Source organism: Teleopsis dalmanni, chromosome 2, assembly GCF_002237135.1.
Source record: "Teleopsis dalmanni isolate 2A chromosome 2, ASM223713v2, whole genome shotgun sequence".
Taxonomy (NCBI): Eukaryota; Metazoa; Arthropoda; class Insecta; order Diptera; family Diopsidae; genus Teleopsis; species Teleopsis dalmanni.
The window spans coordinates 70,440,812-70,512,900 of record NC_051847.1 but is presented as its reverse complement, the minus strand read 5'-3'; the positions used below and the strand labels follow the sequence as shown (position 1 = coordinate 70,512,900).

Sequence of the window (72,089 nt, the reverse complement as noted above, 5' to 3'; positions counted from 1 at the left end):
CTTCCTTGAATTGCTGTTTAGGATTTATGCTGTTTACTCCATGCTGGGAGTACATATTGTACTTCACTTAATATTGCATAGTTTTTAAGGATTTTTAAGATACTTGAGGACTGAATTTCATTATTTTAGTGCAATTTTTTGTAAAATAAATGAACAAAATACAAGTTATTAATCTTTTGACTTGCTGTGTTCCAATATAGTTTACTAATTAAATTTTAAGTGTATTTTCAAAGTAAAATTTTATTCATAAGTCAATATTTATATGATCCCGCATTTCATTTTTCTGCAAGAGTCAGCATGTGATTTTATTTAACATTATAAAAAAAAATCTTTTTATTTAGTTTCACACAAACCTAATAAATTGTATAGGAGTGGATTGAAGGAGTGGTCTTGTGTGCAAAGCACATTTAGGCTCAAATAATGGCCCGTTGTAGTATCAAAGTGCCAACATTTGTACAGGCGCAGACTAGAGGTCAGCATACGTGCGACGCAGAAGACATAAGTTCTTCATTAGGTAAAGTTATATCCATCTGACAATTTCATATACTTGTTTAAGTCCCTAATTCAGCAGGATGGCATCTCAGTTAGCTTGGTAAGAAAAGAGAGCTAGGGAAGATTTTAGATTTTCTCTTAGCCAAAGTTGGACACGAACATATGAGCTGAAGCACAGTTTCCTTCACAAAAGTCATTATAGGGTAGAGCCAGTTTCATAGCATGTCTTCCTTTCACGCAGTGATCAGTCAGCACGAATACCGTAATGCGTAATTTCAACATTGAAAAGGTCTAGATCACTATTACAAAGCAGATAACTTGTTATAAATCTCATAATTTAAAACCTCCCAAAGTAATAGTTCAACGGCTCTAAGTCATATAATCTTGGCGAACAATTTTATCCGACACTATAAAAATATATTGCAGTATTTATGTGGTATATAGCACCTTCCTATAATCTATATCTATATTTTCTAATTTGGAAGAATAAATAAGATTATCATAATGCGACAGTAAACTTACTTACTTTTATTATTTGATTAATTATATCTTTGTAAAGAAACACTTCAAACAATTTTCAAGCAAAAAATCCGCACCAGTCAGTCGAACATTTGCAATACGACATATGACTCATATGACAATAAGCGAAACCATCATCATAAAAGTGTCTCTAAAAACGACTTTATTCAATACATCTATATTTACTTATTAAACTCCATAAATTATTCAGTGTATTCTCTTTAGTTGTCATAATCAGTAGTCTAAAGGTTTTACAGTCTATTGAACTTGAAAAGCACAAAGACGGAAAACTTTCACGTGAAGGTGCTGTAGAGAGTTTCTTGACACATGTTATTATTCACGGTGTTAAATAGATGTAGTCGGATTCTTAACAAAATTCTTGTGGAAAGCTCGGACATTTTCTGAAAAATGTTTTATGGAAGTACAGATACAGTATGTTAGATTACTAATCTGGTCTAGTCAGTCATGCCATGATCTAGTGTCCATGAATTTTTCAATTTACATGGCCTCAGTTGATGAAGTGTAACCTCAATTTCGATTATAATTTTCATAACGACTAATAGTTTAATTTGAAATATGAACTAGTGCTAAGTGTTGCCTCTTAATATAATTATTATTATGTATTATCATTATATATATTGTATTGTTATATATGTATATGTTAATAATACATATATATTAATAAAAGTAGTTTACTAAAGTATGAAGCATATTAAAAAGTCTCTTTCGATACATTTTTTGTTACTTATCGGGCAGTATTGCATTTGGTATGTCAGTGAAAGATTTTTGGTGAACTGGATTGTATAGAAACATTTCTTTTTAAATCAGTTGAATACGATAAATGATCCAATGATTTTTTTTTGGTCAAGGCTTTATGTGATGTCGTATAATACCTAGTGCAACAAAAATCCATTACCATGATTTCGATATTTCGCTCAAAATCGTCGAAATCTGACCTACATTAATTGTATACACAAAAACTCTCTGATGAATATTCTGCGTTATCGTTTAATATTTTAGATTGAATTCATTGTAAATAATTCTCTACGAACCGAAGAATTTGATCAATATGTTTTTTGTTTGTTATGTCCTTCTGGTGATATCCTTGATGCAGTTTAAAATTATATTTTTGGCTAATCAAATGTATTTATTGCTTTTCTCTCTCTGTGTATCTCTCTTATTCTCTTTTCTCAGCGGAGCATAGGGTCTCCATTAATCGTTTAATTATCCTTATATATTTTCAGCAAAATGTATTCAAGACTTTTCATGTATTTGTATTTATTCAAAATGATCTATAAAGAATATACCTTGGTAGTAACTTTAGAATTTATTTTGTGCTTGAAATTATTATTGCAATTCCCTGGAACTTTCGATATTTATCTGCATCAAATTAACTTTTAATATCCGTTTGGATGAAACAAATTAAATTTTTAGTATAAACTTTTGTTTTGAATAGAGTGATTTTTATCGAATAGTAGCAAATCACAACAACAAATTTTTTTTTTATTATTTATTAATTATTTAATTTTGGGCTGTTTCAGGTATTGTCATATACTCATTATCAGTGTTCTTAGAATTATTTCTTATAGTTAATTATGCGTAAATAATATTTATCGTTTTGATTTTATCTAGATTTATATTTATCTAGATATTTATCTGCATGCATATTTACTCCTTAAGGATTTTGTTTGTAAAAAAGTTTTGGCAAATTTTAAAATCTTTAAGCAAAAGTATCTGGAGAGTTGTTTTTAAATTTGCTAAGTCAATGTACTTAAGGTTGAGAGATAAGAAACTAAGATGTTTATCGGTTTTGTTTAGTTTTGTTTATCAAAACAAAAAATAAATATTAAGCTGAATAAATTTTCTTCTCTCCATTTAAGTATAAATATTTTTAAACAACATAAATGTTAGTCAAAATATTTTTGGCAATTATAAAATGAAATTCATAAGCATAATTTTGAAATTATAATAAATTAACGTTGAATCTGTTTATATTTAGTAAAAATGTATAAACAAACATATATTCAAATGTCATAACCTGTAAAGCTAAGGATATGAATTTATAAATTATGTAAAACACAAGAGGAAACTGTTGAAGCCCCGAAGAGTTGACGGTATCACAACAAACGCCTTCCGAAGCCACACAAAACGCACACAATGAATTCAAAATGGTGGCGACGCATATGTAAAATTAATGAATAATAACAATCTACTTCATAAACAACAACAAAACCAACAATAAGCCCAACAACAACAACATGTAATATAATTACATCGGTTCAAGTCAAAGATAATGCATGTAAGAAAATTCATAGCTCGAACTAAAGTCAACGTACATGAATTGATATATGCAAGTAGCGCAACTTGTAGATACTGGATTCTAGACAAGATTTTGTAAAAGAAATGGGAAAATTGTATTAAAAAACAAATGAGAATATTTCACACATAATGAGGAAAATAAGAAAAATAGAAAAATTCGCATGCAAATAACAAAAAAAAATCTAATTTTGCGGAATTATGAAGGATATACGGCGACAAGAATTCGCCAATCCGACACCTTCGAAGCTGCAACAAAGAGTAACAAAGTATCTACAATTGAAGGATAAGGGAAAAATATTTCAAAAAGTATGGGTTTGTTTATGCAACTCGATATGATTTAAGTAAAATGAAAAATTAAATTTCAAAAGCATGAAGAATTTTCGTTTAGTTTTCCCCCAAGCGTTGCGTGAAAAGTGTTTCCTGAAAAATGGCTTCCAAAATGGCGTATGAGTATTTTCCCATTGTGTTGTGCTGCAGTCTAATCAAAATCCTATTTTACTGATTTTTTCGTTCATTTTATTTTGTTTTATTTTTTTTTTTGTTCTGAGTAGTATAAATCGGTAACAACAAATAAAATTAAGCTCTCAGGTGAATATACGATAGCAATAATTTTCGCTATTATTTTTATGGAGATTTCGATTTTTGTTCCCCATTGTATGCTAGCTTAGCCATACCCCATACATTACCTTGGTATTCGTTTTGTGTTAAGGATATTTTTATTATTTTTGTTTTTCTAACTTTGACACTTCTATTAATTGGAAAATGTTTTTATTTTTCGATTTTTCGATTTTCCTACTTTTCCTCTTTGCACATACGTTTCTATTCATTTTATTCAAAACAATATCTTCCCTCAGGGCTAAGCTGGAATTGGTAACATGATTTGCTTAAATTGTCAAAGAGATGGAGAAATGCCTAAACTGCTTAACGTAAAAGACTTCTTCAAATTGCTTAAATTGGTTCTTATTAGAAACATTTAAAGTAAACGAAATCGTATTTAAAATACAAAATATTTCTCAATAACAAATTCACTGAGAATTTCCCAATGCCTTGCGGAAAAATAATTTACAGAGCAATGACTGAACTTAAGTGAAAGAGATTAATAGGAAGTTGATGAGAATGTTTTCAGCACAATATGCTTCAACTTAGAGTAAAATAATTCTTATTATTATTAAATAATAGACTATGAATATACCCCAACCTAAAAGGTCTATTGTGCTTCTAAACGTACAACTACAACAATTGTAGACTATTTATAAATCTCGAAATTGCTGTGGGCTTAACATTACCTTATTGATTTGGGACCAAGTTCCCGCTTCCAAGATAGTCAAATCTACGTCCTGTTGCTACTGGAAAGTTGCCTAGAACATGTTCTAATGATTTCTTTCTTTTCTTCTTCTTGACACCTCCGTTTTTCACCTGGTAATTGAGTCTGCAGTGTCCCGTAAGTAGTTTAGTGTAAAGCTTAATATCGTTTGTGCTTAGGTTAAGGAAACCATTAACTTTGCTGTGTTCAGGATCACTAAATCTTTTTGACTGCCGCATGATTGTGATTAGCAACTAACTTCATTGATAAGCGATATTATTTCGAGTTTGTTTAGTTAGCTTAACTAAACTTATAATAGGCCATACTTGACTATACATGGTATTAATAAACGTGTCTAATTCAATGCCATTGTTACAAACTGATTTTATCTATAGACAAACTTAAGCTGCCTTATATAAAGAGCGCCGACGTAAGTCCACATTTTCTTTAATTCATGAACCGGCAACAATGCTAATCAAGAGCGACTCATGAAGCTCCAATGAGAAGTAAAGCACCGAATTGTTTTATTAGCTAGTAACTTGGCAATTAAGATGATTATAATGTTTTTAACGGGATTACATTGAACAACGAAATAGTTGGATGTGGCGTTTACTTTACTCTGCAATGATGTGATAGATGTTGTGACTGATATATATTTTGCAACCATTCGTATAAATAGATATTTTTCCCTTGTTTCCCTTGTTGTTTCGTTCAAATCTTATTAAGAAAACAAGAAAATTGATTGTTAATATTGACACCAAAACAATCTGATTCAAGTTCACTAAGTTCACTTACTTCACACTTTTGACGTTTAGATTATTGCTCCGCTGTTTACTGAAGAATATAGTTCGTTTCGATCGGAGCACCGCTACTATAATTGAACTTTTGTGCTGCTACAGACCCTAACCGAGAAGAAGACATTATGCTCTTTGAATCAAAGCCAAAATGTCAGCAGATTGGGACTTCCATATATGTATCATACTCTAATAAATATATGATATATCGTTTTTTAAGATTGAAAATAAGTTAAAGGTTCTTAAGATTCCTATTCCATTATATGGGTCAATGCAAGACCCAAGAAAGATGTTAAAGGACTGTTGTTACCACCACTGTTTTCTTTTTATATAAATTGTTTTTACTATTTTGGACTGTTGACTTATTCAATTATAGACTCTTTTGAGATGATATAAATTTTGAGATGATATGTGCCATGTAAACTGATATAGAGAATAATTATATTCTTTAATAGTTGGAATTCTTTTTAAATAAATGTATAAAGCTTCAAAAGGTAAATTAATATTTTATGCTTTACATAGCTTTACATACTCAGTAACATTGTTGATAAACAGTAACATTTTTGATAAAACTTCTATAACTTCTTAAGAATTAGGCTCTTAGTATATATATTAGTATAATATATAATTCTAGTATAATGTATTAAAATAGCCTCAAATTAAAATCTAATATTTATTTAATGGAAGAAATCAGTACAAAAAATAGTTATTTAATTATTTTGTTCACTGTCGTCTTTCTGAATTTCTTCTCTTCTGAAAGCAATTGAAACAACTAATCCGAAACAGTAATTGTTTTAGTTTGGAAGCCCACGGAAAGTTCTGCAAAGAAAATAAAACTACCATTTTATAAACCGAAATTCAGCACTTACTGCAAATTGTTACCTGGTTGTAAATATTTTATGGCACGCACAAACGAACTTGCTCTTCCAGTATCAACCCAAATCCTACGAACAAATCCAAAGTGAGCCATTAAAAGCTTAAAACTGCTGTCGCTGTTATTTGCACATAATTCCATGGAACAATTTTATTTCGCCTTTTTTCCTGCTTACTTTTGGGAACTTAAATGGAAAAGAATATAAGAACATTAGAAAATTCATACCAACGACCCAAACCGCAATCATGAAGTTGTTTCTTATGCCAGCACTCTAACCATATCCCGGCAACTCAACCGGCAGCAACAGCATCGCATGTTGCCACTTAATCCAATTTTAATGTGTGTTCGATACGCGAAATTTTCTTTTAAATTTTGAAATGTCAGCGTCCAATTTTTCCGAGAGCTCGTGGTATAGAGACGCCAACCTTCTACCTCAACCGCAGCGCATCGATATAAAATATAATGAATTTTCTATGGATTCGAATTTCAGGAATTCCACCGCTCCTATAGCTGGTAACACAAAAGCCTCAAAAATAATACAAACGTTTAAATATATCGAATAAATGTTATTTTCTTTTTGAAACAACGTGAAAACCTAACATAAAATAAAAATAATTTTATTAACTTTTGCAATTGTATTATTCTTTATCTGAATTAATAAATGTTAATGGAAATTTTGTGGATATAAAAAGAAAAAGATTAATTAAAAAATATCCTTACCGCATACCACAAAAACTTATAAAAGCGATTAATATTAATGCTGAAGAAAAATAATTGAAATATAACAAACTGGAACTCAAATTTGCTCTAATTACTTATTTTGATTAGATACGAGTAGATAGTTGATTTATGTGGCAACTCATCTTATAGCATAGACGCGACTCAATGGACCCAATGATACCAACGCTATAAAAACACGCTGACTGCAGACAGATAAAGATAAAGACCGTCTCATATCGTATCGGAAGATCACTTTTAATCAAACAGATGTTGAATTTAATGCCTATATTAAACATATAGTAAAGACTCGACATAGGAAGCTCTTATGGCGTTTTCGATTGGGATATTGAAAAAGTTACCCTTGACTTACCAATTGACAATGAAATCAGAGTCGACATATACATTCCATGGAATAATGAGGGGGCTGGAAATAACATTTGTTTTTCTTTTTGTTCCCATCGACATATACATTCCATGGAATAATGAGGGGGCTGGAAATAACATTTGTTTTTCTTTTTGTTCCCATTCAATATTAAGCTGCTCAACTATTTCAAACTGTAGGTTAACCATGTCATAAGTAGTTTAACAAGTGTGTTCCTTATGTTATTTTTGATTTGTCATTTAAAAATACTTAATATATGTAAGCAATTTTAAATTAAATATATATTTAGTTCTGGAGTAATTAATGTAAGGGGAAGCTGTTTACCACTTCTCTACACAATTTATCGATCTTGAGAACGCTATCCCTCTGGCCCGGAATACATTTCAGTTTATTAAATTTTTGTTTAAACCATTTTGGATCGAATCAGAGTTTTGTATTTAAGAATATTCTTTGTGTAATCTGAATCCGCTAAAGTTGTTTTTATTTTTTGCATTATGTCAATTTTGACGTATTACAATGGGCTTATCCAAGTTTTTCTCTTTTAGGGATATAATTACAGAATTTATGATCAACTGGAGTTGATACAACACTTAACTGATATTAGCAGCGATAGCCGACTCAGAGTTTTGTATTCGAGAAAGCCTTTATTTAATCTGGATTTGCTAACCCTGTTTTTAAGTACTGTACTATGTTAACTTTGAGGCACACGCTTCGAATAACAATGGACTTTCTCTCATTTAAACATATTATTACAGAATTTTTGATTAAGAAGAGATAAAATAAGACCATAAGTGATGTTGGGAGGGATATTTTTGGGTGATGTTAGGAAGTCATCATTTTTTATTCAAAATTGTCCCCTTCTCTGGATCCGCCAACCTTGCTTTTAAGTTTTGTACTACCTGTGTAAATTTTGTCGTATTCGCTTGAAATAATATCAGTTCAACACTAGTTTCTCCTTCTAGAGATATTCTTACAGAGTTTTTAATCAAGTAAAAGAGTTATTATTGATATTTAGAGGGATAGTGGAGTCATAGTTTTTCATGAGTGATCTTTGTCAATCTGTATCCATCAAATTTTGTATCCTTGTTTTCAAGTTTTATACCAACTGTTTAAATTTCAGCATATTCGTTTGGAATTACATTGCTTGTGTCCACGTTTTCCTGACTTTTAAGGATATGATTATAGAATTTATGATCAAGTAGAGGAGATAAGTGATATTTGGAAGACCATAATTTTTTATTCGAGAGCGCTCTTTATTCAATCGGGTTCTTTTGGAAATTATGGAAGTTGTTTATATAAATATAAATACTACTACTTTTTATCGTATGGTGTTATATTTTAATTGGCTTATATCAGAGCTAATGGATATTCACAGTTTATCTTCTGTTTAATGATGGTCACACATGATGGTCACTAGTAAACAACGTATGTTCCTTACCTTTAGGACGGTTTAAATTGCCTAGATAAATCAAATAGTAGGAGAATAATGAATTTCATATTCCTTGCTTTAACATTGATTGTATATATAAACTTACATATTGTATGGTACAAAAGTGATGTAGTGGCTGCTGATGACTTGTTGGAAAGTAGTAGTAGTACTAGTAAGTTAGTAAATTAGAATTAAATTAAATAAAAACTTTTAGAAATTTCTAAAATATTTATTTATTTGTGAGTTAACATTTAAATTAATTTTAAGGTTAAATAAGAATAAGGGACTGGACTGCTAGGTCCTTCGCCCATCTCAAATATATAATAGAGCGAGTCATGTGAAGTTAGTTTTTGTCTTTCTTTTGCTAATGCTGATTCATTCCTAAATACAACTAATATTGTATATTTAGATTTTCATGTTCATATTATATTTGTGTATCACTTAAAACCGTATTTTAAAGATTTTAGATTATGGAATATAACGCTTTTGCATAGTAGTTGAAATTTTCAGTTTTGTATATTTTTTATTAGACTCTTAAAACATGGTAATTCCAATTGTTGTAATATCTTCCTCTGCTACTCGTCGTAAATGGCTTGGAAAGAATAATTGGATTCATTTTTTTGTTATTAAAATAAAATTTTGTAATTTTTTTCCGGTTCTTCGATATTCACAATCTGCAAAGTTGTTCAAAATTTGACGTCAATGGTTTGGCTAAACCCCCTTTGGAGTATTGTTTTGCTCATTCATAATAATTCGTAGTGGATGAATCTGTGAATTTTTGTTGAAGTTTCTAAGCTTTCACATTACATTTGCAAATAAATTAAATGCTCAATTTCAATAATTTTTCAATATTCAGGCGTAAATAAAATGCTTTTTGTGCCATTGAACAACCCACGCATGTAATATAGAAAAATATTATATTCCTACAAACATGTAATCCTTAAAGAGGAATGCGAGGAGTACGACGGAAATCGGTTCTAACATATTTGAGTGCATGTGTAAGGCGAAAGTTTTAAATGAAATATGAAATCTGCAAGTTGTGAAAATTTATTTTGCACAAATTCCATTATTAAAAATGAACTTTTTTAATAATAATAAAATTTGTTCAAGGCTAATAAAAAAATGGATTTTTATTAAAAACTTTTAGGACTAATATTTACACGAACATATGTAAGCACTTAGTACTGTGCGCGATAATATGTTTTATTCATTCAATATTTTAATTAATTGAAGTCATAAACTTCTAATCAATTACAATATTTATTAATTTTATATATAAGTAGGCATTCATGTATATAATAGATAGATAAAAAAATTTATAAGGTAATTGCATAGTTAAAGCTTTAACTACTCCAGCTATATTCTATGGAATTTTTTAAATTTTTAAAAGAAATAAGTTTTTGGATAATTATTATTATTTATTATCCATAAAAGATCTGACCCATATTCTGGAGTATGGATCTGGAGTATAGCTTATGCGTTTCAGACACCGTAATATCTAATCATTGCCACATGGTCACCAATTTTTTGCGCGTGAAAATGAAGATATAAATGGAGAAGGTTTGTGATTTTAAGATGATGCCATGCAACAAAGTCTGGATTTATAGCGAAAAAATTTTAGCGTACATGTAATTTCACATTTTGGTGAAGTACATTGGCTACTCAGATCATGTAATGTGATTCCGTTGGGTTCTTGTGAGATAATTTAAGGATCATGTCTGTGTAAACAATTTCAAAATATCAAATTTTGTAGTTATGACAGAAATACTGTCCCGTATATCTCGACAATTAATTCAAAATTACTTGTCCGGTACTATGAGATATTCCATGGAGAGTGCTTATATGGTATCCTTCAGACAATATAATAAAATAAATGTTTTTATCGGAATCTTAAACTTGAATTGGAAAGGCAGTGGAGCACATTTCGCTATATATATCAAGTTAATTAGGATAATGTAAACGCAAAGAAATTGCTTTTAAATTGCCATTTAATTCGATATTTAACATTCAATCGATTCTTTTATGGAATTGTTTCTTCTTTTTAGTTATTTTGTAGAATGTTATTACTGCTTACTTTGTGAATATAACTTACTGAGTAAATTTTACTAACCTCACTAGGAGTTTCCGTGCTTTTTAACTTACTTAAAAATAAAGCAAGGAAAATTAAAACAAATATATCGAATGCAACCCTTAAAAATAAATTTCCCACAAGGGAAATTACCAAAATTTAAAATATTTCTTATATGTTTTATACATAAAATATAAACAAACAACAGCTGAGCTGTAAACAAACGTACTGAGGAAGTGTGCATTTAATAAAGTCTTTGTTTTTATTAATTAAATATGTAATGAATTTATAAAATATTTGTATAACTGATTTAATGTATCAATTATTATTTATTTTTTTGTTTGATATATTATTCAGTGAAGTTTTTCAAAACCAAGAAGCTCTCTTAAAACTTTCAAAGATCTTTTTGGTATACAAAAGCTCTTTCCCTATGCAAAAAGTCAGTGTCATGTCTATGGAAACGGCAACAGTTTAAAGTTACTCAAGTAACTTACTAAGTAAGTAGTGGAAAAATTATATTGCGATTGGTTATTTTTCATAGATTCATTGATACAATTACAATTAGTAGAATGTAATATGAAACATATTTCCAGGTAATTTTGTTTATTTAATTTCCAAAGTATTGTCATCGTTGTAGCTAATACTTAAAAATATAAAACTTTTGTATAAATTTTCTTGTCAGTTATATATATTTTAAGATCAGTACAGTATAAATCTGGTGTTTACTAGAATTAATATTAAGTAATGTATTACTGTATTGTTATTGTTGATAGAAAAAGTAGAAAGGTTGACGTAAATATCAATCTGTGAAGAGATAATATCACCAAAAATCACTGATTAAAGTTTTGTCTCTATGATAATAAAATTTAAGCATCAAATCAGTATACTAACAGTGAAAATAACAACAAATATTCCATAAATCAAGCATAGATTAATTACTTTATGGGAATCAGTTTGTTTACAGTGAAAATAAGAACTAATACTACATTTGTTAAGCATATATTAATTACTTAATTTATCGGAATGAAGTCATTCTGTTAATCATTCTATTAATCAAGCATATGTTACTTTCTTCAAGAAATAAAAATACTTCATTTTAACTTAATGAAGTTTTAATGAAGTAATGTTTTCTTGATAATTTATTAATAATTCCTCTCTCTACACAAACCATATTGAATGAATAATTTTAAGTCACAATATTTTCACTGATATTTAAACCTATTATCACACAAAATTGCATTGTCTTTATGTTCATGTCAGTGTCCTTTAAAATTGTCACTATTCGCACGGTAGGCTAACAAGACATGCAATTATGAAAAGAACATTTCCAGTCTCCAAAGAACAAACGTAGGTTTACATCAAAGCATATAAAATACAGAATAAATGAAAATTGCTTATGAATCCACAGATAATGCGAAGCACAATTGTTTTGCGGAAAATAATATAAAATTTTACCAGCGTAGCGTTATTACTACGGCTATATAATACCTGTCAAAAAGTGAATGGATTGAAAATAAGCGATACACAATTGCAGCATCAAAATGGAAGGATCAAATTGACAGTAAACGTCAATTTAAGGTGCTTTGGTTTTGACACATGCAGTAACATTAAAAACAATTGAATTTGTGCCAAGAAAGGAGCAAACCCATGATTGTGTAGAGCAATGGGAATAACAATTGCAACTTCCACAGCTAAGCAGGACATGAAGGTGAATTTATATTTTCCAAAGCAATAAACACAAACATAAGATGACTAGTTTTGAAGTCCCTTTTATTTTATAAGAGTTTTGGAATCGAAAAAAAAATTTAATTAATTGAAAAACTTTCAAATTCGAGCAAATTTTCACAAGGGCACGGTTGACAGTTGGATTATAAAGAAAAATATCTAGCATAAAGAATGTTTAGAGAAATAAAAGCGAAATAAAATTTATGTCAGAAACATCCTTAAGGATATCTTATCAAATTTACGCAGACAATAATCGTAATCGCGTAAGCGAGCGTATAATAAGCTTAACAGAGATCCTTCTCTTAACCATTGCGATAATGGCAACCGGCAACATGGCAAGAAACTTCTTGGCTGTGGCCTTTTAAGTTTGTTGTTTATTCCCATTTAAATTGACCAAGTGATTTATGGTCCTAGCAGCGCGAACTTTTGTCTGTGCTCGCATTCATAATAGAAAGCGCAATAGATGAATATTTAAATTTTATGGCACTTGCAAGTAAATTTAGGTAAATTGGAAACATTCACAGCTTAAATTTAAGTTGCTAGTAAATTGTTTTTAAAGCTTTGAAAATGTCTCTGACGAGTTTCAGTAACCAAAAAAAAATATATATACCATATAGTATTAATAAAAAGAACCATTTATTTTCCTGGCAGTTAAGTATTTAACTGGTTTATTGTTTGGTTTTCTGGTCTCATATCATTAATATTATCATTTACCATAATTCATCATATATTCACTATGTGCTGCACAATCTCAGGCCTTTTTCTGCTTTGCATAAAACGTCTATCTGTTAGCTTTGGTTTTGATTTCAACATTTTTTTTACAAGTGATTTTATGTATTGGAATTTTTTTTTTAATTTTTTAGAAGCTCATATCCTGTCAACGTTGACAATTCTTGACGTTCATTTGTCATCTTTAACAATGATGACTACGACGACAATAAAGCAAATCTCCGATAAATCAGCGAAAAATGACAATAAAAGTAACAAAATAAAGGACAAAGCAAAAAGTTTCAAGTAAATTCTATTCACCTTTTGTTCGTATAGTCCGTCAGGGGAGAATGTCACCTGCCTATCAAATGGAACTTCGTAAGGAGATCCACTTTACATTTGCTTTTTACTTTGAACAGAAAAGCACGTGATAAGCCTGCAAATCATATTCATGACGTGTTATCATTCCTTGTTTTTTAACTTCTCTTGGTGCACAACTTCATCAGTCATCATCAAAACGCCGAAATGACATTTACAAATTATGATTGATTATTCTGCATTGAGTTTGTTCGAGGATGGTACTCCAGCCTACTAGTTTAGTAGTTGCTCATTGATGAAGTGATATATTTGGCATTAAAGTTAATAAATTTCAAAAGATAATTAAGTTTATAGGTTGTAGGAGTTCTTATTTTAAACAAGTTTTTCACGGAAAGGATTTACAATTAATCATTGCGTTTACTTTAATAGGATTTTCAACATACACTCCATTAAATTGATTAATTCAATTGAAGAGAAGCTGAACACCACTTAATTTAGATTATAAGTTTTACTGAAAACAAGTATTTTATTTTTATTTAAGTAATAGGCTATTAAAGCACCCCGACCTAAAAGATCTATTGTGCGCCTAAGGACCCAACTAGGACAATTTTAGACTATTTATAAATATTATAATTGCTGTGGGCTTAATTATTTCCTTCTCCTCATGACAGAGTCGACAGGAGTCACTTTCTATCACACCTATAATCTTCATGTGGTACTTAAGTCTACAGTGTCCTGTAAGAAGTTCAGTGTAGATTTTAATATCGTTTCTGCTAAGGCCAAGGATAACATCAACTTTGATGTGATCAGGATCAATGAATCTTTTTGACTGTCCCATGCCTGTTTGGGCTCTCCAGTGTTCAAGTAGATGTTGTTTCTCCCGTTCACATAATAAGCTATTTGTGAAGCTATTTGTTACCCCACAGAAGAACAAATATTTATTTTATGTTAATTTTTTTTGGCGAAAGTGACACGTCTTATGATTAAAATTAACTATTTAAAAGTTGTAAGAGTTCGAATAGATATCAAAAGACAACAACAAAACTTTTAGTTGTTATTGTGAATAGAAGTAGTGCACTGCGAGCTAAAAGATCTATTGTGCCCCTTAGTCAGTGTTTCTCCAAATCGAATTTTTTTAATTAAACACAGTAAACAGCCTATCTTTCATAGTCTTGAATCTTTATGATCTATGAAATACACTCCTAGGTATTTCTTCCGCTTGTGCATCTGTGCCAGGTACTCCTCAAGCACATGGTATGCAATTTCTCTCTCTCTCTCTTCTCTACAGTGTCTGCAGTCTGAGTTGAATTGAACTCCTAAGTTCGTTAGGTGATTATGCAATCTACAGTGACAGGTTAGTAATCCCGTAATAATGCTTAGGTTATTTTATTAAGGAAAAACAAACTTATAGAATTGAAAAATTCAACTACTTTTGCAGAACGAAAGTTGAAATATTTTTTTGGATCTTTCAAAAAAAAACACAAAAAGCTAAAAAAATATTTAATATTTTGTTTCAATATTTAAAAATAAATACTAGGCTTAAGGTTTAGCAGCCCAACACAATACAATGTTTTGGTATTCCATCAATCCATTGTTGAAAGTAAAATTTTTGAAACTTTATATAAATAAATAGAGAAATTTTGTATGTAAGTGATAGCTCTATTCTACGAAATCAAAAAAAATTTCTAATTGATTTTAGACAAAAATTTCAATTTGTGGGGGATGGATTTAGTACACATCAAACTATTTTGGTAAAGGATGACCAAACATGATACGGATTTTATAAGGTTTAATAGTTTAAATTACAGAAATTAATGCTTTTAAGGAGGTGAGAATGAAGAATTGTAACTTAATAGAGTATATTCAAATCAGAGCAGATCGTATCAGTAAAAGTATCAATTATATAGAAAACAAGTACATACATCAATTAGTTTGTTTTTAACCTAAATGTATAGTGCTATTTGTGAAACTAAAAATATATGTCACAGTTTCTTATTGTTAGAATAGTCCACAATCCAAGTAAAGTAAACTTTATGCCTATGTCCTAGGTTCTCATATAAGAAGCTTATGAACTTACGACAGTATATAATATTTAAAACATTACAACATTCAGAAAATGTTAAAGTACTTCAACCCCAATGAAACAATGTAATTTTACGAAGAGTTTTACTAAGTCACAGAAGATATATGACACCTTTTCTTCTCATTGCAAATTTGAACGATTGAATACTTTGACGTTAAAACCTCAGTTCTTGTTTTTGAAATAAATAACTTAACTGACGCACTCCACTCGCTCCTTTTAAAGTGCTTTTGGGATCTTCAATTTATACTATGAAGTATTTGTATTTGCCTAGTAGCAGCTTATGTATTTTAATATTTCTCATTCCATATCCTTGCACTATGCATGTAAAAATAATATTCATTTCAAGCAGTACATTACGGATCAGAAGCTCAATTTTATTACTTAAAAGAAGTTGCCATAGAAAATATGTTTAGCTCTATTCGATTTTTTATCACTAATGACAGCCACTGTGTGAGCCTGGGACCCACTAAAACCACCTCTAAGGAATGGTTATAAAAGATTGTAGTCACGTTCAGAGTTTTTAGTCCCGATGCCAGTAATGAAGAGCGGAGAGAAGAGTAGATAGAATTACTATTTAGCAAGCTAAAAGCTACGCATTCAGAGTTAACGAATATATAATCTAAAAAAAACAAATGTCCTTTTTTACGACAGCTTTTTAACAAATATTTTATTCTAAAAAATACATTTCTTACAAAACTATTCTTTTTAATCGTTTTTTAGATTAGATTTCATCATAGAATTAATTTGGGATTTCTAAAAGACTAGCTTATCTGCGAAACAATTGAATTGATAAATTATCTATACATATTTATGTATACAATCTTTGTCAAATCAAAATAGTGCGGCTGCGATATTGTGCTTGATATTGCTCTATATATATTGATTACAAGTTGATAACTAGAGCGTCTTCATTCAATTGTGCCATCAAAATATTTCGTAGTTGAGTCCATAAATTATATGGTACTAAGAATTTATTTTTAGTACTCGTATTACCCACATATTTGCCAGTACTGGGGGAAGTCATCCACAGCGTACAAAGGCAAGAAGTGAACGGATGTGAGAAAATAATATATAATCTTAATGAATAGTATATATAAAACTTCATTAAGATTAAAATCAGTTTGTTATAGTACAGAGCTTTGAATTATTTTCACTGATTTTGTGAAAAAATATATTCCACAGCTATAGAAATTAGCAGGGGAATAGGGTTAAGATTGAGTATTCTGACATTTACTCATAAATCGCATGCAGTCATATACTAGATACATTTTAGATACATTTTTAATTTATATTTTATGTTTCTTGACTCTTACATATAAACCTAAAATAGATCCTGTGAGATTTAATATAATTATTTTATTTTTTTTAATGCTACTCAAAGAAAGTAGGCTTTAATTGAATACTTTGAAAAACCGGACAAACTCTCCTGTTTATGGAAGAAATGTGATCTAGTCAGTAACCCCAAGTCTTAACAAAGAGTACATTCAATCTTAAGGTCATCATGTGATATTTTTTTATTACTCGTATAATATTAATAAGAAATAATTTAAACTTAAAATTATCTTAGCATGTACCAAATGATATCAAACGTGTTTGGAATCAATGATGCAAAATGGCTAAAATAATAGAAAATTTGATTTTTCAATTTAATTTCAATAGACACTGATTATAATAATTTTCAAAGTAACGACACCTTTATAGTATATATAAAACTTTTATATTATATATTAAAAATTATGCAAAATCATTAAATTTAGTTTTTATAGTTAGTTTATTTTTTCTTGAATTTTCTTGTCATGTCATTCCTTCAATTACCTGAAAATAATGGAAAATGAAACTTTTGAATGTCTACCTTTGCTGTGAAAATGTGTCCATCATCAGATTTGTATATCTAAAAAAATAAAAGGAGAAAAAAAAATATCAACCGTAAGTCCCATAAAAGAGCAGATAGAAAAACACAACTTTGCATTAAAAAAACAATTGTCAGCAAAATTTGTGCCAGCCAAATCACAACAGGCAAAACTATCATTCATTTTTGATGTCCTGTTGCGGCATAAAATTGGTCAATGAATTTGGCAAGGACGCCATTTATTAGCCATGTTGTTGCACGTTGCCAGCAAGTCTGCCAGTGTTGAAAACTAACTAGATTAAGTAAACACCTTTGAGAGCAGCAAAGGTGAAATGTTGTGTTGCTTATTTATCACTTTATTGTCAATCGAATTCAATAAAAAAAAATCAATTCCATAAAAGCGACAAACTCAATGACTTCTACTGAGAATTGCCCAAGGACTTTTTTATGACTTGCTGATTAGAAATAAGAACAAACAACAGATTTTGTTTCATTGTGATTTTTGATGTGATTTAAAATTGTTCAGCAATTTTATTTATTTTTTCTTATAAAGATATTTACTCAACAGTTAGAGAAATAAATAGATTATTTATTGTGAAGAACAAAGTGAACATTTTTGTTTCATACTTAAAGACATAAAATACTTATAATAATATAAGGTGATTATTCTATAAATATTTTCTATTAAATATTTCTTATCTCTTTTATATAATTGCTTTAATTTTACTTATTTAATTAAAAGAAAAGATTTTTTTTTATTTTTCGTTAGTGCGAAATTGTTCACTTTGCCACAGTGCAATTTGTTACTCATACGCCGTGTGAAACCGCAGAAGATGGCAAATTTCTCACATAAATAATTTGTTAGTGGGAGTGGGAGTCAACATTTCGAAATCGAATACTATTAATCTCTTACCTCTTGACATCACACCATTAGTTTATTTACAATTTTCAGCAACACAAACAAATAATATTTATTGAATTGTTTATGAGACCCAGTTGCTTCCTAATGATTATTCTCACACGCATATTTATTTGACTAATTTTTTATTTAATTGTGGTTTGTTTTCTTCTGAAGTGTTTTTTGATAGTTTTCTTAAAGACACCTTTTTGAAGAATAATACTTTTAGATATTCGTGGAGGAGATTCTTGGCATGAAGTCATCAAAACCTATATCTTCGATTTTCTTGCGTATTTTATATTTTAAGTAATTATATTATCTTCAAAATATTTAAATAACACAGTACCTATTTAATATAAATATAATATTTATAACTACTCAAAAAGCTATTTAATTGGTATTGATTACACAGGGAATATGGTGAGGTCACTATTTTGATAGCACTATAAATTATTATATCACAAATAATCGAAAAAGTAAAATGGAAAATTAAACAATATAACTATAATCCACTAAATTCACACACTTAGAAAGCCGACAGCTAAAATTGCCCACGCAATCATGGAATGGAACCCGCAAGGAGTAGAGAGACGAGGTCGTCCCAAAGCCACCAGGCGAAGATTAGTGGCAACAGAAACAAACAAATCTTTTAACCAGCTAAGTTTTACTGCCAGAAACAGAGACGAATGGAGAAAGTTTATAAATATTATTTGTGAATAGACTAAGTTTTAATTTTTAAATTCTAATTTTTATAATAAAGAACATGTCTTAATAATAATAATACTAAATTAGTAATTACTTTTATTTCCATTTGTTAATATAAAATTAATTTTGCATTTACAAAACATTCAGCTCTACTCTTCTGATAAATTAAGAGACTTGCTTAAACTGAAAATAAATTGGATATAGAGGCTCTATTTCTTTAGAGTTTCAAAATTTAGATTTGATAAAAAAACACATGTCGATAAGATAAGTCAAATTGTTTTTATCCATTGTCTGTTTACAGTCAAAAATATCTACAATAGCATTGCCATAATCACTGTAGCAGATTTAGGTACAAAGTAAATATCTTAGGAGCCGCGTTTGTATATTCAATTTACCATAATTACTTTCGATATTTTAGACCAGAATAATATTTAACTCTTCTGCATAAAGTAGTAACTGTAAAAAAGTCCATACTCTACAGGATGGAGATCAGACGATAAGGAGATCACATCATAGCTCTATATCTAATGACAGCACTGTCAGCGAACTTTGGTTTTGATAACTTAAAATGATACGTTAAAATGTTAAGTAATTCGTAAATCTTAATAGTTATTAGTTCCTCACACATGAATAAAGAAATAGTTGTTTATGGTTTTATTACGAATGTCATTAGTGGGTTACCGGGATATAATTATAACATAGAATTTTTGGGCTCTTAAAATACTCCTAAAAACCAATCGTAAGGAACGTCTTTACTTAGTGGATTCTGAACTCAGAATGAAGTGATTTGCCGGAATGTTCCCTGTGTTCCCTGTGTGTTAGAGAGTATTTAAATGGTTGATACAAAAATTTATGGAACAGTAGTAAATTGTAACAACAAAAATTTTTTTTATTTTTTTTAATTAATTGTATTTTTTGACTGATCATATAAATGTTTCGAATATTCCAAATATCCATCATCAGTGGTTTAAATTATTGAAAAAAATAAAAATAAAAATAAAAATTAAGGTTAATTTTTTCTTGCCGATAATGGCGTGTCTTTTTATGACGAAAGAAACTATTTAAAAGTTAGACGGATTCGAATAGCAAAGAAAGGACAAAGACAAAAATTTTTTTATTTTTAATTTATTGAAATTTGGCTGACCATACAACGCTGTTTAATTTTTAATAATAATAATATTTGTTATATTTGTTGTTTCAATTTATTACTGTTCGATAAAACCTCTCTATTGTTTTCAATTAGTTTTTATTAAGAATTAAATAACTTTCGTCATAACGGAATTTAAAAATCAATATAATGAAAACTTTCCTTTAAAGCACATATATTACAAAAGTAATAACAAACTACCAATTATTACTGCCTATTAGATAAGAGTTATATTCCTTTTATTAAACTATATGTTGTCGTAGAATCCTAAAACATTATTTGTCTACAAATGTTACAAAGACGTTTGCACCCTTTCCTTGAATTTAAGTATGTCTAAAATAACTTAATCCTTGTTAGCAATCAATTACTTCTTTTACTAAATGAAACTGAAACTCTACTAAAATTATAAAATTATTAACAGATAGAAACTTTTTGTATGTTCCTTTTCTCAGCATCCATTTTCATTGTCTATATTTTACAACCCATTCGTTCTCTTTTATCAACAAATGCTAAGTTATTATTCCAAAGCAAGCTGTTTATGTTGTTGCATTATAAAATATTTTAACAACTGGCAATTGCGGAAGTTATATTTTTCGTATCAAAATGGACACCATATCCCACCGTATCTCAAACGCAACTCGGCGGTAGTTGCGGCTACGTCGCCGGAAGTACGCGTTGTTTGCATACTGCCCGGCATAAACTTTCTACAGCACCATAACTTCGTGTACACACCTATTGTTGTATGCTATCACTTTAGGGCAAGAGAAAGAGGGATAAAGAAATTTATAGCTTACGGATATAAAGTATCTCAATGTTATGCTTATACATATTTATGCAACGGAAGTAGAAGGCTAGCACCCATCTTGCTGAAAATCTTAAGTGGCTGTTGCAGAAATTCTACAACAATTTTTGAACGGAAATATTGTTTGCAAGCAACAAAAACATAGCATAAAGTAACAACAAAAACATAGCATAAAGTAACAACAAAAACAACAAAAATTCAAACATATTTCTCAAGTGGTAATAATTTAATAAAGTGTTTCAGTATTTTTAGTGTAGTGTAGAGAACACTACGAGTAGAACGAGGATATGGTAATGGTGGAGTAAGTTTGTTTGGCTCTCTGTGGTTAACCAAATTTATTGTTAATTTATGAGCTGGATAACATTTTAAGTGATTTTATATTGCTTAACTGATGGCATAAGTTCGTTGCACTAAAATACTAAATTTAAAGCAAGAAAGTGAAATCACCTTTCAGCAATTTGGTATGTATTTTAATACTACAAATGTTGATAAATGAGTTCATAGAAAAACATTATTAGAATGTACATTTGCATAATTATGTTCTGTTAATCATGAAATTACATCTGTGCTGATTTGCATTTTATATTCAAAATTAAAATCTGATATTATAAACTTTATGTGTAGTAATTATTTAGACTATAGTAATTATTGTGCCATGACTTTAAGGACAGTACTTAGATTAAATGAAAATTTTCTCCAGATTTTCATTACCTGAGTGATGTATCATACCACACATCACATTTGCATCACAATTTATATGACTGTAGAAATCTATTTCTGTTGTTTAAGAGATAAATCTGTATATATATGTACAGGTAGAATTGAATTTTGTGTTACCTGAGAGACAAAACTGCGGACACAGAGGACACAGAATTGAAGATTAAATAAATGACTCATATTGCTTGAATGTTTTATTAATCTGAAATAAGTATTTTCAGCAGGTTACTAGATATCACCAATTTTCAACCTTTTGTTGTTGCTGCTGTAATTTGAGTTAGTGCTATTACGCACTTTTACTCTATTGTGGCTGGAGGGTTTATCCCTGCCCAATACCAAACTTTAAATATACTAAAATTATTATCATTTATTTATTTTCTAACTGATGACGGACCGTAGATCAGCATATCTTCTTGTGCGCCCTGAGGTGGACTTAAGGTTTGTTAGAGCGGGATTGGGCAACTTCAACTATTGATCAACTTTTGTAAATAATTTTAGGGCTCTGTCCTTGATATACTTTTTCACTGAGTCGATTCTTAGATCTCTATGCATGTCTGTTATTTTAATATACCAAGGAATCTTAATTAGTCTTCTTAAAGCCAGATTTTGTATTATCTGTAATTGCTTTATAGCAGTTTTCAATCTTTTCTTACTGTGCTTAAGGTTTTTGTTCTTTATAAAATTGTAACATAAATTTCAAGAATTCATAACATATTTATATAAAAAAAAGAAGGGATGATACATTTCCATTTAGTTTTTATTATTTTTATTAATAAAGAATAGGCTGCGAATGCACCCCGACCTAAAAAATCTATTGTGCGCTTAAATCACCAACTAAAATAGTTCTAGACTATTTATAAATTTCGTAATTGCTGTGGGCTTAAATGACTTAGTGGCAAGATCCCCGTTCCAAGATAGTCAAGTCTGAACAATTGCATAGAACATAATCTGATGTTTCTTTCTCCTCGTGATGGAGTGAACGCGAATAACTTTTTATCACAACTATGTTCTTCATGTGGTAATTGAGCCTAGAGTGTCCTGTGTTTCTGCTAAAATTAAGGATAGAGTCAACTTTGTTGTATTCAATGAATCCTCTTGACTGCCGCATGCCTGCTTCGGTTATCCAGTGTTCAAGATGACTTCCTTGAACACTTTCTTGAAGGAAGATGTTTTTGTATTCACATATTATGAAACGAAGTCTACTTGAATACTCGAAAGCTTCCATTCGTTTTAACAAATTCATTTTAATTAAAATACTGACATTAAATAACCTTTTCAATTTTTTGTTTCTTTTTCTGGTAGATAGAAAGCATCGAAAACCACAGTTTGAGACTTGAACCCATCAAAACCACCTCTTAGGAATGAATGAAGAAGATTTCCACAGCAATGTGGTAACTTTAATCCAGTAATTAGGGGAGAGAGCTATGAGCAAGCGGCTTAACACTTAGTAGACTAGATTCATCTAAGCCAAATATCATGTGGAGAGCTCAGTTTTCTTCATATAACTATCTTCAATAAGTTTTGTTGAGATAATAACAGATTAATATAAATTAAAAAATAGTTTGTGAAGATGTTAAGGTGCGTTTTCAACTTAATAAAATAGGTCTGTCCGAAGAGATGTGGTGTCGACTCTGCCTAGAAGTAGACGTTAATTCCAGTCACATTCTCTGTAACTGCCCAGCCTTGATTTGGGCCAGAAGGAGGTCACTGAGAGGTGAGCTGTTCTTCCTATTAGGAGATCCTCAGCGGACGACATTCCGGCCTTCATTCGGAAGGCGGAATGTCTTCTGTTCGGTAAAAGTCTGTTGCAGCACAAAAGATCAATCTGGTCGCAGTGCTCTGCCCTGTTGGGAGCTAGTACCCCGTTTATTCCTATTCCTATATTCTATATTCCTATATCCTATATAAGGTACGCTGATGCTGAGTTTCACATTTGGCAGGACCCGAGTTTGATTCCTGGTACTTGCAGTCTCAAAAATAATTATTTACGAATAATTAAATACAAGAATTATTCCCAAGACCACTGATGATGGGTATTTGGCAATACTCGAAACAGCTGTATGGTCAGCCAAAAATTCAATTAATTAAAATAATATAAAAACTAAATTTTTGTTGTTGTAATTCACTACTGTTCGAAAAACCTCTTTATTACTATATTCTTAATATTAAATATGATTATTAATAATTTAAAAAATTTAACAAGTCTTAATTACTCAAATCTGTTACTCTATTCCTTAAATAATTCAAATGAATAACAACCAATTTAATTAATACCAATTGAAAAAATTGTGAGGCATGTATACAAAAGTAAGGATTTAATGATGCAATTTAAACCTTTGACCGTGCTCATTGCCATAAATAAGCAATTTGCTCAACTGTGGTCATTCATTTTACGAATAAAAGAGCACGTACAGAGTTAAATTGTTGGTTATAAAGAAATACAACATTAAATAAAATAAAAATAGAACCAGCAAGCCACAGCCATGACTTCACCGGAAAGATACGCAGGTTATGTCCAGTCTGATTCATGAACAATAATGCTTGTACGAGTAATGGCCGTACGTTTTTGATGATCAATAAAACATTTAAATCCAATATTTGTAATAATGAAATAACACACAATACTTAATTGTGTAGCTCGGCTTTTTGTTTATATTTTCTTTAAAAGAATATTGTTTATATTTGCAATATTTTTTAAAGTTCGTTACGTGTCGTTCAGAGCTGCGGTCTCAGCCCTGCACTGGCATTCAATCTCGCCCTGTGATGTCAACCACAAAATTGTCATATAAACACTGGTTGGCCATTTACACGGGTTGTGGCTAACACAGGAGTGAAACAAAATGGCCAAAGCTAATTTAATTGCGGCGTTAATATCAAAAACGTGATTGAAATCGTCATTTATGTATTAGCGATTTACTCAGCTCTGATTACGCTATCAAGTTTATGTTTGTAGATAAATTAAGTCTAACGAACCACAGTTAACAAATAAATTCATTTAAAGACTTTATTATTCCGAATGTGTAAATTAATATAATGGCTTCGTGCAACCCTTAAAGTGGAGGTAATGGCTTTATACAACCCTTAAAATTTAGGTTTAGGAAGTTTCTTTATAATTTGTAGGTTAGAACAGCTTTCGTGAGGGCAGTTATTTGAAATAAAGATTGAAGTATAGAATATTTTAAAATTTATTTTCATGTGGATAGTGCGATGTAAAGTTGTAAATTAAATAATTTATCTAATCATCGTCAGCAGCAAATAATTTTAACTTCTTAAAATTTTATAGATAATACTTTCATATCATAAGTTACGCATACTTAGATATTTACATATATATAAGTTAAGGCAATTATTTTATCCAACAGACTATTTTAAACAAAAGAAATTATAAAAGGTAAAAGATATTAGGATATGAGATATCCGATATAAAAATTAAGTGCTGTTCATCTCTTTGCCTAAAAGTTATTGTTTGTTTCAACATTCAGTTGTTTGTGAGTTCAGATGAATTAAATTAACAAATGTATGAAAATTATTGACTATTACTACAATCATCTCTAGCGTGACAGTCCTTGTGGGACCTAGGCCTATTTAACAACAACCTTCCATTATTCTCTGATCCTTGCTTTTTCCATACAGTTCCTTATATTCATCACCTCTATGTAAATCATTCAGGACACTGTCTTTCGATTTTTTTCTTGGCCTTCCTCTTCTTCTGTTGCTTCTGTTATCATTCTTGTGTTGCACTCTTGTTTCTGGTTTCTTTATAACGTTATCGAGCTATCTTAAACGTTGTTTATTAATGTACTTACTGATTGCATTATGTTCAACTAGTCGTTGTCTTGTTTGTATCTTAAGCGGTATTGCTTCTTCAATAGGTCTAAAAATTTTATTTGTTTGAACTTTACTTAATCTCCATTATATCGCAACCATACATTATTACCAGCCGGATTAATATTTTGTTTAATATTTAAGTTTTATTTTATGTGTTACATTTGCACTTGTCATCAATCTCTTCAGCCCATAGTAAGTTTAATTACCAATTTGAATTAAATACGTCACTCAGGTATTTATAGCTACTGAAACCTTATTATTGCATAGTTATCATTGTACTAGAAGTCGTTTTTTTACTATTATTGACTATTACTATATAGCTCCAGAAATATAAAGCTGTTGAAAAAGATTTATGTATGAAATTATATACAATCGATTGCAGTTTTTACTAACTCCAGTCCAGTTTTTACAGCTTTGGCTGAGGAACTGCTAATCTTCAACTCGTTTTGAATGAACGTAACACATTAAATATTTTTTAATTAAATGCTAATATTTTAAATTTATTGTAAGTATTTCAATTTCCATTAGATTCGATCGTTCAAGCTTTCTAAACATTCGTTATTTTGATTCCAAATCAGATAGTAATTGTCTCTCCAACTGATAAACAACAGGCTTAAGAGTTAAAGCGGGCTTTTAATCTACATAGTATTTTTCACACTTTTCAGCAACTGTCCTGTAGATATTTTAATAAAAGTAAGAAAATATAGTACATATGGTTGACTCCGCACATACAATAGAAACTCATAATTGATGAATTACATCTAATGTAATTACCTCAAGTTAAATGCAATTAAATTAAATGGTTAAAAGAAACAATATATATAACATAATCGGCGAGCTTCTAGAAGTTGTAAGAGGATATAATTAATTTAAGAAGAAATATATTTGCACCCTCTATTAAGATTCAAGTGTATCTAGTTAAGTTGGGAATCAAGAAATTCAAAAAACTTGGAAACCTGTAGTGATATGTTTTTGTCGAACAGGCCAAACCATGTGTTACAGTTGGAAGCGATACTGCAAGCGATATATACCGAAATATGTAGAAAATTATTTATTAAAATTGTAATTCAATTTAAAGTAATTCCAAAGTAAAAATATAATTAAAAAAAAAAAGTTTTAAGAAAATAATTAACTTTAAATAAACCGCAAAACTTTACAGAAAAGTAACTTTTAACAGAGTAACGTCTTAACGAAGTCACAGCTTAACGACGACTCCCTTTCTCTTGCAGCTGGCCCCCTGTATGCAAAGACCAGTTTGAGTGAATATTTGACTATTTACATATAGGTATGTAACATAAAGTTCCAGCTTAACAAACTGCCAAATCCGTATATACTGTGTGTATATGCCTCGAAGAATATGTCAACTCATTGCAAGCTTTATCGGTCAACTTTCATCAAATCGTAGACCGACAGTCCGAATATCCCGTAACTATGCATTTCTGAGAATACGTTGACATAATAGGTTAACTAACCCATTCTTGATTTATCGGTCAGTCTTATTAAAAAAATAGTTTAACAATTTATACAACCTTAATCTTAATCTAAATCACTCCTCCACTTCTCTTGTAAGCAACTATATCGTTGCTAAAGCTTCTTATTGAGAAGTAGTTTAGTTTTTGTAGGTAATACTCTAAAACTAGAATTCTCCAGCTTTTAATTAACTTTCTTGATACATTCTCTCTGTTGTGAACGGTGAACAATAAGTATATAAACAAAATTAATCAGGACTGAGCAGCTCATATTACATAAAGCTGGATTCTCAGTGTTTCTGTTATCTTTGATATTACTACACTAAGCATAAAAAATAACATAATATCTTTGAATCACAACTGTTAGCATATTATAGTATACTGATAACTAAGTAGTTATTAAATATGGACACTATGTAATCCACACTTTATAGGCCTATAGAGAAGAGAGGGATATAGGGTGCTGATCTCACAAGTTTTAGAGCTGTAAAAATTATATCATCTAGGTAGAACCCCACGATCTCAACTGCAGAGTGTAAATGATTTTGAATGAAGTTAATAACTAATTAAATAACAGTATGTTACCAGTTATTAAAACATCCCAAAGATGTATTGAAAAAGCTAAAAGCCTGCATTTTTCAGGTTGACTCTGTTGGTTCTAAACTCTATAAACAACAGTTTACAGTTCTTCAGGAAGCTGTCACAATTGCATTCTATTAAAATTGGATATTGGTAGTGGAATGATATGTCTGTCATCAGAGTTCATTACTGAACATAATAGTGGTTACACACTGCATAAGTGGCAAATCTTAAATCATGTGCAGTATACTAAGGATCTTAAGATATATGTTACTTTATTAACTGAATCTTAAGCAAATGATGGTTATCTTTGTTAACAGTTGGGCTGTGATACTAGAAGTCCAGTTCAAAAAACAACCTAATCGGACTAAAAACCACTATTCATTAGCTGTGCGTCAAATTTTGATACAAGATCAACCATCACTCTAAGCAAAAATTAATATTATCAAATGTAATCGGGAAATGTGGAACTATTAATTTGCCTGCGAATCAGTTGTTCACTAGTTTTAAGTATTTACTACAACCGCAGAAAAAAAGTTTTAATGATAAATAATAACTACATTAGTTCTAAAATCAGAGATTATTCTCTATATCAAAAATATATGAAAAAGTTGCAAAACTATGTGTTTTTTCAGAGCACACGGTCTTCAATTCATTTTCAGTCGTTGTCTAAAATATACTTACATAAATTTAAAAAAAAAAATAGAGTTAAAGAATTTTTGAAACATTGATTTTGAATTTTATTCAGGTTTAAATTTTATAACAGAAGGGCTGCATTGGTTTTTAACACAATATAGTTTATTTTAAATTTAAAATATATATAAAAGAAGAAACAAATTTATTGCAGAAAAATATATTAATAAGTAAGTAAATTGAAACGAAAAGTTTCAAATCCTTCTTCAGTAGTTTTAAATGAAGGTTTGTATTCAACGGTTCTAATTTCTGGACCTGCATGTAGTTCAATTTTATAATAAAAATTAATCTGTCTTTCTGCAGATCTCAACATTCTTGTGTTAGTATTGGGGTTTATCGGAGGTCTGGTAAGTTTCATTTTAAATTTTGCTTTATAATTTAATCTCCTAGCTACTTTGCAATTCCTATCGTTGTATTTTATATTCTCGAATTGTGTTAATATTATAAAAATATCATGTGGAAGATCTTTTGCGCTTTCATATTCTTTTTCGAACGATATTATTCCCAACTCATCACTAACGACGTCACCTGTTGCGAATTCATCACTTAGTAACGTACATAGAACATTAAAAACTAAATTATGATAAGAAATGTATTGGTTATGCAATTGAACTGTTTCTTCTATTTGTAAGTACTTCGGTTTTAAAGCTCTCCAAGTTTCCACTGGGTCATTGTCTACTCTAACAATTAAAATACCCCATACTTTATTTCGAATTGTGCGTAAAACACTATAACTATCAAAATCTTCACTATCTCTCCAAACAACTTTTATCAAAAAAATAGACATGAGTCTTTTATTTTTGTGAACAACAAGTTCTATGGCATCAGCGAGAAGAGTAAAAACTTTGGACATGGCGGTATTTTGATGTTTTTCAGTTTCACATCTGTGCAACACGTAATCATCTATAACGCGCAGCAAGCCACTGGAGGTCTGACGGAGTTGGTATAGCCACGGGTTCCACAAGTCATCGAAAATTTTATATAAGATGTCGTTTGGAAATTTCAACAGATCCATGCCAAAATTTAAATAAACAACACTAAAGTTTAATTTTATATTAATCCAATAAACTAAATATTTGTGAACATCAAAACAGACGTAAAATTGTTTTCTGAATTTAATAACTTATTCAAATGTCTGTTATAAAACCAATATACATTTTGGGTTTTCATATACAAATAATTGTTATCAGATAGGATAGAGTTTTCATATATATAATTGGAATGTTTTCAGCACTTGTAATTATTCAACACTCAAATCTTGTATTGTAACACTTTGTCTTTAGTATTTTTCTTGCTTCATAAATTAATATTATTTATCAACGAGTATTACTTATTTAGCTGATAGTAATATTCCGACTGAGGTCCGACCTAAATGTAATGTCTTTTATATAAAATATTCTAAATGCAATATGTATTTCATCCCTTGAATTTGCAAGAGTATGTGTACCAAACTACCTGTTTGTATACACACATATGTAGAGTTTGTACATGACAATGCCTAAAGACTGTATTCTATTAAACACTGAACTCAAGTCATGACCTTTAATAAAATGTAACTAAAATTGTGAACTCATACACAAAATATACATAATCTGAAAGCAATGAAGTTCTTACCTGTTTTGTATACTTTTTAAATATTTAATTCTGAAGGGGAAGGAGATTTCTTTAGTTCAGTATTTTCTTCCAATCATCTTTCAAAAAAATATTTAACAATTTAAATATTACATGTTAGAGGTAAAGGAATACACTCACCATGATAGCTAAAGCAAGTAAATATATTTATAGATTATCTTATAAATAATTCAAGTACGAGTACGTAACTATATTAATTAATATTTACAGCACAAAAATTATATATTGGATACTAATATATTGGATACTATATATGGGTTTATAAAAGTTTTGCGTGAACTTCGCCAACATAGTATTTATTGGATATACTAAGTTTGATCCTTAAAACTCTTTAGATACTTAAGTAATATATGGGAATTTGTAATAGTTTTGGGTAAACTTCAATAATATCAAATTGAAATATTAGGTTTCATTCCTAAAACTCATTGTGAGATATTTAAGTAATATATAAATTTATATAAGTTTTGGGCGTATCCTAATAATTTCTAATTATAATACTAAATCTGATCCTTAAAACTTGCGGTGATATACTTAAGTTATATACAAAATTTGTATAAGTTTTTGTTGAACTTCAATAATATTACATGTAATGCAAATAATGAGTTCGAATCTATTATTATTTTAAGTAATTGACTTTATTAGATTATGACTAATTCAGAAGTAAATACGGTACTAGTTTAATGAAGAAAATGAGTTCAGTAAGTGAACTCCAGATAAAATGCTGGAAATTTAAAATGAAGATGGCTTCGGTGCTCTCCTTAGTTTCGTAAAGATTGGCATGTGTCATAAGAAATATATAATTGATAATAATTAATTAAAATAATAACAATTTATAACAATGAATGAAAGGAAATAAATGTTTAAAAAAACGAAATAATTAAGGTTTAATTATTATTATTATTAATTAATTAATTATGTTGAGGCTAGTTGAGTCAGCGCACCTGAGCACTTTTACTCTCTATTAACTGCGAGGTTTCTTCAAAACCCCTCTTTGCGCCTTGACTAGATTATTGTTTATCACTTCATCAGACTAAGCAATAATTGACCTCAGATCTGCATACCTCCCCGAGGTGCCTGTAACCATTCTGAGGTTTGATAACGCGGTGTTGGTAAGTCTGTCAGATTTCGCAAATAATAACCTATATTTTTGAAGTTAATTAATTTTCATTAATTCAGAAGAGTTCATTTACTAACACAATAAACATAATGCAATATTAAAAAATAATTCAAATTAAATTGTAGACGTGTAGTAGATAAAAAAAATATATAAAGATATATATATATATATATATATATATATTGAGACTATAACCCATTAGTGTACAAAGTTGTTTACAGTCAATACTATTATAGAATGCAAAGAACAAACTATTAATTTGATGTTTAATAAAATTTTATAAAACAGGGATGTCATAAAATAGAGCACACATTATTTTAAAATTAATATCAGATAATATTTAAACGTTCATTAACAAATATAGGACTTAAACAAAAAAGCAATTGGACTGTCATCAGCGGACTTTGGAAGAGAGTTAGAATATACTCGGCAGGAGTAAATCTAACCACTTTTTGTTGGGATCTCATAACATAGCTAGAATTGACTTTGATTAATGTAGAATTAAATCACGTAAATCAATAATAAATGAACAACGTTTTATGATACTTTAAGACTGCCTGTTATAGATAAAAAATTTTAGAAATAAAATTGTTGGAAGTCACAAAATTCTGAGTTACTATCATTCATTCCGGCTTCAATGACTTTTATTTGTTTTTCAATTAGAAAACGGGTTGTTGATAATAAATATTTAACAAATTTGGACATAATATCTATAGTTATTGAATAATATTCATTAGAAGACTCTAAAGAAAAAAAATACGTTTTTGTAAGATATAATTTGAATGCATTTGTAGCAGGTGTATAGAATTAATATAAGATAAGATTGATATAATCTCCAAAATCATATTAGCTGATGTAAAAAAAATTGATTTTAATAAATCAATCTAAAGGATCAATATATTATGTATTATCAATATATAAATATGAATAATAGAACTGCTCTATATATTTGTAATCGAATTCGAAAGCTTCAAACATAAAAGAGTTTCATTTAAGCCAAATGAAATTATAACTCTACTTTCAAGACATGAAAATACAAATTTTCAATAATCTGGTCTTATAGACAACAAAATTGCTAGTTAACTTTCTGACGGCAATTATATTCATATTATCAAAGTCACCGCACAACTATGACTAGCATATAAATGAACACTACGCTTTAGCATAGAACAGATCATTTACAAAATCGGTCAGTGTATTTTATATATTCTATATAATCTCAAAAAACTAGAAATTCTATACGTTATTTTTGTTTGTATGTAGAAATACTCTATATATGTATATATATATATATATTATATATATAAATAATGAAGATTTTCATAAATTTGGAATTGATAACTTAACGGTTAATATAAGTACTTCAATATATACAATCTAAATTTATTAAACTATTTCGAAAAAGTTCAATCAATTATTTTTGAAATGCAACAAATTTCAAGTTTTTATCATTTATAGTGCCAGAGATATGGACGTTTAAAAATGTTTCTACAATGCTAATTCTCAAAATCCCATGGGTCCATATCTTCCATATCAAAAATGGGTCCATATCAAAAATGTGTCAACATTTTTTTCTGAGATATGGATCCTTTTTATTTATAAAAGGAACTCATACAGATTTCAGCCAAATCAGAGGTGATGAGTTCATTTTTTGTCAAAATTCGTCTGATTTGTAAAGGAATGACCCGTGTGCCGACAATATTGAGTGCAGCTTTTCTTGAATGCATAACTAAATCTAGATTATATGAAAACTATTTTATATAGTCTCTTTTTTCATTTCATATTTTTAGTTCTCAATCATTATTCTATTGTCTATATACCCTAATACCATATGCATAGGTATACGCTACATACCCTAATACTATACGCTTTATAAGCGAAACATATCTTTAAACAAAAAATCAGCAGTATCAGCATTTTTGATGCACATTATAAAGAAGAGGTCCATAAAGCGCTAATATGAAGAGCATCTAAAGTGTTCGGTATAAAACACCGAAACCCTGCAAAGAAGCGTCGTCTTAAGTAAAACTCAATCTGGATTAAAAATTTCAAAAAGCATTTATACAAAGAACAAATTAATTAGCAAATGAAGTGTCGCAGTATTTATTGTATTTATAGAAGAACTAAACAAAAAAACATAGAATTTTAATAACAAATAGTTCGCCAGCTGTAAACATGGAATTTTTAAATAATAGTTTAAATTGTTCTTCTTGTGTCTATACTAGTAAGAAACTTTTGTGCTGAAGCAATTTACTTACGAGTACTGAGACATGGAAAGTCACTTTCCGAGAAATTCAAAATTTTGGTAGTTGTATTTTCTGGACATTCAACGTCTTTGCGGACTTTATCCATATGCCACAAGTCATCACACACGAACTTGAATGGTATGTTGAATATTGGAAGTCCCGATACTTCATGTAGAATATCTTCATGACAAACTTGTGTAGATGCATTTTTCTTGTTTCTCCATGGAGGGTAATCAGGAAAACATTCTTTGGTAGGTATGTACTTATGAGCAGTGAATGATGTCTTTTGCTGATGTGAACTCATGCTACGAATCTGATTCACACTCTCTTCACTTGAGAAATGTTTTGGAAGTGGTGGAAAATCGGTGGCACTTGTTGAAAATAGAGAAACACCCAAGCCAGTGGATTTTAAATATTTGTCATTGGCCGGTTCAGTTATTTCATTATTGTCTGCTGGGATTGTTCCACTTCCCAAACCCTTTGAGGTGCACAAAGAAAGCTGCTGTGAACACCATTGCGATTTACGGGGTATTTCCCCAAATTCAGGATAAAGCTTCAACACAAGCTTTTCTGTTTTGAATTTCCGGTTGCCTGGTAGAAATGACGGAGATGACTGTATAGACAAGCTTACATTACTTAAAAGCGGGAAATCCTTTTCATTTTTCAAATTAAATGCAAGCGTTTCATCAGCATTTTCATCTGCTAATGAACCAACTGTTGATAATGAATCATTGACTTCTTCTGATATTTCACCGCAAGTATCGTGATGCTCGTCAATAGTTGTGTCACCCGGAAATTCTGATGGAGATGGTACATATTGATATAATTCATCTGCGTGCTCTCTAGCCAAATGCCAGCTATATTCAACCTCTGAGCGAAACGCATTGATATATTGACGATTGGCGCAAACTCCAATCTGACACACAAAGTGATGTTTCCTAAAGTGTTTCTCCAATTCCGAATAGCTGAAGTAAAATAGATTTCCATTTTCACAGAAATGACAATAGTAATGAATGCATTTCATATGCTTATAAAGCTCTTCTTTATCAAGAAATCTTTTTCTGCAGAACTTGCAAAATGGATGTCCACAAGGTTCACCACTAGCCGATTCACCTTCACTACAATGTAACTTCAGGTTAGAACTCGTATAAAATAATCTATTCTGCGTAAATGTCTTTACGTAACGAACGCATATATCACAAAAAAATAATTTATGTCTGTGATAGAGATGTTTTTCGAGTTGTACAAAGTTAGTGAAGGGCAGCACATCACACTTGGGACATCCATGCTCGCTCAAACAGAAGAACTCTCTCTCGATATTTTTACCACAAAAGCCGATATTGTATTGCTGATTATAGCTGTAATCGCGCCAGCGTTTTGCCTCCAGCTGTTCAAACGGCAGTCTAGCATGAGTAAACATCACTTTTGGTAAATATGTTTTGCATACCGGGCATGTCATGTCACCGCATAGAACTCTCAAGCGTGCGGAGCATACGTAGCAAGTTGGATGATTGCATTCACCGATCGCGTAAATGTTTATCGGTTTATGGCAAATGAAGCAATAACCATCGGAAGCGTTATATGTGACATCATTCTCGTTGTCAGTTTGTGAAGGCTTCAGAGTTCCATCAGACGAATCGGTAGATGATATTCTATCAAGCTTTTCATCAGTCATTGTGCGCTTATCAGTGTTAATCGTTGCCAAGTTTGTCTTTAACATAAAAAGTATCTGTATTTTTCCGCAAACAATTTTTAATTATATTTACGACTGCGTTTTTCTTGTTTTCAGAAATTTTATTTTTTCAATTTCTATTCAAAATTTTGTTCAACTGAAAAATCAAAACATACTAAATCAAAAATTATGAATTAAATATTTATATATAAAATAAATTTGAAATTTAAATTCAAAATTTTGAAAAAAATATATATATATAATTATGGTATATGTGGGATAATTTTCATTACTTAAATATATTTGTTTAAACATTGAATTTAATTACAATATTATTTTATTTCGATACTATATAATAAACCTTGCTCGACGTCAATGATTTCGAGTACCCTCTTATACTAGGCATAGGCTGTCTATAAGTCGCTTCCACCTTTCCATATTGTTGCTTATTCTTGTTCCTAGGGGCTGCAAAACTGTATTTATTTACCGTTCATGAACTTATGATACTATATATTTATTTTAAGTATATTCAATTTATGTTATATATATATATATATTTAATTAAATTTAGTAAATATTTATTTTAAATATATAATGTTGTAACGTCTTATAACCTAAGTAATTAACAGTATATATTTCTTTTAAATATATTAAATTTATATTTAATATGCAATATATATATTAATCTCAATTTGTTTATGTGTCCAAATCTCCAGTTATTTGCCAACTGCAGCTTTGTCACTGTCATGACTCTATAACCATTTCCATGGTTATCGATCCATCTCAATGTTTGACTGATTTTGTAACTACGCTGATTATGCTATGCTCTAACAAAGGATTGCTTAATACCGTAAAACTATGAAGCAGTAATCAGATCTTAAATTGGTGATGGTAATGGTATTTAAGGGTTTTTGGGTTAGGCTAAGGCCCCTATGCACTGCGACCAGTTTGATCTATTGTGCACCCCTTTGTATTTAGATATTTAGTATCTCGAAGAATCGAACCAGCTCCTTCGGAGGGAGTTTTCGAAGGTCTTCATCCTCTATTTGGTATGTACCTAAAATTTTGTTTCTTCTGTAGCCTAATGCATCACAGTTGGTGATCAGATGTTCCATAGACTCGTCCTCATCACAGCAGAATTTGAAAATATTAGTGTCTGATATACATATTTTATGTGGGTGTTTGTTACATGCGGCGTGGTCTGTTAGTGCACCAAAGAGTGACTTTAGACATTTCTGCTTAGATTAAGAACGGTGTTTGCTCTTTTGGCATCGAGTTTACTTTCTCAATAGTTCGTGATTTTGTCAAATGGGTGAGCAAAGTTTAAAATATGCTTATTGGGGAAGAGCAATAACTTTGTTAGATTTTTTTGTTTAAATAGCTTCGAAGCACGAGAAAGAAAGCCAAAGCCCTTTGTCTACTTTATGAACCATTTCAATAGAAAAATTCCTCTAATCGATTAACTAATACTTAAAGCTTTTAATTACACTAGAATTTATGAATGATTACGTAATAAAAAACAAATGAAGGGTCTTTCCCTGCTTTGTCGATCATTATGATCCATTATGACGTCAATGGATTGGTTATAAGCAAAACTTTAAATGTATCAAAATTTTATAACTAATGGAGAAGCACAGATATGCAAGCTGTCAGTAGATAGCGGAGGAACTACACATCAACTGTATGGCAATATTGTATTATTTGAAAGTAAGAGGCTGCTCGATGCTTAGGTATGACTTTACATAATACAAAGAAATTGGACTACCCGAATTACCAACAATTAAACGCTGCTAAAACGTAATAATAATCGAAATATTTTAGAAGTGAATCATTACAGGCGTTGTCAAAAATAGGTTAAATAGCCATCATAGTCAAGAATCCGTGATTCACCATAAACACCTTTAATATCTGAATTAAAATCAATAAGGAATATGTTGAGTATTAGATGGGATTGAAAGGGAATTCTATTGTGAGTCTATTACGAGCTGCTTCAGATTGTTATAATGCTTAATTTGGCTATATACTGCTCACAGTCCGTTTAAATGAACCAATCAACACAATGCTATACAAACTGTCCAAATGAAAAGGAGTTGCGTTCCATAATCTACACACATCTTTGATGGCTTGAAAGAAATTGATAGAACTTGGTTGGAAAATTTGGATGTATCAACCGTGTAGCCCAGAACATCTACACACCATTTATTTTGATCTCTGTCGACAGCTTAGACCATCTGACTACCTTCACTTTTGGGCTCTATAAAACTCTCTCTCTCTCTCTCTCTGTTTTGGTAAAAAATTGGGCAATGGAAAGGCCGTTTAAAATTATTTTGCCGAGTTTTTTGTCGATTTACCGCAGAAGTTTTACACCACTGAAATTATGAAGGTACCTAAGAAATGAAGAGAAATCATAAACACTAATGAAATGAATTGACTGAAATTGATTTTTAAGAAAGAGGCATTTTATTCAAAAATGTACTAAAAACCGCCAGCGCAGACGACGAGTAGTTGTTGTTGTTTTTTGATTTGGAAAAGTAGTAGTACTCAAAAATGGGCTATTGAATCAAACTATTGTATCGGAAACATTTTAGGGATAGTTATTGGCACACAAGGGTAAATTTTACTTGCTGAATTAATAGTTAGCGTTTAATCTATATATCTTAAGATGAAATCGCAATATAAGTATTATGCGTAGGGCATTAAATCTACTTCTATGACTGTGGTTTTTTTGCAAGCTTTTTGTCATCATATATAAGTACGTATTATTTTCGAAATTTGTCTTGAAACAGAACATTGTCACCGTTAGTGAAAAATTGATAGCATATGTGAAAGTCTTTCGAAAGTCTAGCCAGCATCTACGGCGATAATCATCACACCGTTAGTGAAAAATTGATAGCATATGCGAAAGTCTTTCGAAAGTCTAGCCGGCATCTACGGCGATAATCATCACAGTACACACAATGTCATTGAAATGAATGAACTCAATATTTTGATGAGCTTGTCGTATATCAAAATATTTTGCTTATGGCACAGATATGTTTGATTTTATCAATTATTTATTAACAATATATAGTAAATGTATAACATTATGTATTTCTCACTATCTTACCTTATATATACATATACACAAGCACACATATAAAAGGAAATTGAATAGATAATTCACTTACCTGGTATATTTAAGCTAACTAAATATAGCGTTGATGATATTCACTGTTACTCAGGTTTCAGAACGAACTTTTGTTTTTACAACTATGACAAGAAATAATTTTCTGAATTTGATGGAATGTTTAATTTTATTTAAAAAATTTCGAAGTCTACTATTTTTGTTTTTGTACTTCTTATATACTAAAAGATAATGCACAAATATCACAGAACGTTTTAAGATTTAATAATTTTATAAATATATTTTCCTAATCTATATAAGACGACCACTTTTTCAACTTCAGATGTACGATTTTAGTGACTTGGGATTTTTATTAATTTTGTGCAATAATTTGACAGCACTTGCAGTCACTTTCAAAATGTAAGAAAAAATTGACAGTAGAAAAAGTAATTTAATTTTGAGGTTATGTGTTTTTAGGTTATGCTCAAGTTTTTTGAAATTAATGTTTTGGAATTATATTTTAAGTGTGCTTAGGGTCATGTTATGCTGATAGGCAAGGCTATATCAAATGTAAAATTATTGTTTTGAATATAAATTAAAAATTTTAAATTTAAAGCAATAGAGGGTCTGTAATTAACAATGACGTGGAATTTATTTTTGTTTCGTCAAGTTGTTCACAACAGTGTTGCTTAGTAATAAAAGTAAGAATTGTGGCTTTTTACGAACAAATATGCATATTTTCTTTATTGATATATTCACATATCTACACAAAAATAATTCAATTAATAAATTTAAGTATAGTCTGCAAAAGTACCCAAATTGTGGTTAAAAAAAAAAAAAATTAGAATAAAGAAAATAAAATATACAATTTACATATGACATAAATATATGTAAATTTAAGAGAGAATATACCATATAAAACATATGATGTCTTTTAGTCATATTTTTGGTAATTGCACGAATTTACCTGTACCATAAAAATCTTATTCAAATACGATTTTAATAGTAGGTTAGTTTTGTAAACAATAATGTATAGCACAATCCAAAAAACCAACTAAGGGATGTGATATTTTTTCCCACTCAAACTCTAAAAACTTCATAGTTTTTGTTAAAGATATGTAATTAAAAAAGTGAAAAATGATGTTTTTGCGATTTTGTAATTCTGATCTAAAAAAACAGGAAACTGATATATAACCATATAATTCGTCCGTCACTTCTTTTTGGTTGTGTAGCATTTAACAAAGCTTCAAACACTACTATTTACCAGCTAGAAATTGCATAAAGCCAGACTCTGAGAAGACTTTTCAAAGTTCCATGGTGCATTAGGATGAATGACATCCTCAGGGACATCAAGATTGATCTCATCAAAAAATACATAAAGGATAGAGCCCTTAAATTATTTGGAAAACTGACAGACTTTCCAACACCGCGTTATCAAATCTCAGAATGGTTACAGGCTCCTCGGGGAGGTATGCAGATCTGAGGTCAATTATTGCTTAGTCTGATGAAGTGATAAACAATAATCTAGAAAAGGCGCAAAAAAGGGTTTTGAAGGAACCTCGAGTTAAGAAAGAGCATAAGTGCTTAAGTGCACTAGCTCAAAACAGCTTCAACATAATATTTTTAGTTAAATAAAAAATTATTATTATTATAAAAATTTTTAAAAATTAAAAATAATTAGAATTAAAAAAGATAGCTTTCGACAGTTTTAACCTCTTTAATACCATCAAATCGAGAGCATGATATATTTCTGTGATGCATTTCAGCTGGCAGCATGAATTATATTAGCTCGTTTCACTTATGCCGTGAGCTTTTTGTAGACGATTCAATTTTGATCACCAGCTCTAAGTTACTTAAAAAAATAGTTGTCTGCTCTGTTTTAAGCTAATATCGCATACATTGATTTCTTGTGATATTAGTCTTGATTTGATTTGACATTAAGTATACTCGGCGCCTTGCCGATCAGGAACTAAAGGTTTGTTTACATTGTTTTTTTGTTGTGTTGGCTTCAAAGAGGGACGTGAAGTACTAGTGGATGATCAACCGCACATACCATTTTCTAGTAGCATTACATATGAAATGTATTTAAAGAGTTTCAAATGGAAACTAAATCAAGTTATGCTGCGCTAATTTTAGGTAACTCATTTTTTAACCGTTTGATGGTTTGTTGTAGACAAAAGGTGGCCACATAAATGGATTCTAAAATTTTGATTATTTCCGCAAATGTTTGTAATTTGAATCAATAAAAATTGTACACAAAAAAGATATGGTCACTTGAAGGGGTAATAGTTCAATTGTCTAATCCTGTATATCGGTGGACTTGAATTTGGGGTAATTAGAATATAAACTTATTTTACTTAATATAATAGTCATATACAGGGCATTGCACTTTTATGCACTTTGTCAGTTTACTTTTAATCTATGTATCTGCATCTATAACTTCAGCTTTAACTGATTAGGCTCAACTACTCGTGCCAGTAAAAAGACTATTTTGCGTGCAGTTCAGTGTATCATTTGTCTAAATTTGTCTAAAAGCATTTTATGTAAATAAATTTGATTGCTCATTTGCATATTAAAATGCCAGTGATTGTCACTGTTTCTGTTAAAAACATGCAATAAGTAATTAGGTTAATGTAAAAAATATGCATGTTGTCATAAAATATGCAACATGCCATGGGGCGGCAGTAAATTGTCATAATAGCTGCCATTTAGGCAATAAATTTCTTAAAATTGCCGTTTTATTATGTAAAGTTCTCCAATCCAATCAGATACATTTTATACAATTTTAGAAATATTTTTTTTTTGTTTTGTGACAAACAAAATTGATCAAAAAATTATGTTTATGCCAAATTTAAATGACTTTTCACTCTCGTTAAGCAAATGTCTGTTATTTTTGACTTCATTGTGATTTCTAGAGAATTACTGTACCATAAGATGTATGCATAATCACATTTGTGGAATGCAATGCTGTTAGGAGTATAACGTATATATCTCATGGTAAATTATTAGTTTGCATATAGCACAGAAAGTTTATAATTTGAGTATCAAGTAAACAATTTGAAATGATGTATTGCTATTCATATTTTGGTGAGATATATGTAGCAACACTGGCGGGTGTATGTTGTTTGTTATTTGTATCAAAGGTATATGCCCTCATCTAACACACTGTAAATAAATGCGTATATTACGACAACAACTTACATACATACACATGAAGAAGGCAATAATTCTAAAGTTACTTCAGTACGTTCGTTGGTCGTTGCTTATTCTGCTACCTTTAATGCGAAGCGAAGCTTACATGGTTGCGTATAAGAGTACTTTTTCCCTTGTCCACTCGTGATATGATTTACATAAGCCAAATACCACATACATCAAATCAGAAAGACCGTAAAGTGGTTTGATTCGTACGAAATGTGTACGTAAAATCCCAGAGTGCCCTTTTTTGCTTCGAAACGAAAAGCTGAACGAGGTTCATTACTACGCTTTATAGTATCTTATTTGTTTGTTTTGCTTCACTTTATAAGAAATATTGCAAAAAAAAGGGATAATGTACAAAAAATCTGAGTGCTTAGTAATTTACATAAAGAGGTTCAAAGAACGTTTTTATGGTGATTATCCTCAGTTAATGGTTCCTTTAAAGGCAAATATAAGTATAATATTGTTGGTCTTTATGGTTGGCAGTTATTTATCTTGTGTACTTAATATTATTAATTTAATTTACTGCATATTTTCTTAAATAGTCAATTTTCAATAATGTGAAGAACTGCAATTACCAAAAACAATTTTTATGTTGAAGTATACATTTTATAACACTAACACCATTTAAGTGTTAAAAAAGGTTTCAAGGATGTGTAATAAAAAAAAAAAAGTTCAATTAAATGTGCTCTACAAAAGATTCAAATATGTGCAACGCAACGTATCAACGTCATATAAATTTGCATATAATTTATTATCAATATGTGACCATGCGTCCTTCCTCTCCCACAATCAGCATCACTGCCGTCCGACACTTGTGTACCAGTGTCATTCTTTTTTATGGATACCAGCAAAAATTCCATTACAAGTTAAAGAAAAACAAGATAAATGAAATTTTGATGCAAATTTGATTTGTTGTGAATGTACGAGTGCAACCAGTGACACTGCTTCGGGTGCACCACTATCAGGATTAAAAACATGAAAAATAGCCAAGTCATCATCTGTGCTTGTAGCAGTCAAATGTAACAGTTGACGTTTTTATGTAGAAAGATTAATTATTAAATATTTCGTTGTGTTATCAAATTTTTCAATTCAAGAGTCCCAATTCAATTCTTTTGTTTATCACTTTTTCCCTACCAATTTACATAGTTGGCAAGATATGAATACGAATTGAATTAAATTTAAAATTTTTATTGAATGCATATATGACCTTACAATTCGTATTATTAAAAATACGAATATATGACCTTAAAATTTAAGAATTAGAAAGTCTATTCACAAATAAGTAAAACGTAGCTGGATTTGTTTGTTTCTGTTGCTACTAATCTTCGCCAGATGGTTTTGGGACGACATCGTCTCCCTACTCCTTGCGGAGTAGCTGTCGGCTTTCTAAGTGTGCGGCCGAGCCAACCATATTTGCATCGTATTGCTACAAACAAAAGACTTTGGATCAATTGGGTAATGAACACTGACTCTGAGTTTGAAATTTGGTAGGGTACGAGTTCAACCCTTAGTTCATGTAGTCTCAAACAGTTATTTACGAATATTTGCCTCGTATTGCTGCAAACAAAAGACTTTGGATCAGTTGGGTAATGAACACTGACTCTGAGTTTGAAATTTGGTAGGGTACGAGTTCAACCCTTAGTTCCAATAGTCTCAAACAGTTATTTACGAATAATTAAATATAAGAAATATTTTCAAGGTAACATAGGTATTTGGCAATACTCGAAACAGCTGTCTGGACTTGTAGAATAGCTCAATTAATTAATTATTATTTTTATTTTTAATTGTTTTTGTTTTACAATCTCAATAAATTATCAAAATATTTAAATATTTTAAAAAAATATTCCAAAATTTGGTTTCATGTGTGATTTAAGATTTATTCGCTTCGGCAGTTTTCTAATTTTGCACTGCAATTAAACGCACTCAAACATCATTAGCAGTGCTAGAAACGATAATAGCAAACAAACAAGTCACGGCTATATACAGCTATAGCTGTAGTGTACATCTGCAGTTGCTGTAAAAATGTACACTTTGAAAAGAGATTCCCTAACAAGCCACCAAATAAACGAGCTCCATAGGACTGCTCCAGAACATTCAAATATTAGCCATTTTCACCGCATGTGTGCCTAATTAATTGAAGTGCATATGTGCTAGTTGAATGCAAATGCAAATGCAAATGCAAATGCGAATGTAAATGCAATCGGAATTAATGTGAAATTCACATAGATATTGGGCTTGCATGTGTTCGTTTATGTTGTGCTTATGGTGTGTATGGGTATTTAATAGCGCTTGAAGTGCGCTTAATACTGGGATTATGTGTTGTTGTCGGTGTGTCTGTTTCTATTTCTGTTTCTGCTCTAGGCAGAACCAACTACAGAACTTCGAGTTCATTTACAAAATTGACAGATAATTTTAAAACGGAAATCACAAAGCACAAGTGCAGTTCAAAAGTAAAGAAAAAACATAATTCTACGCTACATCGTAAGCGAACACTACAGCGAACACTAATGCAAACACTAATGCAAACACTATGCGCAAGCGAACACTAACACTAAAGCGAGCACTAACACTGAAATGAACACAACCGTGAGCTTGAACATAAATAAATTAATTTTTAATTTTAAATAATAATAAATTTTTTTAGCATATTGTTTTTTTATAAAATTGCCTTAATAAAAAGTTTTGCAAAAAAAGCAAAACATTTTCATTAATTAATTTATTTGAAATCAAATTAGTTTTGCTGTTTGTTTTTTAGTGTTTTCCCCCATTTTCTTTCTGTTTTCCTTAGCAACAAAGTTTTCTTTGAATTTTCTCACATGCACACTAAAGTGGCCTTTAGACATCAACGCGCGTTGACAAACACACGAAGTCTTCTCTCTCCATTACACATTAAATTTACCAACAATTTTTTAAACACGCCTCCAGCAAACAATGCAAAATTTGTGCACTCATCAGTATTAAAGCAATCGCTGAAGTGTCGACAGCGGCTGCTATGCGTAATTTCCTTACGAAAAATGATGACATTTAATTTATAATTTTAATTTATATATTTATATTTATTTTTATGATTTCAATTTATATATTTATTTTTATATATATTATATTTTATATAATTTAATTTTTTTTTTGGTTTTTTTTAATAACAAATTTTCCGTAGGTGCACAATGCAATTAATATTTGAAACAAAATTTTTATTGTAATTTAATGTTTGGTTATTTTTTTTAGCCCAAGGTTATTAATATTTTAATTCTCCTTAATAAAATGTTTTGGAAATTAAAAAATTTTACCTAGGTAGAAAATACAAATATTTAAAATAAAATTCATTCATATTTGCAAAGCATCGCATGCTAACGACAAATCATGCGTGCATTTAAACGATGTTTACGCTTCCATTTCTCAAAATAAATAAAATTTTGCATGCCGACCAAATCCGACTGTATATGCAAAAACCCGAGCGTGTTTGAAGAAATATCAAAATTTTTTGATTTTGTCAACACATTTCTTAAAATTTCAAATGTTACTATTACACAAACAAATTTCGCATTTCACAAAGTAGGAGAAAAGTAGGAGAAAAAAATTCTCATGTGAGAGCGATTTTTTAGTATATTTGTTGTTTTATCTGAGGCGTGTTTAAAAAATTTTTAAAAAATTGTTTGTGTAATGGCAAGCGCGCGTTGACAACGAAAGTTGCTGTCTAATGGGCCCTTAAGTCTTTTGGCAACGATATAATGACCGTAATTATGAATTATTTGCTAGCGAGCTAGTGCGACACTAGATTATCCTTAATAAATTACATTAATCAAATTACTTAGAAAAAGTTTTTCTCATTTCCTTAAAGATCTTTCCACCACACAGCAATCATCAACGTACATTTTCCGCTGCTTCTTCTATTTGCGCTCTTGAAGTCGGTCGGTTCTGGGTTTTTGTTCATAGTTTGTTTGTTGTTTTAACAATTCGTTTTTATTTATTTATTTTTTTTTTCCTTTTTTGTAGTTCATCCATTTAATGAAATTGTCTAAACTGCAGGAACAGCAAAACGGAAAAATTAATTATGATGGGAAAATGATATGCTTTTCCGTGTTGTCCTTGTAAGCGCAGTTGTTAGTTGCTCATCAGTTGCTTGTTTTTATTTCTATGTCATCTTTTTTAATGTCTTTTGCCTGAGAATAGCGAAAAAATGCGTGCTGGAGAAAGTTTTCCCATTGCAATTTGTTTTGGTAGAACTTCATTATTTTTATTACTTTCAGATTTTGATGAGGCAGTTTACAAAAAAGTAAGATATTTTAATCAAATGCAGCTGTTGCCAAAGTCAGAAAAAAGTCAACAGATAATGAGAAATTAATAACTACTGGTACTATTAGAGATTATTTACTCTGATGTATATTGTTTTATTTTTGAAGTACTGAAAATATCTCAGAATAATAAAAAATTATGTGTCAGACACAAAACTTATTCGTACAAGAAGTAATCGGAATTACAATACTCATTATAAGTCAAACTATTTTTTCAAAACAATCACTTCTCTAATATTTCATTTATAGAAAAGTAATATTCAGAAATTTTTTGTAAAGAAGTTTTGAATAGCAGTAAATCACAACAATTTTTTTTTTATTATTTAATTAGTAGAATTTACAGCTATTTCGAGTATTTCCAAATAAAAAATTATGTATAAGACACAACACTTATTCGTACAATAAGTAATCGAAATTACAATGCTTATTATAAGTCAAACTATTTTTTCAATATAATTATACAAAATATCACATTATATCGGTTGAAAGTCACGAAGCCACATCTAAAAAACATTTTTATAGCAAAACAATCATTTCTCTAATATTTCGATTGTAGAAATATTTAAACATTTATTTGTAAAAAGGTTTTGAATAGTAGTAAATTACAATAACAATTTTTTATTATTTTAATTAATAGAATTTACAGCTGTTACGAGTATTTCCAAATACACATCATCAGTAGTCTTGGAGTTATTTCTTATAATTAAACGTAAATAATTTTTGCGACTGCAAGTATCAAGGGTTGAACTCATACCCTGCCAAATTTGAAGCACAGAGTCAGTATTCATTAGCAAAGCTGTACTCCCAAAGCTGTACTTGACTTGTATACAGTAGCGTCGCTAGGCGTCAGCGATGTCGGCGACCGCCGACGGCCTCGCGCTTACAGGGGCCTCGCAAAAAGTTACCCACTGTGGATTCTAAGCACTTAATAAATATTTTGAACAATTTGGTTTGATAATGGCAGTAACCATATTCGAAGTATTCCCGAATGTTTTTATAGTAACCAGATTCATGTTCACAGTTCCAATCAGTATAGCTTCGACGGAAAGAAGCTTCTCATAGTTGAAATTGATTAAGACGTACTAGAAAAGTGTTATGATCCAAGAGAGACTATCTCCATTGGAAATTCTATAAACTGAAGCAAAAATAGCAGCTGGCGCAAATTACGATATAATTTAAAAAAAAATTGAGTGAGGCTAAAAGTAGGAAAATTCATTTATTTTAATTTGTGTTTATTTTAATTTGATTAACAATAAAACTGGGTTATAAAGGGGGCCTCGCAATTCTGATGTCGCCGTCGTGCAGAGTTAGTCTAGCTCCGCCACTGCTTGTATATTTGAACTTGGAGTTTAAATGCAATAGTTTCTGTTAAGTAAAATAGTTACTGTCTGTAATAGTTACTTATTTTAACTTAAGTTAAAATCAAATTTAATATATATTCATATTCTATAGGTTGTAAAATATCGAGTCTCAATTATAAAAACATATTTTTTTAACAATATTTAATTTTATTCACTAACATAGTTTGCTTTAAGAGCAATGCAACTATTTTAATATGAATCTCCCTTAGTTACTACATATGATGGAAAATTTAACTTATTCTACTCAAGATTTCTGTAGTCGTTTACGTAGGCCAAAAGCAAGATTGCTCTAGAATTTTCCATGCCTCACCCAAGAAGCTAGAACTGTTGTGCTATAGCATTGACACAACTTTACCTCTTATGTACATTCTGCCATTTAAAATGCATGTCTTCACTCTCTTCCTCGATTACTGGAATGAAGTTTTACAAACTGCACCTCGGATCAGTGATAAAATTTTTTCAATTCATTCCACGAGAAGGTTTCCGTGGATTAAAGTCTTACCTATACAGTGTTTGGTAATGCTTTTCACTTATTGCAGATAAGAAAAAAAAATTTCAGTGGTTCTTCAATATTTTGTTATCTCTTCTGAGGAAAGAGACTTATATCCTTTACCTTAAAATGCGCTTTTGTGTTGCATGGATATCTGTTTTCCTGGACATTTTTTTAAGATCTGCGACAGGTGATAATCACACGGGCCAAAACCCTCGGATACGGTGGGTGCGGAATGAATTTGAAGTGTTCGTGTAATATCTATGGTAGGGTTTAGTGAAACAGCACTTTTTTCTTTTTTAGTTGGAATAGTTTTATAACTGTAATATTCGCTATTGTTGGCTGCCAGTTTTTAAAGGTTTTCGATGACTATGCTTATTTCAAAATACAAATTCCATAACTTTACCAACAAAACTATTGAGTTTTTGGTACCTTTGGATAACTTTCACTGATTGTTCTTCACTCAGCTGACTGTGATTTTGACTCTGAGATGTAGTCATTGAACTGTGTTTAATTTATTATAGAATTTTATTAAAAATTAACTTTATTTTCTTTAAACAGCTCCATACAGTTCTTTGAACTATCGGTTTTTTTTTTTTTGGATAAAACTTTATAAATAAACTGTTTTTATATATAATATAAATTCAACTTTATTTCTATGCTTATACATAACCTAACTAGGTACTGGCTATCTAAATTCAGTTACCTAAAAAGCACAAGTTAACATTCCGCTTGAATGCTTTCCCATTTACTGCTAAATTAGCTCTTGACTATTGTTAGGGACACGTAGGTTGTGAAAATGAATATGGATTTCGACAAGAGTTGGCAGAAAGAAGGTGGTCAAAGTCGTCGATGTTAGTTGGCAGAGCGTTTCGGACGTAAAATAATTACGGAAACACGCACGTTTTTACGCACGTATTTATGCATGTATATTCGCACGTTTAATAAAACGGAAATGCGTGAAGTTTCACACGCAGCGACAAAATAACAGCGCAGCAAACAACAAAAATGCCTTTGGAATATTCCCGCCTACGGCATAAAAACAAATCAGGCCGAAACTGGTGGTAATTGATTTTTGAGACATGAAATGGCGAGAAATCCTTTCAGTCCAAAAGCAATAAACGGAAAGCAACATGGCCCGTAGCGCTCACAACAAGTTGAGTGTGAATTTTATTCTCAAAGTGTAAAGCTGATTAGCAACTAATGTTATCCTGGCGGGATGTCAAATTTCAACCAATTACATAGATTGTACATAGGTGAGCTTATTAAGGTCATGTAGTTGATAGCAGATTGTTTGTTTCATTTATATCAGGATTTTCAAAAATGTTTTCGATGAATGTTAAAATAATTGAAATTTATAAATATCTTGACTTCACTTAAGTATTCTTGCAATAGCTAAAAGGCTTTCATTATACTACATATACAATATTCTATATTCAGACCAAGGTACCGAAACAGAATATAAATAATTATTGGTTAATGACAGAATCATGTTATGGTTTATATCGTCAACTTGTGTTATTTATTTTTTGTTTTGTATAGTGACATAAATTCATGGAGTGCCATCTATTTATCAAAACTAAAAGCAAAACATTAACGTAATATTAATAACTTATTTCTCATAAAGTTTCATTTTGATCCGTCAACTCGCTTACAAAGTATCTGAGCTTGATATGCAAATGTTTTAGCGTGCAAATACAATCAAAGTCACGATTGCCGTTTTATATGAGCAAATGGTTCAGTAAAAAAACTGAACCGCGCATAGTAAATACAAAGTAAAAGAGTAAATGAATGCATGAGAGTTTCTTACTCTTATGTAGAGGTTGGAAATAAACCGAAAACAAAGTCATTATTGCAATTTTATACTATCAAATAGTAAAAGTAAAGAAAAAAATTAAAAAAATTTGAAGTAAAAGATAATATTTAGAAATGGATAAATGTGTGATTAAAGATTTGATTCAAATATCTTTTTTTAAACGATCTTCTGAAAAAAAGGTTTTAATTCATAAAATGAATAGACCAACTCCAAATATGAAGAATTTGGTACCTGTTGTAAAAATGTCAAAATCTGTGGTAAGTCGCCGTTTTCTTACAGCTATTTACCATTAAAACCAGTGGATTACAGGCTGCGAACATTTAAATAAATTGTTTTGTTGGTCTTGTACGCTATTTGCTTGTAGAAAGGACAAAACTCAGTAGTATGGGGAGTACGTTATAGTTGAAATTCTGTTTTGATCAAATTGTGAACACCTTGCCAAAAAGCTGACCCCTCGCTACTGATTCTATTAAATAAAAACTGTTAAGTTACTGAAATTTGTCAAATTTATTTTGTCTATATTAAATAGACATATGTATAATGTTGCAGAATCTGTTCAAAATAATTTTCTGTAGGAGAATACGAGTAATTTTTTGTAAATCAATATTCATTACAATCACTATCATTTTCATCCCTTATTGTATCTACAGTCTACAATCAGTGGTGGGTTTTGGTTTTTGACTGTCTGCTCAATTTTCGTCTATTAGTTTTAGGTTCTCGCTACAAGTTTCTAGTGTTTTCATTCAATAACTTTGTTATGTACAACACAGAGCATAAATAGTCAAGAAACATATAACGCATACAGATTCATCCAATCTTAATCTGTAAATTTTAATACATTAACAATATCCTTACCCTTGATTAATTTCAATAAGTCAGCGTTATTTTTCTTTACATAATATCCGCGGCCGTCAATTATTTATATGCCATATTCTGGCACTCAAAAATTCTTGGAGTTCTCTTTCCAATTAATTATTGCCCACACTTCGAAATATTGATCATCGCCAATAGGCGGACTTGAAAATCTGTTGTAAATTATGATTTATTGGATTGGATGTGATAACAAGTAAATCCTTCCTCTAAATGGCAATCACACTTATTGTAGCAAACATTCTTGTTTGAAATATGATAATGTATTAACGAAAATATTTCGGTTAGTCTCTACTTCACGGCTTGAATTCTAACCGGATGATTGGGATGATCATCCATTTTGCCAAATAATTTTGCCACACAATGGTTGGTTGATGATGTTTTTAATGGAATAATAGGTAAAAACAAATTTGAGACGTTGTAATCAAAGTATTAAATTATATTTAATATAAAAGTCATTTAAATGGTCTTTGAAACTAAGAAATTTTTTGTACCTTCAATATAGACTAAGAACACCACAATATCCCTTTTTGCTAAGTTACTGGACAAAGATATATTAAAGGGAATAAATTAGCAGATGTTATGGCCAGAAGAACTATTTCATAGAGCGGAGAATACAAGGCCGATATTATGTTTTATTTATACTATCAATACAAATCACTATGTCTTAACTATTTTGAAGCATAGATTAACTCAACATTACTGTGACGAATAAATTGTGAATTAATCCTGAAAACTGTGAGACTACCAAAACCCTATGGCCTAGATTAGATAGAAGAACAATGAAAGATTTTTTAGGCTTCAAGAAAACTACAATTCGTGTGCTTACTGCATTATTGAACCAATACTTAAGCTAACACGCATTCTAATAAAAAGACTATGGGAGGAGTGTCATCGATTACTTTTCAAGTATATACATAGGACTGCAGACGAAGAGTTCCGAAATTGTTTTTTCGTCACATGGCAGTGTTTGCGAAAGTAGACTTATCGGATCTCCTAAACGTAATTTTGAAATAAGAATAGCATGTGGAGCCATTTTTGAAAATTATAGTTAGTGTAGCTTAGCTTCTGCCGGTAAATTCAGGTATGTCACATGTGTCTATATTTGCTCGCTTAAACACGCAGACCTTACCTAACCTAACTTTTAGAACAACAAAATGTATTAAGGAAGGTCCCGGTTTTATATTGTCGTATTATTGTTACCCAGCTGCTGTTATATTCAATTTTTTATTGCAGCAACAACTACTCAGCAACCCTAAAGCATAGCAAACCAGGGATGTAAACATCCTGATTGTGTCTGTCACCCTACTACATGTGCTTAACAATTTTCGGCGCCATTTTTGATTGACGTGTTATTAGTTGCTGCCGCTCTACTAAATGTTGGTGGCTTTTGCGATATTTTTTAACTTCGTCAATAGTGCCGTCAATAGTACCGTCGACATTGACATCGACGCTATTGTCTTTAATGCTGTTAATGTTGTTTTCGTTAGTGTTGTTGCTTTTGTAATCATTATTGTAAAAGGAGGTTTTCAATATAACCACCTACTTTTGTTAATAGATATACTATACAGTATTTTTATTTTATATTCTTGCCATACACACGTGCGAACAAATGCTTTGCTTCGATTAAATTGCCTCCGTGACACCACCCAATAATCGAAAATCCTCAATGTAAGCACTCATTGAACGTTCACTGGTATGAGCTGTGAATGTGCAGAAGCGTAAACATATATCTTGACGCTTTTAAATGTCGTTCGGGTGTACTTCCGGTGATGTATGCATCTGTTTTCACAAAAGTGCTGAGACACATGTTTTACTTAATGGGCAAATACTTGTAACTGTAGGAGCAGTACTCTGTAATAAGGAGTCTCTGTAATAACCACAGCAGTGCCATTATGAGGTTGGGGAACTGAGATAAGTTAAAGTGTTTGTGATATGTAAAGTGCGTGGCTGTTAATGCGTGAGGTGTGTGAGATATTGTGTACTACATATATTTTATTGAAAATGTAGCCAAAATTGTCATTACGTTGTTGCCTTATTAATGGGAGTGGCAAAAGTTGAATGAAATATATTTATGAGGATACGCAAATAATAGTTTCTTTTCATACTAGTTAAATTTTAATAAATCAAGTTTAATGAATTTCATTTATTTAATTTATATTGCATATGTATAAGTGCACTAAAGAACCTCACGAACTCTTTATATTCCATTGATTTTCCATTATCAATAAAATTATTACATTTAGGCCCACCTACAAAGCATGAGGACGTAGCATTTCTGTAATTGCATAAAAGGTATAAATTAACATTTCCACATGACACACCCGTGTTTTTTTCCATACATCCTTTTAAACGCTTAAAGTACGTTTTCATTTATTTACGTATACATATGTCTACCTCCTCAAACCAACATTTGCATACACTTGCCAACTAGAGTTGCCACATTAAATTTCATACAGTCCTTAGTATATATAAGCACTTCTATCATTTAGTTAGTCTTGGTTGTTAGCTCTTTTTAGCGATTTCAGTCCTTATCATCCCCTTTCCATATTAAAAAAATACCACTCCGATCTAAATCGTAGTTACTGTCTTATTTTTGGATTGGTGGGCTCGAAGTGAACGCTAATGATGCTACGTGTTATCAGTTCGTTCTGCAACAGCATCGAGTACAAATTGTTTCCCCCTCGCAACACTTTTGACATACATTTCTGTAACAACTTTGATTGATTTGTATTCAATTACGCGCCCTGTGACGTCCTTTTTATGGCTGTAAACGCTTCCATTGCCGTTGCTGTTGGCTTTAGTGTTGCAGTGGGTTTTTGTTGTCTTGTTGCATGCATCGATGGATTTTGTGGCAATTTCATGTTGCATGCAAAATAGTTAACAAGTGCGTGTCAATGTAGTTCCAGAAGTTCTTCCCTTATTAGTGCAATTTTTTCGCGCTGCTCAAGTGCCTTTTAGTGTGTTAAAATTGATTTGCTAAGGTTTTTTAATTGATTTGATTTCAGTTAACTATTTTTTAGAGAGTGAATAGAACTAGTCAATTTGAAGAGTTGCAAAAGTTGGTTACATAGAATTTATCACAAGCATAAATAAAAATGTATACGACGAACTCAAGGATCTGTGTAATCAAGCAAAAGCAAGGGGCGAAGAGTACAGAACAAAATGTTATCCATTCCGTAAGAACTGCAACTTAAATTTAGGTATACTTATTCAATAGTTATTAAGTTACTTAAATTACTTAAGTCGAAATGTTGTTATTGTTGTTGTTGTACCCCGAAGAGATCTACAATACATTAGGGAAAACTTTAATAATAACAAATGAATCATGGATTAAAATATAAATAAGGCTAAGTGAACAGAAGATGTGTTCAATGAGATAAGGATTGTGGGGTTAAGCTGGCAGTACTAGTAAGGTGTGGTGGCGTTTGCAGTATGGCGAGCAAAGTAATGGCAGTAAATGCGTTTGGTCATCCGTATTCTATGACTAGCATAGTTTTCAAAAGAATATACTGAAAATTTGAATACAAATCTTGTTGGGGGTCAGTAACTTCAGTTTTTATAGTAATCACAACTTTATTCCTAAAGAAATGGATAAAGGTTGGGGTTTCAGGGATATAGCAAAAAGTATGGATATGACTAGGAAAAACGAGCTGGCCAGACCGGTTGCTTCAAGCAATCATACCGCCTACAAACTGTTGACGTTTTTCTGCTTAAAACAATTAAATAAACGGTAGGAAGATTTAACGGTATATAGGAACTGTAGCTGCCTACAGTCCATATATACTAGTTCTGTTTTATTAGGAAATAAATTGAGGAATTTTATTAAAAGACCAGCTTATATCTTAAGCATTGTAGTAGGCTTGTTGATGGGTCAAAACCGTTTAGGGAACCATGCTAGAAGATTTAATCTTCCGTTTCATTTCATTTCTGTCACAGTTGTATGGCGGGTGTACGATGAAAGTGTCTTACAACTGCTTTGTTACTGGTGAGTACATTTTTTTGGAGAATCTTAACCAGTTCCAGAATTTTCCTTTAAAGAGCATTTCAAGCATTACCCAAGCTTTTAAATTTCTAAGTTAGACGGTCATATTATAAACCAATGTGTATTCTTAGGTTTGCCGGTATAATTTAATTTAACTCTACCTGTACTTTTTAGTTGCAATAAACTACGGAAAAATCAAGACACTGCGCTTTGATAATATTCATTGATATTACTTTGTTATGCCATATAAGAATTTACAACAGTAGTGGTACGTCAATGTGCAAGGGATGACGGCAGCTATGATGAGGGCAAATATTTTTGTGTGATATATATTGTATAAACCATATGCACCTTTGCTGTTTTCGATTGGTACAATTGGTGTACGATTGGGGTAACTTTTCCGATCGAGATTCACTCGACATTTGTAAATTTCGAGCAAAATGTATAACATGTGAGATTATTTTATAACGCTCTAGATATTTTGCCAGATTAACAAAATTACCCTCAAACTAACAGCTGCTTTATATGCTTTATATATTTATATAAAATATGTATGTATATATTTACAATATATGTTAATGGCTATCAATACACTACATAAATATTATATTACTCTAAAAAACTTCGGTTGGGCAAGAAAATTTGGCAGATGGGAAGAATATCTAGATTGTATCCAAATTTACCTATCGAAAATTCATATAATGGAATTTGATGAGTTTAAGTATAATGTTTAGTGAATTTATTATGTATAAGATTTATGCTGTTTGGTTTACAAACAGCATTAATCCATTTATTAATTCATTTTACTTAATTAGAGTAACACCCACAAGATATTGTATCTTCAAGTAATTAAAAATCGCAATTCATACTAATAAAAAAGAAATCACTAACGCCTCATGTAGGTGGAATGAAAGTACTTTCGTAACGGATGACACTGTGCCAAATCTTGACATATGTAAAAATTGCAAGAATATTGATGTCAAACTGAATGAATTCAATTGCCTTCGGCTATGTATGAAATTATTTTTTAACACAAAAATGCACATAAACAAAAGTGAAGCTCACTCGTAGAAGTGAAAAAATCTATTCGAAGTTCTAGTAAATCAAGCAGATACATTGTGGCAAACACTGAGTGAAGTATATTCAGTCCTACGATTGTAAATTGGATTGTAAACATATAATATAACCATAATATGCATTTCTAATTCAAAATAGCAAAATATTAAATAATTTTCTTCACTGAGTTTAGTTTTCAGATTTTTGGGCAAATATTTAGTTATATTTTCCTTAATGATATATAATAAAAATCTATCTCGTTAGCTTTGTATACTGACTCTAGTGATGATACATAAAAAAATTATTTTCATTTGATGCCTGTGGGCATACTCTGATCTCCTTTTATTCCTAAATAAATACAAGTAGACACATATATGAGTGCATAAACATAAGCACCATTGCATTAGTAACATTAGTAACAGTTATAGTCATGTCGAATAGTGAAGTGAGGACCTTGTACTAGAAACAAAATTCTGTCAATGATCTCTTTCAATAGATTCAATGACATGTTCTCCTTTTTTCATATTAAAATATTTATTCTCATTTTTATTCATACTCGTAGAAGTGTATGAATAGCGGTACATTTAGGTGTGCATAGATAAAAGTTAACTTTATCTTATGTACTATAGCAAAATCTACGTAAATTGCTTGCGGTCGTTTTAACAGCTACGCAACAAAAGGACTAACGCACCTCCAGCAAAATAAATTCGTTTCTATTGTTTCAATGTAATCCTCTTTGCGCTCCATTGTGCTGTTTGCTTTGACATTAAGATTATTATGCAAATCGGTGCCTTATTGCAACATTAACATTAGCAGAATAAGTGTTGCAGGTAACACCGATGAGATGGCATAGCCAAGACGTTTATAGGTATTTGAAAGTAAAGCCTTCGGCACTGTGCTTTGCTGGTGAGGGCATGTTTTTGGGTTTGTTGGGTTTGGAGTCAAGTAAATGCTGCTTATGTCAGGACCGTTGACATATCAAATAGGACATCATCACAAAGCAATTTCAATTAAAATGCAAAGTATCCAAATAATACTGAAGTGTGCGACTTTAATGAATTGAGTCAAGAAATTTTACAAAATTTAAATAAATTTAATTCAATTAATTTAAATTGAAATTTTCCCTAAAAAGGGCTTCCCCTAAAAGCCTGTTTTAATAAATTACTATAAAAAGCTAATGTACCGATATTTTTAATCAAGTCAAGCTAGCTGTAAACCACATATAGACCTATCGCTAGGAAGTAAGACATTGTAAGACAAGTCTAAGACTAAATAAAATATTCTAGCTGCATCTGATGTCGTTGGGACTATAGGTTAGATTAGGTTGAAGTGGCAACCTTGTGTCCAACAAAGCCCACTTGCATCTAAATAATGGTCCGTTGTGGCGGCACAGAAATAACTTTAGTTCGTACATATACTAAGAGATCAGTATACGACCAACACCGAAAGGTAACGTCTTCCCTATTAGGTAAAGGCGAACCAACTTGACAATTCTATGATTTTAAATAAGTACCTAATTGAAAATGACAAATCGGTGAGGTTAATAAGAAAATAGGCCGCGAATATTATAGATCTTCTCCTAACTAGATATGGGCACTGACATATGAGATAAAGCACAGTTTTCTCTTCATCTACAGAACCACAACAGCGAAAAAAAAGATTCTGTAGGATAAACCTAGTCTCAAAGCATGTCTTCCTATTACAAAGTGGACCGTCAGCACTGATACCTTAATGCTGAGCAGATGCCGCCTTATTTGAAGTAGCTGACTGACACCGATGGGACTATGCGCATTTATATATACAAACTGATACATTGGATAGAATGGCGTTAGACTTTTTTTTGTAAATTTATAGTAGATAATGTCTAGCTAAAGTTCCAATGACACAAGATAGACTAAACTTCTGTATATATTTATAGTAAAATGATGGCTATATAAAGTCCAAGTCCAATACCAGATGAAGCTGATTTCAATATAAATTTATAGAAACCATGATCTACTACACATCAATATAGAAGTTCAGAAGTTTATACAAACAGTTAGATTAGATAGGATGGCGTTAGACTTTTTATGCATATGGATTTATAATAGATATTGACTAGATAAATTCCAATTAATACTATCTGAAACTGACTTCAATATTGATTTATATGAGGCATGATCTACTATAAATGTATGCAAAAGCTTGTTCCATCTAGTATCGCTGGTGCTTAATACATGCGTTTATACAAACAGTTAGATTAGATAGGATGCCGTTAGACTTTAATACGTATGTAGATTTATATTTGTAGTAGATGACAACTAAATAAAGTTCGAGTAATACCAAATGAAGCTAACTTCAACATAGATGTATATAAGACATGATCTACTACACGTCTATACAAAAGTCTAATCTTTTCTATATCGCTGGGACTTAACGTATATTTTTATAAAAACAGTTAGATTAGATAGAGTGTCAGTGCTTTTCATTAATCTAAGGAGCATTTCTAGCATCTAGCTGTAAAACCCACAGCGATTGCAAGCCTAGTCCTAGCAACATCTGGATTCTTTTTTTTTTCTAATTATTTTAATAAATTAGAAAAAGTTTAAAATAAAACATGAAAAATTGTTTTAGTGAACAATCACTCCAATAGTGCAAACGTCATTAGTTTCGCTATTTACTCATGCATTTTACTTCCAACTTTTTCAAAAGGAATGCCGACAATAATTATCTGATCCTATGAACCAAAAAATGTTAATGGTTTTTAACTGCATATTTTTTTGATTACAGCTCTTTTAAAGAATGTGCTTGTTGGTAAATGTTGAAAGACTGCCATCCCTTGTTCCATATGATTTTTATCGTTTCTTTCCACATATTTCCACATTTGTTAGGTAAGTCGATACATAAGGGAATAGCAAATTTAAAGGCATCTGCAACTATTCCAACAAAAGTGATAATGCTCTAGAAAAATATATAAAAAAGGAAATTATTCAAACAATGATAAACGAATGCCTTGTAGGTACACTAGAAACTACGTTACAACAAAGAGGATTAATTCTTGAAATAAGCAGTATTGAATAAACAAACACACATACTATTAAAATAATAGTAGAATAGACCATACAACGTAGATACTCCACGTAGATACTGTATCTGATATTTGCTGAAAAAGCAATCCTAAATATATTCAAATTTAAAATGTGGAATTTTCTTAAAATTTGATGCGATCCCTTTTTTTTAAATACGAGCTACCTGCTTGTATTTTAATACATTGTAGTAATGACCTTCAAAAAAAGATCAACACATAATACAAAATACGTGCCTGGTCTCTATCCGTTTTCAGAATTTAAAACTCAAACGAAAAGACCGATCTTTTGAATTACAAATAAAATCTATCGACTTCATTTACAAAATGAACCTTTTTAAAATTTACATGCAGGGATCAAATATGAAAAAGTATCAAATTTGGGACAGTAAGATAAAATGTCCAAAATTTTGTGACACTCTAAACAAATTTATATATTCACTAGGGATTGCCGGTATAACCTAACCTAATCTTTAAACAAATTTACAGGAATATAAACTTATGTGAATTAAATGACTTATACATATTAGATTCCTTTAATAAGTGAGAGGAAATATATAAGATGTTCTATTTTTTTTAAACTTAATGAATAAATTGATTTCTAACTTTATCATATGTAGATTTCTCTTTTGGATCATTTGGCAACTGTTTTTAGACAGAATAGAAAATGCTGCTGGACAGTACTATGACTAAAATTGATGTACATCGTCTAAAAAACATTCAATACGAATCTAATTATTTATTATAAGTTATTCTCAAGCAGATGCATTTGTAACAAATTGTGTTAGAAAACTTTCAAAACTTTTATTATGTCTATTAAGCTATTAAAGTATTCAATTGAATGTTCAATTGAATAAAGAAATTAATTCAAAGTATTAGTCGGAGGCATTGCATAGCAAAACTCATGTGGATACCGTATGGCTCCTATATATATTAACGTTAATCGAACATCTCAATCATAAGTCGAGGATGTATGCACAGCACTTCGTCTGTTATTGCCCAGCTTTCACAGAAACTAGAATAAGATTGTGCATACTCTCGCTCTATCTTTCTCTCTCTCCCTCTGCCCGATTCTCCGCCTAAGCTTTAATAAGGAAGCCTGACTCGAGTTAGAGCAGCCTAATATATTTTGGACCTTGAATTATTCGTTGGGTTCAGCCACATTAACTAATTAATTAACAGCATTGCTTTTATTCTGCTATACAGTGAAAATGAATAAAAAATTATTAAAGCAAAATTCTCAAATGACTTTCAAAGACTTTCATATTTTTTTTGGAAATTTCCTTTCCTCTCATCCCCTATAACAAATAATGTTAAAGATATTCTAGTATTATAATATTAATATTAATTAAATTTATTTTTACAGACTTATAGACTTAAACTAATTTTTTCTCGCTGTTAAGTACTCTGACGAATTGTCAACTTCCTCAGAATTATATATATCACTTTGTTCAATTGGATTGGGATCTGGTCTCAGAGCATTTAGAAAGTACGGATAAAATGGTACAGATGGCACATACTGCGGCTGCTGATAGGTTTCTTTTTGTTCATTGGGAGTTTGTTCAGGCTCTTGCTCCGTAAGAAGTTGTTGTTGAGTGGAAGATGGCTTCGGTTTAGGTGGTGCCATAACATAAATAGGTGCTAACTGTGAAGCAGCATGTGAATAAGATTTTTTAGGATAATTGGATGAGTAGCTCTGCTGTGGATATAGTGATGGTTGATAAGCATTATGCGTAGTTTCCATATTATGTGCACCTACATATGGGATTTGATCACGCTTCTTTTTTATGTGTGTAGGTGTAGAATATTGAGCATAGTTTGGATATGGTGCATAAGCAGGATTTGTTGTAGTCTGAGGTCTATATTTTGTACGTGTATGTTTGAGTTCATTCTCTTGTGAACTTGTCGGCGATTCCCAAGTTTGTGTAGTAGCTTCATTTGATTGTAGATACGGTACTGGATTGTAATAGTTTGGATAAGGCGGTGGTGGATAAGTGGGATAACTTGGATAACCTCCATAAGGAGGGTAATGTGGATAGGCATTGTTATTTCCTTGATAATATGGATAACCCCAAGGTGCTGGATAGTTGGGATTGTAATTGTTAGGTGGTTGTGCATAATATGGTGGATACCAAGGATTTGGTGAATACGGTGGAATTGCTGGATTTGTTGGATAGCGAGATATTTGAGGTGCTGCACTATCATTGTTATTATTATCGTTTGTTTTTGAATTAATGTCTTCTTCCTTGTCGTTATTTACAAGACTTACTGGAGTAAATCGTACAACTGAACGACGTCTATTTGGGTCATACCAGTAGTCGCGATCATACCAATTTGTGTAATTTTGTCTAACCACTAAAACGCAGTTGATGGTTTGATTATTGTCCTTCTTAAATGATTTGAATGTTTTGCCTTCGCCTCTGAGAGCATCAAATGGATTTAAATCAAAATCAAAATTCGCTGATCTCTTATTAAGTCCGTTGTTATCATAATTATAGTCGCCGTTTATATCAAATGAGCCTCCAATTACACACAATCGATCACCTTTTTCTACAGTTGAATTATTCGTATTGAAACTTGGTATCCAACTGCCTAAACCTTTAAATGATGCCATTTGTAGAAATCGGCCCTCTGATATTTCTGGCTTTCCATCTGTTAGACGCAGAAGCGATTCATATTGCTCTTTACTAATTGGATATAACTTCACGGCATTATTGTTACGTTCAGTTGAAGCTGTTGGGATTATTTTTAGTTAGCAAAGTTTTAATTTTTCATATGGGTAAAGTTTACTTACTAGCACTGACAGATAGAACTATTGCTACTAGAGCAACTAGCAATCGTAAGGTTAACATATTTATCGTTCTTAGTAATACTGCGAGTATTAGTATGTTTCAGCTAACTTATTTGATTTTATTTAGTGACTAAGTTTGAATTTCATACTCTGAGACTTTTATAGCTTTGCTATTGCGTATAAAATGTAGTTCAGCACTACCGAAAGTTATTATTATTATAATTTTGCACTATTTAATTTACAAAACAAAAGACCAGCGAGATATTGTTCGATATAAACCGATTTTGATTTCTGCATTCTAATTATTCTTTAGTAATTTTTTATATGTAGTAATAAATGTTCTGTTAGATACTTTACGCAAAACTAATCTAATGTGTGTCAAAATAAAACATATGACCTATTTTCGAAATTTCATAAGATTAGCACAGTTTTTGTTATTTTATGTTAAAATCATATATGAAACCCGTTCCCCGTTCAATATAAACTGGTACCGTTTAAATTGATTCTATTGTATTTCTCTCTTAAAAAAAAATTTACATATTCTTCGAGCAAGTTTTCATTCATGCTTCAAGCTTTGTGTCTTCATATTATGACTTTAATCGCTTTTTAATTCAATTAAAGTTACAACTCTTGTGCATTATGTATTAAAATAACAATATTATTTTATAATCGAATACAAAAATATTTAACTGAGGTTATTGAGAATGTTTATTTGCGTCAAACTAGTATTTTTTTTCTCCTACAGATATTCATCACTTTTTGCACTTATAATTTTTCACTGTATTTTTACATTTTTTATTATTTAAAAATATAAAACTCCGTAGAATAGACACGAAAAATTTATTATTTTATAAGCCCGCCTTATGTGGAGCCGGCTTTAATCTAAAACGAATTATCAAAAACTTTTAGACAAGGCGGAAGAATAGGAGAAGATAAGGCAAAAGGCAGGTTTTCCACGTATGACTTTAATCAAAGCATCAGTTATTTTATATCAATATATCTATATCTAATTTTCCAGTTGAATAATTAAAACTGAGTCTGTGCTTCAAACTTGATAGGGCACGATTTCAACCCTTGGTCTGTGAAGTCTTAAAAAATTATATACGAATAAATGTATACAAAAAATATTTCCAAAAGACCACAGATAATTGATATATCGCAATACTCGGATGAGTATGGTCAGTCAAAAATACAATTAATTAATAAATAATGAAATTTTTTTGTGGCCATTCACAATTTACTACTGCTTAAAATACCACTCTGTTAAAACAACGGTTTCTATTAAGAAAATAGTTTCTATTAAGAAACATAGTTTCTATTAAGAAACATAGTTTCTATTAAGAAACATAGTTTCTATTAAGAAACATAGTTTCTATTAAGAAACATAGTTTCTATTAAGAAACATAGTTTCTATTAAGAAACATAGTTTCTATTAAGAAACATAGTTTCTATTAAGAAACATAGTTTCTATTAAGAAACATAGTTTCTATTAAGAGACATAGTTTCTATTAAGAAACATAGTTTCTATTAAGAAACATAGTTTCTATTAAGAAACATAGTTTCTATTAAGAAACATAGTTTCTATTAAGAAACATAGTTTCTATTAAGAAACATAGTTTCTATTAAGAAACATAGTTTCTATTAAGAAACATGGTTTTTATTAAATGGTTTCTATTAAGAAACATGGTTTCTTTCATCATTATTCACTTTCAAATTTAATAATGGTTTTTAACTAAAGATAAAACATTATATGTTTTTCTTCATTGGATATCAGCATTCATAAAACAATATGCTCAAACTGATGTAATTAAACTTCACACCATCTGTAAATGGTTCTGAGAGGACAAAAGATAACTTCAATGCTTAACTATGGCTTCACCATGTCTTTCAATACTGATTATGAAGATATGAGTCTGACGGAACTAAGCTTTACACCATTTGCAAACTGTTCTGAGTTTAAAAATAATAATCTGTAACATAGTCTACGCTTCCATCATGCCTTTAAACACTGATTATGGGTCATTTACTTGATTGAATGGTCTGTACTCACATCACTATCAGCGAAAACTGGGCGCGATACGAAACAGAGATTTATAGCATCGAATAAGGATGGGATTTTAAAAGGGATGGGTGACAGAGTATTAGACTGTCACCCATACTGTACTGAAAAAACTTAAAATATTAGTTATAGGGAGATGAATGTTGATCTTTTCTTTATTAAGTTCATTTAAATTATATAAAGTATGTATTACTAATCTTATATTCAGGGATCTCTCTTTTCAAAATATTCGTTTAATATTACTCCCATAAGGGGTTCTTAAAAAAGTTAGCATCTAACTTGAATTTATTTTAATTATGCAGAGAGATCTCCACAGGCCTTCCTCAAATCTCCATCCGATATCACTAACATAATTTTTCTATATAAGCAATAAAATGATTTTTGCTATTTTATTGTAGCTAAGTTGATACAAATGAATCTTTATCATTCAGAAAGTAAAACAGTTGAAATACTTTATAATATTTTATATAAGACCTCTCATACACTCTGAGATTTCAGTGTCTTAAATGTCTTCTCGATGTTACTATCTTCTATCTAAATGTCTTCTTGAATGTTACTAGGCATTCAATATAATTCCTATTTTATTGAAACGATCTGTAACTGAGCTTTTAAGAACTATTGGGCTGTTTTTAAACTGTGTTAAAATAAGTAAAGTGACTGTGAGCTTTAGTGTAATTGACCGACTGACAGCCCCTTCAGTCTTTTATGGTGTCATCTATTTATATGGCAGCTATATTATCAGTAAATTATTGCATCATGTCGTGGTCCTGACAAAGTGCATAATGTTTCCAATCCTAGCGTTGGACACTTCTATGAGAGAGATAGAGTGTAAGCTTTTACGAAGTTTCCCTTATTAGACCAACTATTTTATATATGCATATTTAATTAATCTGAGCAAAATTAGATATGAGTGCATTATATTTTTGAACAGCAGACTCAAAAAGGGTATGAAGAGTATATGTTTTTATTAGAAACATATAACGATTAGAAAAGCAGTGAGCAACTGATTGGTTTTGTTTGCTACTTAATGTTCGACTCGATCACAGCACTAATGGGACAAGGACATGTCGATTAGTTAGTAGATATGACCACCACTTTGAGGTTCTTTCACATAGTAAGAATTGTTCAATATTTCACTGTTGCTTACTCGTTTCCATCTCTACAACTTTTAAAATATTCATGAATGAGAAATGTCATCTTAAGAAGATCTCTATTAAATAGTTAGTGAGCAATGATGCAAGCCATGATCTTAAAAATAACTTTTCTAGTTTCTTAATTTTATCTATCCCTTTTTGACCATATTAACCTAGGGAAACTGTTGTATTTTATTGGATCCTCTTTAATAGACTATATATACCGGTTTTTGAGTAACATGGGCTAGCCTACAATTATTTAAATTGTATAAATTTAAATAAATTATATTAAGAGAAAATAATTTATCTATTTATTTTTCTAAATCATAATTTATTTATTTATTTGTTTATTATTAAATAATAATTTTTCATCTTATACAGATTCATTTTGCTATATCCAATGTATTATTAGATTATTGTAAATATTTAAATTTGTATTAATATTACCTTAATACTGCTTACACTTAAAATTACATATATATTTGGTTTTTTTTTCTTGTTTGGTTTTGGTTTATATACAAATTATTAAACTTAAATTAAAGTCCATGACATTTATAAATTTGCTTGCATTAATTGTATAATATTTTTTTTTATAAAGATTTTTTTATATATATTTTTTTTAATAAAATTTTTATATGCTTAAATAACTATATTTCTATGTTAATTCATGTTTTTTATTGAATGCATCACATATTCCAAAATCGACTACAATAAAATGATTTTTTCATTATTTTTCAAAATTATTTAATTCTTCTGTAATTCTAGCTTAAAATGAATATTAATTTTTTATGAATGTCTTATCATAATTATTTTTTTGAATATCATTTAGTATTAATAACCAATCATTTTATATATAGTATTAAAACATTTTTAAGATTCTTTGATGCGTGGGCGCCTTATCGACGACTTTCCGATTTATCTTGCATTGGATGATATATTAAACCGAACTCTACTGCAAGTACATTGCACTCTTAGTTAAATACGTTAAATATATCAAATTTTATTTAATAACTATTTTATACTATTTACACTTATTAAATAATGCTTCATTTTTTAATTTTTAATTTTAAATATTTTTTTTTAGTTATTTTTCTATTACATATTATTTTTTTTTCATTATGTATTGAATTTTACATACAATTCAGTGAAATGATTTTATTAGCTTTGCTGTATGAAAGGAATTTAAATAAATAAAAAAATAAATAATTAATTTGTTAGTGTTTGAACAGTTTATTTTTTAGGCCAACGTTTTTGTTGATTTATATTTTTTATTTATGCATAAATAATAATTGGTAATTGGAACTATAAGTCCCTTTAATTATTTCCGGTAAATATGTTAATATTGAAAATAGCTTTGATGAGGGGATTATATGAGAAAAAACATATAAATATGATAATAAATTCCAAAATAAATATAAAAAATATCTATTAAATATAATGAATAAGCAACGCAACACTATTTTAAATAATTTTGAAAACGACAGAAATTTAAAAATTATAAATACATATAATAACAGATGAAAGAATAAATGATTATTAAGTTTTGAATATGGATTATTTATCATTCAGTTCTTTGATAAGATGAATAGAAGACTAGCTTTCTGGAGGGAATTCGAAGTGATCATCAGTGACCGATCAACTTGGAGAAATAATGAAATTATTTTAACACAAGGCTAACACTTATGATATACGGATGGGTCCAAAATGGCAGGTGACAGTGCAGAAGCAGAAATTATAGGACTAAAATTCCGCAAAGCAATCGTAATGGAAAAAATTGCATCCATTTTTCAGTTAGAGAGCCATGCCTTAGAGCTATATGCGAGAGTGTGCCAACGCAGGAGTACCACAGGTCCTGAAATATGCATTCCTTCGGACAGCCAAATAGTTCTAAAATCTTTATATTTAGCATACTCTTCATTCTAATCAAAGTTGACCTGGGAATGCTTTCAAATTCTTAATACTCCAGCAGCGAAGAATCACGTTACTCTTATGTGATAACAATAACAGAGAAATAGCGGACTCTCTAGCAAAAAAGGGTGTTACCCCTCTTCATAAATAACTTCATAGCTTCATAAATAACTTAATATGGGAGAATGGGAGAAACGAAATCTACTTGAACACTAGACAGCCCAAACAAGTATGCAGCAGTCAAGAAGATTCATAGTTTCAAAGTTGATTCAAAGTTGACGATATCCTTAACCTAAGCAGAAACGATATTAAATTCCACATTACTTCTTACAGGACACTGTAGACTTAATTACAACATGACGAATATAGGTCCGGTAGAAAGTGATTCCTATTGACTCTGTCATGAGGAAAAGGAAATATCAAAACATGTTCTATTCAACAGTCCAGCGGCGGCAAGACCTAGGCTTAGCTACGTTGGAAGCGGGATCTTGGTCCCAAATCAAATGATTGAAATTAATCTCACAACAATTACGAGATTTATCAATAGTCTTTTTTTTAGAATTGTTTTAGTTGGGCTTTTAGGGCCACAGTAGATTTTTTCGTTCGGATTGGATTCATAGTCTATTATTTAATAATGATTGATCATTCATTTCATAGTTTTAGATTGCAATCTCTAAATTCTGAATTTAATCTCTGAATTATTGGAAGTTTTTAGATCAATGCATCACAAATTCAAATTTTATGACCATCAATGTTTTGATATTAACAACTCTGCTGTTTTAAGGAAACAGAATGAAAATAGAAGCTGACGGAAATATATTAGTCCTTAACAACTGATTTTAAATGATAAGTAATCCCTTCAATGAGGTGCTTTTAAAATAATAAGTGTATTTTAAAGTGTGGTTAATGATAATTAATGTTTCCATTTGGCAATGCAGCAACAGAAATATAGACTATTCTAAAATAGAACTACTTAAGAAACTTAATTGATCATTATTGATATTTATATGATAAAATCAAACCACAATCTATTGCTCATTAATATTTTCAAAACTAATAATGCAGTTTATAAAGAATACTTAAATAAGAAAACCTACCACAAATCCATGCTCAGAACAAACAAAAGATTAACCATTTGTCGTATAATAGTCTACATAATATACATATAGCCCTGACCAAAGAAAGCTTAAGACTTGACATGACCATTTGCCGTATGACTGTTGTCTGTACAACATGCTCTATAAGCATAATCAGAGAAAGCATAAGACTTGACTTCACATGATCCTTTGTCGTATGATTGTCTGTATAATATGCATCCATGGCTGCAACCATGTGATTATCTGTATAACAAGCTTTCAGTGTTTTGACTAAAGAGAGCATAAGCGTGTCGTTTTCTTTGGTCTTATAAGACTGACGTGATTATTAGTCATATTGTGATAACACAATGTGCCTGTGCTCTTATTTGAGCATAAGTGGGCTTTTTTGGATATAAGGTCGCCACTTCAACCTACCTACCTACTCTATTGTCTGCATAACATAACCTTTAGAAAGTTTTTGTTTAAGTTTTTCAATACGTTTGAAAAAATTGTTTCTTTTAGAAGTAAAATTTATGCATCAAAGACATATTATTACTTATAATTACACCCCTCTATTATACCCCATAAAGCCTTCATTCTCATTTGCATGGTACTATAATTTTATGCGTTGAGCTTATCTGAAAATTGTTGCTTTGTTTTGCTTAAATTTTTTTGGTTTTTAAATATTTTACTATTTAAAAATTTTTTTTTCTACAAACAGCATAACCGTAATCAATTGCCTGCCAATTAAATGTTAAAATAATTTTTAAAAATATATTAATATTAAAAAATAAATAGTATAATTGAAGAGTCCTTATTGCCAATTGTACTCGTAGCGTAAATATCGGGGAGTTAACATTTTTTATTATTAATTAAATAAACTGCATTTAATTAAAATTAATTAATTTAAATAAGCAAATTGTGGTTTGACGCCTTTATATGAAATCTGTGTTGTGCAAAAAAAATGTTTAACTAAAAAAAAATATTGTCCAAGTTAAAATATTCAAAGTAAATATTAACAAATAAATATTGACAAAGCTGTACGCAGTCAAAATAAATAAAGTATTTTGTAAAAAATTAAATATGTAATGCGAAAAAAAGCCAATAAAAATCTGATATGAAAATATTTAAAAAAAATTCCAGATTATATTTATAAAAATATTTTACTTAATTTACAATTACATATTTTAATATAAATACGAGCATTCGGGATCGCATAAAATATGCAAATAATATTTTATTAAAAAAATACGATTTCCTATGCTACAAAAGTCCCAAATAATGCGAAAAACACGTAAATTATTTAATTTAAAATAATAATAATATTTTTTATATAAAATATATTTTATGCGACCGCATTTAATGCATTTTATTAAAAATAGAAGAGTTAAATTATGGTAAAAAAAAATTATATATAATAATTTTATTAAATTTTTAAGTATTTTTTCTGTACTGACAAGATTTTTTTACATTCAACTCAATGATTTCAACACATATTTATTATCCATTTCACTACAATTAAAAGCCTTTGGAAAGCTTTATTATTATTTAAATTATTTTAACATTTACAATTGTCCTTAAAATACATAAATACGCAAGTGTATGCAAGTGTACCTCTGTACCTGTATGTCTAATAAGTCTTAATTTTACTATAATCAGCTTACAGCGCTAAGTATAGGAATATTGAAAAATAAAATTTGCTATGAGCTACACTACTTCGAACAAAACCAATTCAATCAATTCCAATTCAATGGAATTCAATTTTAATGATATGAAAAAAATTAATTAAATCCTTTTCAATGCAAATTAATTTAATTTAATTAAATTTAATTTAATTTTTATTCTCTCTGAAATTAATGAAAACTAAAAATGAATTAATGATATCAGAGATGAGCTTAACATAATCATTTTATTAAAGTTCAGTTTATCTACGAAACCATAATTAACCTATTAGAAGTGTTGCGGAGAAATAATATTCAAAGCAAGGATCTGCAGTGGATTTATTCAGTTGCAGTGGCAACAAAAGCGGCTACACTCAAAGCTGCCGCTTCATCTTGTAAATTCGTTGATTGCATGTGTTGCATGCAAACTTTGTGTTGTTGCTATTGTTGCTGCAAGTGTGGAACCAGGATGTCGTGTTGCTGCAGTTGTTAGCACCGTAGTTGCTGTTGCAAACAAATGCTGTAGACAACATGTGAATATGGTGAAGAGCATGCAACAAATACTGCAATAGAAATTGCTTCTACTCATGCTGCTGGAGTTATGCTGCATTGCGGCAGGATGCTCACCTGAAATTAAATTAGAAAGTTTTGTCATTAAAATGTTATTAAGAATTCACTTAAGCATTTAAACAATATTTAGTTATGAATGCCTTATGTTATTTATTGCTACATATTTACTAATTAATTTTAATTAACTTCTTGTAATCACAAACCATAACTTCCTATCAACAACTAGTGATTTATGGTGAAACCATGATGTTTTCACAGCAACACTAAAGCGTTGACTATATAGTGATGTTCTAGAAAGGAGTGTTTTTAGGTGTGCTTAAGTTAGGATTTAAAGGGGCGTGTTAATGCATACATCAATACTTACAAGCGAAGACTATTCTGATATTGCCTATTCTGATAACTTTGATAACTTTGTTTGTCAATAACAGATACCTCTCTGTAGTGTAGTGAATTATAACAACAAAATTTTTTATTATTTTAATTAATTGAAGTTTTGACACGTATTTGGAAATACTCGAAACTGCTGTGTATACATAAATACATAGATTTCTTTATGTTATGTTGAGCGTTTTCCGAGTAAGTGCATCTGGGCACTTTTACTCCTTGATAGCTGGAGGTTTTTTTTAGAGTCCCATCAGTCTCACTGACTAATTTGTGTATTCCTCATAAGTTTCGTGATTATTCAATGACTGATCTAAGATCTGCCTACCGTCCCGTGTGCTACGTGATTACTCTGAAATTAGCTAGTGCTAAGTAGTGTTTTTTTACCGGATGTATTCGAAGGTCTCCTAGCATGTCATTCATGCGAATGTACCATGGCACTTAAACACTCTTCGGAGAGCCTAACTTTTAGCAACTTAGAGCTTCTGGATAGCCGAATCTGCAGCTTTGCTACAAGCGACACATGAGACATATTAACTATCAAGTCGTCATGCCAGACCTTGTCAAATGTCTTGACGATGTCACAAGTAATCATACCCGTTGATTCCATTCTGTTCATGGCTGACTGTAACATCTGAGCCGTTTGTACCAGTTGCAATTCTGTGGAGAGGTCTTTCGCCACATGCGATGCGTCCTCTAGGGGTTACAGCCTCCCCCCGAGGAACTGCTGTATGATCAGTCAAAAAATTTAATTAATTAAAATAATAAAAAAATTTTGTTGTTGTAGTTCACTAATGTTCAAAGTCTCTCTCTTAAATACAATAGCTTTAATTTAGTGAAATAATCACTGCCATCATAACTGACGTTAAAATGCAATTTAAACATTAGTAATAGTATTCCATTACGTACATTATCTTCACAAGAAATTAAAGAATTAATGAACCTTAGGAAACTGCTAATATTGTATTGTATTGGTAACAAAGTAGTTACCAGTAAAGATCCCACTATTAACTATTTTATGGTAAAAGTATTAGGTCAGGTTAGGTGTAAAGAATGCGAGTTGTAGCAAATATTATTATTTCTAATCGGAGACAACTATTGCCTATAAATAATGATTGACCCTGAAGTTTCTAGAAAGAAACGAAATGTACTTAACATTGTTTTCAAAATAGTATAACATGTTAAAGTATTTGGTTTTCTGTGTAAAGTTAAGGGGATCCGATAAGTCTACTATTGTTGCACAAATCTACAATGTATCTATGACCTGAAGCCTAAATAAGAGCGTTATCAGATAGTTAGCTTACCTTATTAATTTCCGTATTCTATATGCTATTACCAATTTAATGGATATTTCACAAAAATAAAAAATAGTGGCGCTATCTAGCGGTAACTAGAACATGACATTTTTAATTTGGTTAATTAATCAATGATTGATAATTTCCCTTGTGGGAAATTTGTTTTTAAGTGTTGCATTCGATATTCTTTGGCTTAAATTAGTTGATTTATATATAATAAGTTCATTTATATTAAATATCTTTGTATGGTGACTTTTCCTCTTTAGCGGCCTTAATAAGCAAAAGTGCTCAAATGAGACAAAAGAAAGCATGGTTCCATAGAAACTTTTTGTGAATTTTACTTTAAATATTGCAATTTCAATTCCACGAATTTACTGAATTGTTTAATTACATTATGCAGTTATCATATAAACTAACAGTTAGATGTAAGCAAGTAAGCAATTCATTTGCAATATTATTTTCTGTATGAAGGATATTGAATCCTTAGCAAAACCAAAACTGATATTTTTTCTCTATTTAGGTATAAATTTTTTTTTTCAAAATGTCATAAGTACTACTCTTGGCTTTTATACTTTTCAACCAATTTACTAATTCACTTGATTTGTACACAATTTATTATGCTTATATCCATTTACGCATTGTGTCCATCATTGCGGTTTTATGACTTCATTGAAAATTGGGTCAGCAATTGTTTGTGGCTATGAAACTGACAAAGTCACCATGGCAATAATATGGAGAGTCACATTTCCATACCAGAGTGCAGTTTTATGTTGTGCGGGCTTAAGTGTCACTCAACTGACATTAACAGTTTTTAGTGTCATAAGCGTTTTGGAGCAATAACAGTTGACTTCACTAATTAAATGTGAAATCAGTTCGATTTGAAAAGTGGAAA

At 30.3% G+C, this 72,089-nt stretch overlaps 2 protein-coding genes across 2 annotated transcripts in view; both read right to left on the bottom strand.

Moving 5' to 3' along the window:
* Positions 1 to 33,420: 33,420 nt before the first annotated feature.
* LOC119674799 (E3 ubiquitin-protein ligase hel2-like) lies at positions 33,421 to 38,366 on the bottom strand. Its single transcript, XM_038085954.1, has 2 exons — positions 38,256 to 38,366; positions 33,421 to 35,245 (listed from the first exon to the last, which is right to left on the bottom strand). Exon 2 carries the CDS (start codon positions 35,134 to 35,136, stop codon positions 33,421 to 33,423), a length of 1,716 nt encoding a protein of 571 aa, XP_037941882.1. The 5' UTR covers positions 35,137 to 35,245; positions 38,256 to 38,366.
* Positions 38,367 to 69,184: 30,818 nt separating this feature from the next.
* Positions 69,185 to 72,089, bottom strand: part of LOC119674798 (zwei Ig domain protein zig-8-like) — a 94,894-nt gene continuing 91,989 nt past the window's right edge. Inside the window, exon 7 of the mRNA XM_038085952.1 lies at positions 69,185 to 69,578. Coding sequence (XP_037941880.1) covers positions 69,340 to 69,578 — 239 coding nt within the window. The 3' untranslated portion in view covers positions 69,185 to 69,339. The remainder of the gene's footprint in view (positions 69,579 to 72,089) is intronic.

What these genes read in the sequence shown, in the direction of transcription:
- LOC119674799 (XM_038085954.1), bottom strand. Translation starts at nt 35,136, where the DNA reads ATGTTAAAGACAAACTTGGCAACGATTAACACTGATAAGCGCACAATG.